We start from the raw sequence: 71031 nt of genomic DNA on the forward strand, positions 1-71031 counted from the left end.
TAATAAAAAAGTTTCAGAACGTAATGATCTAGAACTTTTGATGTCCTAGACCTTTAAAAGTTCAAAGATTTTAAAGTATCTAAATCTTTAAAGTTTTAATCATTTATGTGCTAAAACGCTTAAAAGTTCTGAGATCTGTGGAGGTCTGGAACAAAAAAAATATAGTAGAAAAGTTTTAACGAATAACAGACCCTTAAAAGCTTTTAAGTGAACTTCTTTTCTTTCTTTTTTTTTTTTTTTTTTTTTTTTTTTTTTTTTTTATAAAGAAACTTCGACATACTAATCAAGAAGAGGAGTACATGACTGCAGCTTGGATTCAACGGGATCTTTATGGCGCCAATACTCGGAAGCATTGTGTTGCCTAGACCAATTAGCTCGTTTTCCCGGTTCCTTGTTAAGGATCTATTAGCATAACAGAAAGTATAAGATTAAAAAACACTCGTAAAAGTTTCATCTTCTTCAAAAGATGTAATGAAGTCCAATGAGCTCGAGATTTGTCATTTGATTCTCCTTTCAGATGTAATATATGATATTAACTGAATCACTAAAAAAGGCCACTTCTTCTCGTTCGAGGCAATGTCCCATTGAATAGCTTCCATGAGAGCCATTGCTGCCCCTTTATCTATAGTTATGCATCTTGATATTGTTGCTTTGTATGGGACACAATTTCCTGTGTTAACATAAACAACAAATGTCAATCCAGCAGGTTCAGTAATTAATTTAAAAGAAGCATCAAAATATATCTTAGTGATTGAAGGTGGCATTGAATCGATGTTTTCTTGGATAACTTACTAGGATCAAGCATCAAAATACCATCATTTACTTTCGAATCATCTGTCTGAGTTACCGGATTTGAACAACAACAATGTACTCTTAGACTGTCTTCGCGTCAATGGGCATCACCGACAAACGCCTATGCCACTAACATTACACAATAAGTATAGGAACCGCGCTTAGTTCCACAGCGCTTGATAACCGTTTCCAAAGCCATCACCATTATTTATATCTATACATAAAATCACACAAGTTCGGTTCTAATAGAAAAAAATATCAAACCAACTAACACAAGATGAAGTTCAATTGGAACTGTTAGAACAATATAGTTGGTGGTTATAGTAGTTTCTTAAACAAGGATTATCAGATTCATCATGAACTTGTACATTAGTAACCAGATCCCACAATGTTTAACAAACAAACAGAACTTCCTCGAGCTCCCGATCTTCATTTCTCCATCGTTTGGTTTCAGCAACAACAAAATTTGAAGTCCTTGTCTCTGCAAAACTGTCTGGAAGAAATTCGATAATCTTTGCTTTTAAACATTTGAACTTCGTAGACGTTCGATAGTGTCATGAAAGGAAACGTTATATGTTCCTTGGTAAGTTATCGGTAAGAAAAGAACTTTAGCAGAGAGGATTTCGTTTGTCCGGGTCACAAACATCGTTCAATTTCTTCTCATCTCTTTCTTCTGCATTTCTGACCTCAACTTCAATTACAGATTTCGTAGATTATGTTCGATAAGGCTTCTTCAAGTTCCACGAGAAGTCATCCACGCTTCAATATATTTACAATCACAAATTATTGTTTGATCTCTATCAGTATTGACCCTTCTGTCATCTCTTGATTCTCTTTCATGAACAGCACCAACTGAACTTCAAAACCACTAGCTTCGGCACTACAGTTGTTCCGTTAGACGTCGAATAAGAATGTCGTGGGAAGGAGTTGTTGATCGGGGCCTTTCAAAATCCTGAAAAACGTAATCCTTATTTACGACTCCGATCTACTATCTGGTTTTGGTTAAATGTCTTGTCAGATATTGCTGAAGGATGAGCTAAAGAACTTTTGGAGAGACCTTTTAAACATTTAGTATCTGCTACTTTAAGCTAGATGGTGTTCGAATATCCAGAGTCTTCCCCAGGTTCAATATCATTGTTGTACAACAGAAGTGTAGACTTTTCAGGCTTTTGCCCTTCCAAGTTCTGAAGTGACGACTGATGTTGCGTTCCTTTGCCCAAACTACCCTTTTTCTGAGCTTTCGCAACTGTGATTTCGGCCTGAAAATCAATCAGTATTTGCTCGTAAGATTAATCGAAACTTCATATGCTACCCAAAAATTTAAAAGCATGAATATGAATATAAAAGCACGAAAATTAGCTCAATATAAGAATATATTCCTCAAAATGATAATCATTTTAATTGGACAAGGGGAAGACAAATGATTATGAAGTTGCACCGTTTTGGGCTGTCCGGTGCAGTGTTCCTTCATTGACTGGTATAGTTCATCCAAAGATTATACGGTCCAAACTGTAGTTTGCTTAAGTTAATCAACTCTAAAGCTATATTGAGAGACAGCACAAACGCCTATCCTTATCGAGTGCTCAAGCAATTGTTTTCATTTCTTGGCTCCTATCCTGGTTTTGTGACAACAGTTCTGCTTCGATGATTTTCACCATCATCAACCATCATTTTATGTTTCCACAACAAAAAAACAGCACGGAACTTTCTGTTAGACCCCGAAACATTCATTCATATTATGAATTTATTCTCTTCATAGCACATAATGGATTCAGCTAGTTCAGAGTCAAGACTTTTTATACATTCAAAATTGATGGGTTCTTCATTCGTGTTCAAATATATTGTACAGGCACAAAACCTCCTATATCTTGTTGAAGATATACTAAAATTACGGGTAAGGAAGTCTCAGAGTCTAACATTTCATCGGCCCTAAGTGACCGAATATTACTAACTCACTATATCTGCACAGAAGAGTTCCACATGCAAGACCCATTCACCACCTGTTGATATAAAATTACTTCATTTTAGCATCATACTCGATTGACCCAATCCTCGAATGTTTCCTAAACAATTTGCAGCTAACGACCTGAGGAGATTAACTTCGATAGTATAAACAACCAAAGATTATACTCTGAAGGTTAAAGCAAATATAAATGAGGACATAAATTAAGAATAATTTTTTTTTTGTTGAACTAAATTAAGAATAACTTACTAGGAACAAAAAATATACCTTTCTTTTCTTAGTTACAGGAGGAATTACTGTAATGTTTTGCGCTCTAGATTTACGACCTCTTAGCTTGAATTTCAGTATCTGTCCTTTAACTAGCACAATCTTGTTTTCTGTTTCGTTATCATCTGTTGGACTCTTTGTCTTCTTTTCCATAGACTTAGCTCCACTATCATTTTGCAGTGAGATTTTGCTTTTAGTTGCATCTCTTACGGCACCGCCATAAATAACATGTTGATCAATGGCCCAATTCGATCCGTTAATCTTGTCGAGCTCCTCCAGAGTACAAGGCCTTGCTTTGGACAAAATATCTACCATGGGTTCACTGTGATAAAAATAATCAAGCCCCTTCCTAAACAAGAATAACACCCACCCTTTCCGTGACTTATAAGTAACAACAAAACATCTGATTCTTACCGGCTTTCTTACTAGTGTCTACAAAAGCACGAACGACTTGTATGTGAATCAAAGAGGACTAGTATTGAACATGAAATCATGGAAAGATTGCTCAACATGTGCGGGAAATAGAGGAAAAAAAAAGACACACATAATCAATTGGAATCACTAAATCTCTAATGTATCAAGATAAGAGCTCCAACGAAGTGTAATAAAAATTTCAAGATAGTAACATAGAATATAAACAGGGCTTAAAGATGATTAATGAAGTTGTAATCCACATCTCTATATGATATAAAGCACTAAAATTGTGAAAGTCGAAAATCGAAAGTTTCAAGTAAACTAATACTTATACAATACCAAGGAAATCCTCCAAGACCAACCTATATACAAAACCCTAATCCTAGTAAAGTTGAAAAAGCACTAATAACATATACACATACATTGGTAATAGAATTGGCATTTCTAATCACACTTACTAAATCAAAACTAGGTATCAAGAAGGATTAAGTAAAAGAATATCAACAAAACTATGATCAATTCTATATGTGATGAACCAAGAGCATAATTACAGGAAAAATTGTAAGTAAGATCCACATACCTAATAGAGAATGAGTTGCTAATGGCAATTGGTGTATCATCAGCTGAACCCATTTGTTGTAGTTTCTTGAAGATTCTACAATATGAGCTTTTTGAGAAATTTTAAGAACCCATGATTCAAAACTAGAAAATGGAAGTAACCCAGAAAAGATATGATCTTTTGAGTTGTTGCAAACAAAGATTAGCTGAAAAAGTTCATAAAATCATGAACTTTTATCAGTCAACATTCATTCAATAAAGTGTATGATGAACTCAAAGGATGGAGAATCTGAAGATCAATTTAGGTCATAAACTGAAAACCCAGATGGAAATAGTAGAAGGAAGACAAAAGGGAATAAGTAATGGTTGATCTTTTGAAAGATGTATGAGGGTTTTACAGAGTAAAATGAGAGAGTGTGTGTGTGTTTGTTGGAGAGAGAGAGAGAGAGAGAGAGATGGGTTGCGTAGGATAAGAAGAAGTGCATAAATGGCGTAAAGTATAAAATGTAGGCTAAGAAAGAGAGAAAAGAGGCTTTTACTCTTCTGGTAATTAAAGCGAATTGGCACTAATCTTTTCTGGTAATAAGAGTTGAAGATGGGTATGGTATAGTTTTAGCAATTGAAAATGGTTTAAGATCTGAAATATAAATATAGATTGCCGTCAAAGTAATTTGATTAAAATGTCAATTGCACTAATTTCCTATACAAGCAGAACAACAATGACACGTCCATGTACCACGACCTATACAAGCAGAACAACAATGATACACCCATGTAACACGACTTATACAAGCAGAACAACAATGATACGTCCATGTACCACGACCTATACAAGCAGAACAACCATGATACGTCCATGTACCACTGCCACCAAAGCCCAACCACAACCATAATGTTGCGCCCCTATACGGCACCAAACTATTATGGGTCTCTCACCCACATACCCGACACAAGCACCAAACCGGCGATATCAAGGAGCCGACCCATGCAACCCATGCAAACAAGATCTCCTCCATGATCTTAACCAACTTAGATTTGGTAAATATCTTTTGTATCTTGGTAAATATCTTTTGTATCCTTAGTTGTACTTATCTTTGTTAACCTATATATAGTTTCAATTGTAACCCTAATAACTTACAGAGAAATATCATTGAGTTTACTCATTTACTTTGGTTTCACTTTCTCTCCCTCTATCTCTCTCTGTCGACCGAACTACTCTCTCTCTCTCTCCATTCCTCTCGGTTCTATCATAATCAAAGTGGGTTAATCCACTTCACATGGTATAAGAGCCATTTCTCTCATTTTTTTTTCAATGACAACTCCAGAAGATATCACCTCTGAATCAATTATGCAAGCTCCTAACCGAGTTCTATCTCCTTATGATGTTCATCCTTCCGACTCACCAACTACGGTGATGATAACGCCTCTACTTAGTGGAGATAACTATCCGTCTTGGTCTCGAGGTATGACCAAAGCTTTACGAGCTAAAGACAAGCTCGGCTTTGTCAATGGAACCATTCCAAAACCAACCAATCCAAACGACCTCCACTCGTGGGAACGTTGTAACGATTTGGTGGTTAGTTGGATCACAAATTCCATTGCTCCCGATCTCCGTCAATCTGTCCTTTATGATGATGTTGCCTCAGACATATGGAAAAATTTATACGATAGGTTTTATCAAACGAACGCTCCAAAAGTGTTTCAACTTAAAAGAGCGATTTCGTCACTTAAACAAGAAACTTCCGATGTCTCTTCCTATTTTACTCGTCTTAAGTCTCTTCAAGACGAGTTATTGTCTTTAATGGCTATTGATCCGTGTATTTGTGGTCATGGCAAATCGATCCTCGATCGAACTAACCAGGATCGTGCCATGGAATTCCTCCAAGGTCTTCACGACCGGTTCTCGGCTATTCGAAGTCAGGTATTGCTTATGGATCCTTTTCCATCACTTTTGAAGATCCACTCTCTTGTTAAACAAGAAGAGATTCAACAAAACATCGTGAACTCTTCCGTCATTAATGTTGAATCGGCTTCTTTAGCCGTCGGTCATAACAACTCTCGGTTTGGAAACCGTGTGGACTCCTTTGATAAACCTCGTCCGAAACGACCTCGTCCATTCTGTGATTTTTGCAAACTTCATGGTCACCTTCAACAGACTTGTTACAAGTTACATGGTTACCCACCAAAGACCAAAACCGGTCCATTGGCAGCCACGGTTTCCTCCATTGCTCCTGACGCAGGGGTGCCTGCAGCAACAACCATGTCACTTGATCAATACAAATACCTATTGACACTCCTGGACCAGCAAAGAAATACTCAAATGTCACTGTCTACAGGCACCTCCACTATGCAAGACCCGGCGGTCAACATGACAGGTACGTCTTCTCCTTTGTTCGCTACTTGGGTTGTTGACTCGGGGGCGGCTAAAAACATTTGTTCCGATCTTTCTTATTTTTCATCCTACTCATTGGCTCCCGACAATTATTTTGTTCGACTACCCGATGGTACTCGAGTAAGAGTTCACAATATAGGTTCAATTAAATTCACTCCTACATTGTTTCTCCGTAATGTTCTTCATATACCCTCTTTTAAATTTAACCTCATCTCCGTTTCCGAAACTACTAAATCACTTAATTGTGAAGTAATTTTTCGATCTTCTCATTGTGTCTTTCAGGACCTACGGAGGACAAGGACGATTGGACTTGGTGAATGTCACGAAGGACTATACTTACTTCGCACGGAACCTAGGATCTTTTCAATTTCTAGTTCTATTAGTAGTAATAATATTAGTTCTTTTGATTTATGGCATTGGAGGTTAGGTCACCCTTCGGTTTCTCGTTATAAGTATTTTATTTCCCGTATTCCTTGTATGCGTTCTACTATTATGAATAATAATAAAGTTCCGTGTGTAATTTGTCCACAATCCAAACAAACACGATTACCCTTCCCACTTAGCACATCTAAATCCACTCACCCATTTCAACTTATCCACGCGGACGTGTGGGGACCATTTTCGACTCCTTCCACGTCCGGGTGTCGCTATTTCCTCACCTTAATCGATGATTTTTCTAGGTGTACATGGATATATTTAATGCATAATAAATCGGACACTACAAATTGGATCACACATTTTTTTAATTACGTAACGACCCAATTCAATAAAAGAATCCATTCTATTTCTTCGGGGAATGGTAATACTCTATTTCCTCAAATTCAAATATTTCGTTCCGATAATGGAACGGAATTTATGAACAAGGAACTACAAAATTGGTTTTCCACTCAAGGAATATTACACCAACGTAGTTGCACTTACACTCCGCAACAAAATGGTGTCGTTGAGCGTAAGCACCGACACATTTTAGAAGTTGCAAGATCCCTCCGACTTCAAGCAAGTCTTCCATTATCCTTTTGGGGTGAATGCGTCTTAACGGCCATCTATTTAATTAATAAATTACCAACACCGGTTCTTAATGGTCTTTCTCCACATGAGAAATTACTTGGATCACCACCTACCTTCTCTAACTTTCGGGTATTTGGTTGTCTGTGTTTTGTACGAACACCAAAACCCGCTACCAAAATGGATCCTCGTGCCAATCCGGCAATTTTTTTAGGTTACCCACATGGACAAAAAGGGTTCAAATTGTTTGACTTACGATCCCGCCGTATGGTCATCTCTCGTGATGTGGTCTTTCACGAATCCACGTTTCCAATGTCATCTAATCCTTGTAACACACAAGAACTACAACGTCCCTTCATTTCTATAGAAGATGATGGCACATTCAACTTCCCAACAGTCCATCCTTCGGCCTTACCAGTCACTGGGGTGCCCACAGAGAGTTCCTCTTTGACACGACCACTCACTGGAGTGCCGATAAGAACTGACCAGACCTCAGGGCCGTCATCACCTGTGGTGCCCTCAGCCATTTTAGCTGACTCAGACGATCGTTCTGCAGACACCGCAAGCCCGGTCCTCCCATCACTTCCCACTGATTCTATAGGCACCTCGGCCAGTTCTTCGAATCGTGCTTCCCAACCGATCGAGAATCCCTCTGTGATTCCTATTTCCGACGAATCTTTGGTCACCACTGACCCAATTCCAGTCACCGAGGAAGTGGACACAACTCGTCCCTCTAGAATCCGGCGTCCACCTCCTCATTTGGACGATTATGTATGTGCCACTCCGACTTTCCCATTCTCCAATTCAAACTCTGATATTCCTTATCCTTTATCACATTCTCTTTCCGATAAATTCTTATCTTCGGATCACAAAATCTTCCTTGCCTCAGTCCTTTCGGAAAATGAACCCTCATCATTTTCTCAGGCCATGAAATTCCCACATTGGAAAGAGGCTATGACCAGAGAAATTGAGGCCTTGGAATCAAACAATACATGGTCACTTGTCCCTCTCCCTATGAACAAACGTCCCATAGGTTGTAAATGGGTTTACAAGATAAAATTTAAACCCGATGGCTCGATCGAACGTTACAAAGCCAGGCTAGTCGCCAAAGGCTATACGCAAATAGAAGGGCTAGATTATCATGACACATTCGCTCCGGTTGCTAAATTAGTAACAGTTCGTGTTCTCCTCTCCATTGCAGCCATCAAAAATTGGTCTCTTCATCAACTAGATGTTAATAACGCCTTTCTTCAAGGCGACTTAAATGAGGAAGTATACATGAAATTACCTCCGGGTTATTCCAACAAGGGGGAGACACGTGTTTGTCGCCTGAATAAATCAATATACGGCCTCAAACAAGCGTCTAGGCAATGGTTCTCTAAATTTTCTTCAGTTCTTTTACAAAAAGGATTTAAACAGTCCCTATCAGACTATTCCCTTTTCTCTTACTTCAAAGCAGACATAATTATTCATGTACTGGTCTATGTGGACGACATTATTATCACAGGTAATAATGAAATGGCCATTTCCAAGCTTAAATCCTTTCTTGGGGATACATTTTCCCTTAAAAATCTTGGTTTTCTTAAGTATTTCTTAGGAATAGAAGTTTCCCGCTCTTCTTCAGGCATTTTTCTTTGTCAGAGAAAATATGCCCTTGACATTCTTCAGGATTCGGGTCTGACTGCAGCCCGGCCTTCTTCATTTCCCATGGAACAAAAACTCCGTCTCAAATCAACGGATGGAATCAATATTCCAGATCCGACTCCATTTAGAAGACTAATGGGTCGCTTAATTTATCTTACAGTTACACGACCTGATATTTCATTTGCGGTCAATAACTTAAGCCAATTTATGCAGCAACCAACCACTGCTCACTTAGAAGCTGCTAACCGAGTCCTACGTTACATTAAAGGAACTTTGGATCACGGTATTTTTCTCTCCGCAACCAGCTCACTCCATGTTTCTGGCTATTGTGATTCAGATTGGGCTGGTTGCCCTTCCTCTCGTCGTTCAACGACAGGTTACTTCACGATGCTTGGATCAAGTCCATTATCGTGGAAATCAAAGAAACAACATACTATAGCACGCTCCTCCGCAGAAGCAGAATACCGTGCTTTGGCAACTCTTACTTGTGAGCTACAATGGCTCAAATACCTTCTTAAAGACTTCGGAGTCGATCATCCTTCTCCTATGACGGTCCACTGTGACAATCGAGCAGCCCTTCACATAGCCGACAATCCAGTATTCCACGAACGAACGAAGCACATTGAAATAGATTGTCATCTGGTACGGGAAAAGCTCAAAACCAACCTTATTGTAACAAAGTTTACACCGACAACGGATCAACTTGCAGATATATTCACCAAACCTTTAGGAGCTGATGCGTTTTCGAAGATTATTGGCAAGTTGGGCGTCCTTTCTATTTCCGCTCCAACTTGAGGGGGAGTATTATGGGTCTCTCACCCACATACCCGACACAAGCACCAAACCGGCGATATCAAGGAGCCGACCCATGCAACCCATGCAAACAAGATCTCCTCCATGATCTTAACCAACTTAGATTTGGTAAATATCTTTTGTATCTTGGTAAATATCTTTTGTATCCTTAGTTGTACTTATCTTTGTTAACCTATATATAGTTTCAATTGTAACCCTAATAACTTACAGAGAAATATCATTGAGTTTACTCATTTACTTTGGTTTCACTTTCTCTCCCTCTATCTCTCTCTGTCGACCGAACTACTCTCTCTCTCTCTCCATTCCTCTCGGTTCTATCATAATCAAAGTGGGTTAATCCACTTCACACAAACCACCATAAAAAAAAAAATAGTAGGCATCACCACCTCAAGACCACAACAACCCATTGATCATGCCACCACAACCACTACAAAGTTTTGTGCGTTTTACAACTTAAAACTTAAATTTATAATTGCATTTGAAATTCATTTTTCAATTATTTATGTTTTTTGTTAAGAATGGGTGCAATACTTTTTTGAAAAGCAAAGCATAGAAAGAAGAAAGTCACAACAAGTAAAAGGGGAGGATTGAACAACCATCACTCTCTTAGAAGTTAAATACTTACTGAAAGATAGCATTCTAGTTGGACAAAAGATATGAAACTAAAAAAAGTCTTTTAGCACTTTATATCTACGAGATTAGAAATGTCATAGATGACGGCTTTTGATGTGTTTCTAAATTCCCTAATCTTTTGCTTCGTTTGTTTATAGGAAACCGACTAACTGCGAAAAAAGTGATTTCCCATATGACTTGTTTTGGTGGAAAACCACATGTGCTAGCTCTTATGCGATAAGAAATCATCTGCGAAAAAAGTGATCTCCAAGCTGTGAGCAAGCACTCGCATCTGAACAAGACATGCTACATTACCTTGATATTTACGCATCGCCGGCATCGGGCATCTCTTAACCATAAAAGTACCCCATCATTTGCAAATATCTTGAGTCTGTATCTTCCCCAAACAAGCTCTTCAACACAAAAGTGTACTTCTTTTTAGGATATTTTACTCCTACAGATTCATGGACCACAAAAGTTTTGGTGATTCTTTAGAAACCCCAAAAAAACAGACTTGACTGGGAATTCTCTCATAGTCGTGTATCTTAGATAGCGTAAATATAGTTTTTCTTGATGCAAAGTCGACCCACGCTTCTCCATGTTCACTCTGTCCTTTTTTTTGAAGAGGGTAAAATAGATTTCATTAATTGCAAAGGTTGCAACTACAAAGAGAAAACAAGAAAAAAAGAAAAAGATTACATGCTAATAAGAGCATCCCAGCTAAAAACTAATTCTAAAAAGGTGGTGGAGGACTTCCATTCTTGGTTTGTAGACCAGTAAAAAAGGAGAGCTTTGATCGAAATTATAAGATTTTCTACCGATTTACATTTTTCTTCGAAGATCCTTGTGTTTCTCTCTTCCCATAAGCTCCAAATTATAGCATAAGGAACTCCATATCTCAAGAAATTTTTCCTATCAAGCGACTTTGGGAGAGTATTTGAGTCGACTAAGTCCTTGAAACGATTTGACGAATTTGAGAGCTTGATAAAAGATGGGGTAAGGGAGTTCCAAATCTGATTTGAGAAAGAACACGAAAAGAACAAATGATCAAGAGTCTCTTCTTCATGGTTACAAAGAGCACACCTATTTGGGAAGATGAAACCTCTTCGCTTAAGAGTATCAAGAGTAGGAAGAGCTTGGAGATACAAAGCCCATAGAATAAAAGAGATCTTCGGAGGAATGATGTTATTCCATATATTCTTACTCGGAAAGTCTCTCTGGATGTTGGCTTTGTTCTTGGATGAGAAGAAATTTAAATGATGGTGATAAAAGGAGGAGACGGAAAACTCACAATTTTTGCTTGGAGTCCACGATCTGGTGGGAGAAGTTGAAGTATCCATAAGAGAGGTACTAGAGAGTTTAAGCAGCAGGTCTGTTGCCTTCATTGCTTCTGCTGCGGAACAGGTTCTTGAAAGATTTAAATCCCAATTATGAGAAGAGAAGTTACCGTTTATCACTTCTTCGACAGAGGCATCTTTAGTCTTACAGAATATCCAAATACTTTCTCTGTCCTTTCATTGGTGGTCTTTTTCTTGTACAAACCAAATATAAATCCCGGAAAGAAGACATGAGAGAGAGGTCCAGCCCTGCCGTCATGCCACTGCTCGAGACTTCCCTTCTCCATCTTTGGCCACAATAGCCTTTCTCCATTGGTTGTTTCTTGCCATTCGAAACTCTATGACCATAACCCCCATCAGGCGGACGTTCATTGTCTTTATTTCACTTCCCAGTAAAGCCAGGCCGCGTTGCTATTTGCTCATTGCTGCAAGCTCATTATTCTAATATAAAAATGGAAGAATGTTTTTGCTGCCAAATAGGCTAAAATGCACTTTGTTTTCACGCATCCAAGAATGCATGTTTGTTTCTTCCAAATGACCCATTAATCAACAAACACAATAGCAGGGGCGTGGCTTTTTTTTCGTCGTGCAAATATATTTATTACTTGTATAGTAAGAAAAAAAATTTAGACAAAAAGAAAATCTATTTATTGATCGTTTGTTTGTTTAATGCTTCACTGATCATCACTATCATGTATTTTTTTTTTTATAGGGAATAGTTGAATCATAGGTTATGATGAGGGATTTGCAACAAAAAAGAAAAGGTTATGATGAGGGAGATCACCTTAATGCCCCAATTGGCCCATTCACCTTTTTTTTTTGTTGAACTATTGGCCCATTCACCACCCCCTTAACAAATGGGTTGGATATATAACTGATGATATCTAAAAGTGGTTTCTCACATATCTAAAAAATTAAATTTGTGATTTTTGATTGATTCCAACCTAGTGCTGTAACGGAGATTCAGAGTGGATGGGGGAAGGCTACCTGCAAAGACACTTTTATGGTCAAATTAGTTTAGTGTGCATGTATGAATCAATTGAATTCGGATGAAATCCCATTTTGTAAGGCAAACTTTTTTTTGATGAAATAGCATAGCATTAAACAAACCAAGCGTACAGAACAGAGAAGCGTAAAAAGCAAAGACACTACAAAATATAATACATATACTATTGAAGTAAAGGCATTACAAATGCCGGCACTGAATTCCATTCTCTCCGTACTCCATGTCTTCTTCCCCATTTTGCTAACGCATCAGCTGGAGCATTGCTTTTTCTACTAATGTGAGTAAACTTGATTCCTGCAAAGTTGCTTTTCATGGATTGGATTTGTTGTATTGTCTTCATGGATTGCCAGTGTAGAGCAGTGATATGGCCATTAAGGTAATTGATTATTGCTTGATTGTCGCTTTCTATGTGAGCGTGAGATATATTTAATTGAGTCGCCCATTGCATACTAGTTAGTATCGCTAGTCCTTCACTTTCTTCCGCATGTTGGCTTCGCACTGTATGTGCTGCTGCTATAATGAATCTAGACTCATCATCTCTAATAATGCATCCTATACCTGCTGGTTCTTCGACTTTCGTGAACGAGGCGTCAACATTTAGCTTTAAATATGGTGTCGATGGAGGGCTCCATTTTTGTTTCTTCTTTGTTATCCTGCCTTTGCTATTGGTTATTTTTTCGAACTTAAGAGGCGTTATATTTGCGTTGTTAATTTGATCAATAATTTGTGGAGGATTCTTTTTGTTTGTGTTAAAACAATTATCACATCTCGCCTTCCAAATATGCCAAAGAATTTTGGCATATAGGCTAATAGTTTCTTCCTTGAGTGTTTTCCATTGTATGATCCATTGAGTAGTTGAGCTAATCTGATCTGTTCTCACATTATAGTTGAACCAAATTGCCTTAGCAACCGTGCAGTGCAAAAGCACGTGGTCAAGAGTTTCAATATCCTCACAATTAATACATGAGAATTGATCACCTATGAATTTGCCAATTTTCTCTTTGACAGGTAGGCTATTTGTACAGCATTTCCAAAGGAAAATCTTTACTCGTGGTATCGTATTTAAGTTCCATATGAATTTCCATTCGAGGTTGTCCTGCATCACATTCATATTATATGATCGTAGGTGAAAATACATAGATTTTATTGTAAAATTACCTGACTTGGTGAGTGTCCATATCGGTTTATCTTCCTGGTTATTCTGCAGGTTTATGCTCAGGATTGCGCTGCATATATCATCATTAAAGCATTGATGTATCATCTGCATATTCCAATTGTTGTTAGTAATTAGTTGAGCCACCCATTGGATATTGACCCCCGAATGGTTAATTATGGGAGGAGGGTGATTCGGGATCCAGAAGTCCTTCCAAATGTTGATTTGAGTTCCTGTATTAATATTCCAGAAAATCAGGCTGTTAGTCATATCATAATATTTACCTATAGATTTCCACGGCCAGGAATGAGTGGTTTTGGGGAGGGAGGGCCTATGAGTATTCGGAAAATATTTGCTTTTGAGCACTTTGACCCAGATTGCCTTAGGATTATTAATAATACGCCATATGATTTTATGAAGAAAGGCTAAATTATCCAAGTGGGGTAGGCGTAATCCCAGCCCACCCTGATTTTTTGGTTTGCAAATAGCCGACCAGTTAATGGTATGGAAAGTTTTGGATTTTCCCCACCAGAAAGTCCTTTGGAGGGACTCAATGCTGTTACATATGCCCTTGGGAATGGCAAAGCACTGCATTTGGTATCGGGGAACGGCCGCTGCTATAGTTGAGATAACTACCGAGCGACCAGCTTGGGAGAGAAGATTGGATTGCCACTTAGCCAGCTTGTTTTTGATTTGGCTGAGAAGTGGTTGGAATGTAGCTTTTTTATTCTTACCAATGAAAAGATTTGTGCCCAGATATTTGTCACAAGTCGATGATTGGTGAACTTTAAGTTCACGAATAATCATACGCTTAAATTTTGGATGAGAGTTCTTGGAAAAAAAGATGGTGGATTTGGAATAGTTAATCATTTGACCCGAAGCATCACTAAATTCACGGAGTATAATCTTCAGGTTATGGATATTATCTAGAGAATTACGGCCGAAGATGATGCAGTCATCGGCGAAGAGGAGGTGATTTATGATGAGATCCGAATTAGCTACCGGGAAGCCAATGAATTGATGAGGACTGTTATTTTTGTCGAGGAGTCTACTGAGACCTTCCATAGCGATCGCAAAAAGAAAAGGCGATAGTGGATCGCCCTGCCTAATCCCCCTGCTAACATTGAAGGTGTTGCCGGGACGCCCATTAATCAGAACCGCCATGGAACTAGTGTTAAGACAGGAGTTGATAAGTCTAACCCATCCTTGACTAAAGCCCATTAGCACCATGATCTGCTCCAGATACTTCCATTCGATCCTATCAAAAGCTTTAGACATATCCAACTTGAGGCCAAAATAGCTCTTCGCTCCTTTGGTCTTTTTGAAGGAATGGATAAGTTCCTGGCTAATCATGATATTGTCAGTGATTTGCCTACCCGGGACATAGGCCGCTTGACACGGAGAGATAATATCAGGCAGAGTATTCTTCAACCTATTGGCAAGAATTTTAGTGATGATTTTGTAAGTAGTGTTCAGAAGACTGATAGGTCTATAATCAGCTGGAATTTGAGGGGTTTTGGTTTTTGGTATTAGGCAGATGTGAGTATGATTAGCCAACTCAGGGAGGGTAGCTTCTCTAAAGAAAGTGGCAACCATCTCATTTAGGTCCTCCTTGACTGTATCCCAGTTAGCTTGATAGAAAAGTGGAGGATAACCGTCTGGCCCAGGAGCAGCTCCGGATTTTAAAGAGAAAGTAGCTTTACGGATTTCCTCCAAGTTTGGGATCGTAGTGAGGGTATCATTTTGGACATTGGTTATCTGAGGGTTGAAACACTCAATAAGATTATTGGACATGTTGGAGCCCACCGAGGTCGAAATATTTTGGAGATGTGTTACAAAAACCTTGGCTATCTGGGAGTCATCATACGTCCAAGAGTTATCCTCCAGTTTAATTGAGTGAATTTGATTTTTCCGATTTCTCGTAGTGGCTTTAGCATGGAAATACTGAGTATTGCGGTCGCCAAGATTGATGTTGGCCACCCTAGATTTCTCTTTCCAAATGCTTTCTTGTTGAAGAAGAAGAGTCTCAATCTGATTGAAAGTCTCACAAAATTGATCCGCAGTCTGGATGGATTGGAGTTTCTGGGTGAGCTTTTTAATGTTGTTATCAATGTGACCAAAAATCTCTTTGTTCCACTTCGAGAGTTTAATGGCCAGCGAATTAAGTTTGGTTTGAATCTGACTAGGGATTGGACACCAGTTGTCTTTGATGAAATGGGCACAGTTAGGATGAGACAACCAGGTCCGAATGAATTTGAAAGGTTTCCGCCCCAGATTAGATTTAGGTTTAGTGGAGAGAAAAATGGGGTTATGATCTGAACCTAAGGTAGGCAAATGAGAGAGTTTGGAGTTAGGATAACAATTAAGCCAAGAAAAGTTAACTAAAGCTCTGTCCAGTCTCTCTTGAATAAAGTTGCCATTAAACTGTTTATTGGTCCAGGTAAAAGGGTTGCCCACATAGCCTACATCCTGCAGGCCCAAATTATTAATATTCTGCTTGTTTAGGTTAATATGGTTTTGCTGCACTTCTTTTCCCCCTAGTTTTTCTGAGTTGTCAAAGATACAGTTTAAGTCTCCTATTACTAACCAGGGTTTATGGGCATCCGGGGCTAATTGGGCCAAAATCTCCCATGGTTTGTTTTTGTCTTTACTATACGGGCTACCATAAAAGCCCGTGATGTAAAACATGTTATTATTGTCACTCAAGGTGCTTTGCACATGTATTATGTTATTGTCAGAGTAAATCACTTGAGTGTCAACATGAGTCGACCAATATAAGGCAAGGCCACCGGCTTTGTTTATCGGGTCAATAACATGCTTTTTGTACATGCTAGATAGGTTCAGAAGTTTATCTAGATTAGTGTTAATGCATTTGGTTTCCGACAAAAAGATAAAATCAGGGTTGTACTCTTTGATAAGACCACTAAGATGCTTACGATTGGCAAAGTTACCACACCCTCTGACATTCCAAGCCAGGACAGAGGGATCCATAATAAAGCAAGATCTGAGTGGTCCAGACAGACCGCCTACAACCCTAACAGACTCTAATCCTACTCCAATAACCCGCAAACAAAGTGACAGGACCACCAGAAATAGCCTCCTAATGTTAAGGGCACCAGAATATATAAAGGAAACAAAAGACAAGGCCCACCTAGCCTAGATAAAGCTAAAAGGAGACTAGAGACACCCTCCTCCAGAAAGTGCCGGGTGCCTCCAAGGGGATTAAACGCGCTAAGGCCCACTCCTCGGAAAAGAGGAAAATATCTAGAGGCGCTCTCCGCAAAAATGCTCAACCGGGACCTCACTGACCAAACAGAGAAGCCCTGATCAAGCCAACACTAAGGAAAGGAGAGCCACCGAGCCAACGACAATGGAGTCACTAGAAGCACCTCCCTAAAAGAGAGCAAGTACCCACCACACTACCCCTCCCGAAAGTCAAAAACCAAAGGGACAATCACAAGAAGAAGAAAGAAAAGGGAACAGAAGATCCACTAACACCAAATAAAACTAACTAAGTTAACCATATATAACATAAAGCAACAAAACACAAACAGCCCCAAAGAAAGACTGCAAAACAACCACAAGGAGCCCCTAAAAGCTAACAGCTCGCACACCACTGAGCACACACCACTGAGTCAATCTGATATCTCCCCTGCCAAAACAAAAGAAAAGGCACAAGATGCCCACCACACAGTCTAAGCCTCCCAAAACAAGGTCCCAACAGGACAGCAGCAAAAGAGATACAAAACAGACTCAGTACACCCAAAGCACAACCAACTAAACTGACAGGACTATCAAACAAGATAAAACTACTAGAAAATAAAAAAACAGACCCTAAAAACTACCACCACAACTACAAGGACTGAAAAGACTAACTAGGAAGAAGATCCTGAGAGGGTAGCTTCATCTCTTTCTCCTGCATTGGTAAGTTTATTTAAGCTGCGACTAAGAACCATCGATTCTTCAAGTAGTCTTCTAGCTTCCATATTGTCGAGCAATGTCCCCTCCTCTATAGAATCATCTCTGGATAAAATAGAATTACCATCAGATAAAAGCCCAGAGTTGTTTCTGATTCTCTTGCTAGGGACCTGAAAGAGTTGATGAGGTGGAATTACACCACTAGCAGGAGAGGGAGGAGGGGCAATGAGTTGAAGAGGTTCAGGCATGATTTGGTTAATATCTCCCATCTCTTCATCCATCTGTTCTTGGTCAGAATCTATATCCTCATCAGATAAATTCACCACAATAGGACAGCTATTGAGAGGATGCTCCAGAATTCTGCATAATTGACAAATTGCACCAGGGAACTTTTGATAGCTAATTTTAATCTCATGTTCACCATCAGAGAAGATAGGGTTAATGACAGCTAGAAGAGGAGCTCTGATATCGTACATGAAATGCACTCTAACTGTGTTGTTATTGACTCTCCCAAAGTTGCGAGGCTTTATGCTGATAATCTTACCCATACAGCTGAAAATGAAGTCGAAGTCTTCTTTATTTTGCAAAGCTTGAGGCACTTTGTATAAAGTGCATCTCATCGGCTCAAAAAACAGATCATCAGTTGCATCAGTAAGAGGGAACAACACTTCCTTTAGAACTAAAATCATTCCTCTTAATATCCATGGCCTACCAAAGTTCAGCGCATCTAGAACAAATTGACTCTTCGGCTTGATAATAAACGTATTCACTGGCCCTTCAGTAGGAAGGTAGTCACAATCCCGGAAGAACTTAGATTGGGGGTATAACATTTTCTTGATGAAAGATAGCCCAACATCATAAGGACAAACCCATCTGGCTATAAAACCTGCATCTATCGGATGGAGCTCTTGGTAAGGCAAACTTGTTATGCTTATATAGATTTATCCGTTTGGACGGTGGTTGTAAACCACTCATTGATATCTTGCGGTGGTAAGGCACCGACTTGATGATAACCACGTGGCATGGCCGTTAGAGAATAATCATCGACCATAATTGTATCTTCATCGTATCTTCTGACAATAACAGTTCGTATATATATGAAAAATGGATCTTTGAGGCTATATAGCATTCTGCACAACTGTCATTCTCTCAGACAGAGCAAAGCTCAAGGTGTCGAGCTTACTTCTGCAGACCTCCTTGCTATGTCTTCCGGTCAGAGAAGGGCTTAGGGGCAGAGTTTACTCGGTCCACCTCTCTGAATGCTCTTACGTCAGAGCGGGGTTTTTAGGTGTCTTAAAGACTCGTATTGACCTCCCATTTCTGTAGTTAGAGCTGGACTTAAGTGACACAGTTCGAGTCCACCCCCTAATGATGCTATGGGTCGATCAATCGGTGACTTCATAATTAGTCAAATTAGTCAAAATTGACCAATATTTAGCACAACTATAACCATACTCTTTACTCATTTGCCTAAATGCCTTATTACAACCTTTCAAGATAGTAAAAGAACTTCTATTATGCATACCAAACAATTAAAATCGCTTACTTATAGTTGTTTAATGATAGCAATAATCTTAACTCATAAGAAGCTAAATGTTACCGCATAAATAGTTGAACTTTATTTCTCAATATTGTAGTAAATTTCTTTAGAATTCTGAGTGCAATAATGTATCATTTTTTGTGCATAGTAAGAGTATTAAAGTACCTTTAGAAGTTCCCATTGTCTTTATTTTGGAAATCACAGGTATACGCACATTCATGTATAAAACATACAAAGAATCAATTTGAAGCTTTCTGTTGAAGCTTCAACCATTTGAGAGAAAACACAAAAAAAAAGTTGATAATGGACAGTAATGGTGCCCAGGCAGTGGTGGACGTGATGGTGGTAAAAACAAAATAGAAAAAGAAATCGAAAAATAAGAATATGTGAAACTAATCGTTAATTGATAGTTGATCGGTCGTCGTCCACGACTGATTTCAGGTCAGTAGAGAGAGGAAAATGAAAGGATAGAGTTACTTGAAAAGTTAAGGGTATTGATGGTTAAATTTTAGGGTCCACGGGTTTTAGGTCCAAAATAAAGTTCCAAAAGAGTTTAGGGCCCAATCTTTCCAGAAAATGGGTTTTTAGTCCTTTACCATTTTGGACACCTACCCCCTTTTATACAAAAGAAATTCCATCCATATCCCACTTAAATTCCCGATAATTTTTTTTAATGGCAGCCGGACCCGAATTTAAACGGCAGAAATTTAGCGTAATTTGGGGTTTTAATATACAAAATGTATCGTTCACTTTCTCTCTCTTACTTTCAGATTTGGAAAGAGTATATTTTCTCTCTCATCAAGTGTTCTTTCTTCTTCAACCGTCTGAATCAAAGCTTCAGGTGAAAAGGAAATAGCTACATTAAATCGTCACTTCTTTTTGAACCGTTTCAATCTCGAACCATCATCACTTTCAGGTGAAAAGTATTTATATTTGACTTTGCATGCTTATTTTTCGTTGTAATGAAGTTTGTTTCAGCATTTTGGAAGATTTTTAAGTTTTTTGTTGTTTATTTTCGATTTTGAGAGTTTAGGGTTTATGTTGGTTCATCGATTCTGTGTTATTTTTCATAAAATACGAGTTATGTATGATGAATAATACTTTTAGGGTTTTGTAGGTAGAATTTCTAATTTGATTTTACATATAATGTTCGAAACAGTAATAGTTTATAGCAAATGATTTTTTGTTTAACATTTAGACCATTTTATTTACTGAAATACATATAATTTTTTAGCAAGAACCTAATTTTTTTTTATGTGCAGGCGATTAAGAATGGCACCGAAGACAAAGAGTGCTGCAAAATCGACAAAGGATTAAACTCCAACAAGAAAAAGTCCAATGAAGCGGGAAAACAATACTGAAGAGGATGTGGGTAAGAAAAAATTGAAAACAAAATCACCATCAGTTAATGAAGTAATAGTTTTGTACATTCTGGATAATTTGTAATGAACATATGCATTAGTAAGATGATAGCTAATAAAAAATTGATGAAACAGTATGCATTCTTTGAATAGGAGTACTTGTATTTTGTTATAAATTATGCATAATTTGTTCAAAGAACATACCTCTCAGTCACCTTTCTCCTAGAAATATAAAGATGTTTCGACATTATTCATAGTTTGCATAATAAAAATTGTAAATCAATATAAATTATGCATAATTATTGTTTTATTATGTTAAATGTACATTTCTAACATATATAATTTACATAACAGGTAGGAGGAAGTTCTAACTCAAAGACAGCAAAGGGAAAACAGGGTTGGGGAAGAACTGTAGATATAGTGGGTGACCCTAAATTGATTCCAGATTCCAAAACAATTACTCAATTTAGATATACATTGAGTAAACTCATTGAACCAATCACTAGCTTTCTTAACTACATGACGGAAGAAATGAAAGAAGAAATCAACAAAACTCCATTTGCAAGACTATTTGATGCCCTGGCTAATGGGTTAATTGTCAACAATACGTATCATTTTGTAGGATGATTTTAGTATTATCTTCTTCCCTACGTTGGATGATTCTGTAGGAATTTCCATCAGTAACAGCTAAACTACAAACACAAAATGTAAATAATTGCCAACAATACGTATCATTTGTGAAAAACAACAACGTAAAATGTGTTAAAATATATATAATGTTTAATAAAATTCATCGTGTGTTCGATAAAAATAGAACTTTAGTTTGAATAAGACGACCACTGTTATGTGAATAATATGTGTTATGTGTAATAAAATACACATAATGTTTGGTAAAATTATTATAATTTAAAATCTGTTACAATCGAATGGTGCGGAAACCTTCATCTGGTTCAAAAAATTATACGGAAATATTCATCTAGTTACAGCAGAGGTTCTAACAATCAAAATCTAAAACCTAGAACTAATGAAAAGTAACAAAAACATAGAGACAACGATATCATAATCGAAGATAATGAATTGTAAACACGGATTTAACAATGATGAAAAAACAGGTCATGAATCTTAGAGAGAGAAAATTTATAATGATGAAGATGTTTAAAGATGATGCAGATAAATGAAAGTTCAAACGAAGTAGATGAAGTCGATTGCAATTAAAATCATGGATATGTTTAAAGATGATGATGAAGAACATTAAACAGAAAGATGAATCGTGATACTTTAACCATTATAAGCAGCTGTTATTCTTCTCATGAATACGAACCTAATTATTTGAGGATGGAATTCGAAAGAAACGATGGTGGATTGCGTCGGTGAAATAGATTGGAAGAAGCTTGAAGTCTTCAAAAATAGAGAATGAATAATGATTTCTTAATCATAAAAGAGTTTCGATTTTAGAGAGGGGAAATAAAGGATTTGGGTTTCGATTTTAGAGAGAATAAAGAGTTTCTGTAATGTGGGAGGAGATAGGAGAGAGGAAAAAGAAGATAAAAAAAAGAAATAGAATATTTGGCGATTTATATTCAAAAGAAGGTATTGTCTTATATACAAGGTCATTATGGGTATTATAATTTAATACAAAACCTGAGATATATGTTTTCTATGGAGATGGACCCAATCGGACTAGATTTCTATTTATATTAATAATTTGGTTTAATATTTCATATTAGGATTATAGTGAACTAAAAGTGTGTTTTGGGTAGCTTTTGGGACCCTAAACTCAAAAATTATAAATTGTACTAACAAAAACATAGTCTGGAGTCTGGACAGATTAAAACGCTTTCCATCCACAAATATAAGACCCAAAATTTCAAATGGGCACAAATTAGGTGTCAAATTGGAATGGACCCCAAAAGATATACATAAACGGGTAAGGTATCTTCACCCACATTTCAAGTAACTCAACAGTAACACACTCTTATTAACTCCTGGTTTAAACACGTGTCAAATACCCAGACTACCTCGACGCCACCTCTCACTCTCCCTCTTCATGCAACCAACAAAACCCTACAGAAAGATTATTCGAAACAAAAACCATGGAACCTCATCCAACCAAACACCCCAGGCGCACAATAGCCACCACCACCACCACCTTCTCTCCGCAACCACCACCGTCCAAGGAGGAGGAAACGGCGGAGGAGGATAACTTTCTGATCCCAAAACCAGCTGAATGGTTGATTAAACTCATATCCTACCAAGCAGAATTCATCTATTTAAGTCTCTCTTCACCTTTCTTTTCTTTTCTCTCTCTAGCTTCTGACTCTCTCCACCGTGCTGACGTGGCCAGAGAGAAAACTGAAGATGTCGTTGATGCTGCTAGCCGTGTCCCTTCCCGTGTCGCTGAAAGTGGTGAAATTTTGTTTAAGAGAATCGGGTTCGGGTTATTAGGTGCGGTTTATGTGGGTTTTGTTTTGGTTGCTTTAATGGGTATTTCTGTTGCAATTGGAGTCGGGTTGGTTCGGGTATGGGTTGAAGAACCTGTAATGTTGAGAGAATATGTTCATTTTGATTATACTGAACCTCATCCGACGGCTGTCTTCTCATTTGGTGGTGGGAAGAAGAGAGTTGTTCCTGTGGGCCATACTTATTATGTTTCTTTGGTTATGCTGATGCCTGAATCGGATTATAACCGTCAGATTGGTGTTTTTCAGGTACATCCAAAGGCCCTTAATTTTTTTTTTTTTAGTAGACTATTCTCACGCGCCCCTTGATGGTAGGGTGGTTAGTCTAACACGTGTTTTTTTGAGTGATGTGGAGCACGTGCGGTTTTTAAGTCTAACACGTGCCCCCTAGCTTTGACACCATGTTAAGTTTGTGGTCATCAAACTCAAAAACAATAGGCGATGAGGGGAGAGGACCTAGACATTATATTCTTGCTGACTAATTCTCCCATGTGAGACTATTCTCACACATTCAATATACGATGAAAGACACTAAATTCAAGACATGTAAATATCCTAGAATTCGTGGGGCTTTCGGTTCTTGACATTGAAGTCTTGAAAAATATCAATAGACATTTTGTCCTAGAGAGTTAATCCACTACCCCACCCATTACTGTGACTATTAACCGGAGTACGAATCCACTCAGTGTGAGTGTGACTTTGTTTGTCGTTTCAGGATGACGTGTTTTGGTGAAGGCACAATCATACCATTTTGACAATCCCAATTCAGGGTTCTTTCCTGTCTATTAACCCACTTGGACTCGTCAAATGCACACGTCTGGTAAAAATGATATTTGTTATTTCAACTGCACACGACCTAACGTATCTCCAGTCAGATTTCATAACTGAATTTGTAAAACAAACATCACCACAGTCTAGCATGCATGACTTAATGTTGCAAGCCGACAATGAAACGGAGCCATGTTAAATTTTTCCTTAATGTATTAAGTAGACAAGTGTAGCTAGGCCCTTCTTTTTCTTTTTTCCTTGTGTACTTTTAATCTTGTTGCTTATTTGTTATGTAACTTCCCTTGAACTCTTTAGATCATCCTTTTTCGATTCAATTTTAGAATTCATATAGATTTTTCGTCAATGGATCAGGTTACATCAGAGATCATCTCAACGAACGGAAAAATCGTAGCAACATCAAGCCAACCTTGTATGTTACGGTTTAGAAGCTTACCGGTACGACTAGCGCGTACATTTCTTGCAAGTATTCCACTCTTACTAGGAATATCAAGTGAGACCCAAAAACTGATTGTTCCATTACTAAACCACAAGGAGGGAAATCCCCCCACGGTAGCAGTCAGAGTAAAACTCCAACCTAGGGCTGGAACTTCATCCCTACCAGAGTTATATGTAGCTGAAATCCTCATGAACTCACACCTTCCTTGGAGAAAAGATACGGTACATAATTGGAAATGGACATTTTACGTTTGGACTTCTTTATACGTGTATATTATGCTCTTGATCATCATTTTATGTTGTTGTAAGCAAGTTTTTTTTCCGACATCAAGAAGAACGAGTCGGAGAGACGTTGCTAGTAATCTGGCTCGTCGAAGAAATGGGCTGTCAGAAATTGCGAGAAAAAGGGTTGTCGAGGAGAGAGAGGGAGAAGTGACTGATCTGGCGAAGAAATGGGAGAAGATTAGAAGGAAGAGAAAGGCATTATTTTCAGATGAAATGTTTACTGAAACAGTTGGTTCATCTGCATCCAGTGTTACTAATTTTACGAGGGAAGATGACGTGGTGATAGGTAGTCATGAAGTTGTTGATGATTCAGGTGGGTTTGCAGATGAGGAATCTGTTTGTTTTGGTGGTTGATATTGTAACTCATCCTCTTTTTTGTTAGTGAAAATGTTGGTGGTTCAAAATTGATCTGTTTGTGTGTCTTCTTGGAACCTATCCTTCGTGTTTTACTAGTTTGAGGAAGGCTATATATGTGTACAAACCACCACCACCACCATTAGCATGAACAAGTTGCGATTTACCCAAATTCAAAGAGGCCCCATGGCATATCAACTGGCCAAAGTTAACATGTTAGAATCAACTTAAACACAAGTTATGTTTGTGCTATAGAGATCTGAATCTGAGTCATATATATGTGCAATACCTCTAGTTCTTCAGTAAAATAGGTCTTAAAACAAAGTTTGTTCTCATATCCAGAATTCAAACTATACAAATAGGAGCGCATTGAAATATGCCAAGGCCTAAAATTGCCCTAACCACCACAACAGAATACATAATATGTATATGATTTACCAGTTGTAAGGCCTTGCATTTTGGGGCCAAACCTAAGTTATTCAAGTGAGAATATTATATGTAGAAGTTGAGTTCACTGCGAATGCTCTGAGAACAGGAAAAACCTGATAAATTATTTACCTAGAGGTGTTTCTAGGTCAACTTGTGAATGGTCTTCATGTCTACAACTTCATCAAGTTTCCCTTGTTCGACATGGTCCCACCATTTGAATAAGAAGTTATCCACGACTAGCCTGAACCAAGGAGATAGTTTGATACCATCTTCACCAGCATCTGCCTTCCTTAATATCTCTCTTAGTTGATCTCGATTTACATATTTAACATCGGCGACTTCATCTGGGTTTGGCTGCATTTTCACGTCTCGGACGATGAAAAGTAGATAATCCACTGCAAGGGGAAAACAGCATCAGAAGTCTATTTAGGCAATGTTATAAATTGAAAACCGAACTGAAGAAAGAAATTTCATTTCTTGATTGGTCTACTACAAGTAGATATTTAGCAAGTTAGCTTTTGAACCCTAGAGAACATAATATTGACATGTTGTTGGCTTGTTGCAACCTAAGGCAACACATCCCAACTATGAAAACCGAGCAAAGTACTTGTCACTTACGAAATAGTTCGGTTTGGTTTTATTTCGTCCCCCCCCCCCCCCCCCCCCCCCCCCATTTCACTAGTCATTTGATGCGGGTCACGACTTGGTTTGAGAAGAAAAATGTAGCACTGAGCTTCAACTCAACACCACCCGACCCCCTCTAAAGGGCTACATATAAAGCTGTTCTCTTAACAGGTTTTGACTCCAGGTATTTTGGAGGCCAGTACATATCAAACTTGTCCACTTTATATGGTGACCTAAATCCTATGCTTGTCTAATCTACCAGTGATGCAAATAACATAAATATAGAAAAATGAGTTCAGATAGTCATCATTACATTCATGTTCTCCCCACTTGCCATCAGAAGGAGCTTTGTAGAGGATCCTGCCAAGGGGGGTGAACTCGTCAACTGGCAAATCTTCTGGAGGTATACCCAGTTCATCCAATAGCTTCCTCTGAGCAGCATTCCTTACACCTTCAGAAAAACAAAATACCAAAACAATAACTATTGAATGAAGAAGGAACCAGAAACTCAAAATAGCTCTTATGTATGAACGAGAAGTAAATACCTAAGAAGTTCTCCTCTATAAGCTCGGAGTCACGGTAGAGAGGATGGCTGCAACAGGTATTCGTCCAAACCAAGGGGAAAGTTACCTTTGTAGCAGATCGTTGCTGTTCAATAAATAGAGGGAAGACAGAAAATGAAAGACAGAAATAATAGAAAAGGAAAGACAGAAAATGTCAACATAAGGTAGATTGCATACCCATATGAACGAATAAGTCAATAACAATATTAAAGTTCATTAGATATTTTTTAGGAGGAGAAGTTTAGACATGCCTGGAGAAGCAACTCATATTTTGGGTTAAATAGAAAGACACTAAAAGCTCGGTGCAGCAGGTTCTCAGATTCTATCTTTTCCATTAAATGACCTACACAATATGAAAGTAATTAGATATTGATGTGAAAACCAAAGTATGCCAACAAGAAACAGATAAAAATTTCACATATAGAGCTTAGATTCTTAAAAGTTTGATGACAAGGAAGATATGGTTAAAGCAACAGTTTTACAAGAAAATCAGAAACTCTATCCACTGATATTGTATCGTATGACAGATTCTACTTCCCATTTTTGGTTCTTAAGCAATCCAGTACTCCGAAGCTAGGTCTACCTAAATCGCCAGCCATACATACCCCGTACTGTGTATCACAACACAATATATGGAGCAGTCCACATTCCAGACAACATTGAAAAGTATAACATCCACGTTTTAGATGTGAAAATAAACTTAAACGACAACTGCTTGTATATGAGACTCATGGACAAAGAACCCGGGTCTCCGGGAGTAGGAAATGCCCAAAGTGAAATCTTCCTTCTATTCACACAGCTAATAATGGGCGAACTGGTCAGAAAAACACCTCAGAGTTTTGGACAAATTAATTATGGACAAATTTTATTACTTCGAATTGTGAGAAATACATCAAATTAATGACAGAAAACTCAAGGAGTGGATAAGGACAGCAACTCCTCAACGCAGTAAGAGAGTTTTCGCAGAGAAAGGCTTTGTAGTTCAATTAATTTTACTCTAACAAGCACGAACAGCTAAAATTTAGATAGGATATGGGAAAACCAGTGATACAGAATGGCACAAAAATAAGTTTACATTTTTCCGTTTGAAAATGAAGCTCCGTGTTTACTTCAACGCAACCCGACAAATGACAAAAGGAGCAAAGATATGATTTCTGGACTCATCATAAGTTTTAGAGTTTATTGACTCTCTTCTTTCAAGTTTGATTTGTATTTTTAGTTTTCATGTTGTCAATTGTCAAGGTTATAAAGGATGGCATTTAGTTACAAAATCACAATTATCCAGAAGTTGGCTGCATGAATACATTATGCATATGAACAGCACGATTCAAAAAATCTCAGGTCAATGTGGATTTTGAATTTTGGAACTTTACTTACAGTTGTACTTAGAATCATGCCCAACCACATTGTCGTTCTCATCCACGAGAATGCACCTGGATAATAGGGTAGAATGTTATACAATATACAGGACTTGAGTCATATAAGGCAAGAAACTAATGCTAAGAACATATTTGTCCTTAGCGAATGATACAGTAACTACACATTTATTTAGGCTGAAATCAATAAAGAAAATCAATTGTCCTCCAATTTAATCAGGTCACAAATAAAATATTCAAGACCATCATCTATTAAGAAGCTGAAATAGTTATTCTCTTGTAAAGAAAACCTTTAATGGACAGTTTGTTTGAGCTTTCCAAGAAATAGAATATCCTAACATGAATTTATGCACGAGATAGAGGTTGAACCTTAAGCTGCTTACCGTTTCTATGTAAAACATGATAAATGCCTAGTCGACACCGACTCACATCCATCTACAAATTATAACGGGTTCGTATCACTCGGTATCGTCAGGCATCTTGATTGAGGATCAGATGTAGCAGAGGCTACATTTGGGTAATCAGCCTTACAGAGTGGGCGAGGTGGAGGAAAGCATTTGTCACCCCGACAATAACAAGAAACCAGCCACAAGAGTAAAGATACTGGAAATGCAACCTTTAGAGAATGACAATTGTGGATTGTGATGGCATTTTAGAGTCACAATTTGCATCTTGAACGATGATGGCAATCGTTGATGGAAAATGGGACTCTACCCGACCACAATCCCGGCTGAATCCCGGTCTAGGAATGTGGTTGGATAGGATTTAGAGAGGAAACGGATTGTGGCCCGGCAGACTATTTGTTCGTTGATTGTGTACGGATTCTTGGGAAACCTTGCCCACTGAACAAGCTTTAAGGACGAGTCGTGCCCGTGGATTCATAATCCACAAAATTAGGTTAATGGGAAGAAAAAAAAACCTAAGTTTCCCCCATTAACCTCTATTGCTAATTACTTAAGATCTTCACAAATCATTAACAATTGAACATTAAAGCGAATGAAGAGACCTATAACCCCAAAAACTTAATCAAAATATGATTTTCAACTAATCTAATCAAGAATATGAATGATACGAAGTGAGAAAGAAAACTTACTCGTCTTCGAACATGAGACGTTTCTGAACAGCATCCATGGTGGAATCAGTAATTTCTCCCATCGTATTCGCAACTGATGATGATGATGAAATTAAACGAGATGATGAGAAACGTCCGGTTTTACCGTATTTAGGAGAGATTTTCGTAGAGGTAGTAGAGAGAGAAAATGATGAAGTCAAGAGAAAATGACGATTGAGAGGAGGTTTGACAATAGTAGTAGTAGTAGTAGTAGTAGCAGAAGAAAGAGCTGCTATGATTATTGATCTGGTTGTTGTTGAGATCGCCGACATTTAACGCTACCCTAAAATGATTCCCTTCTCCCACTATCTCTTACTATTTATCAAAAAAGGGATTCGATCAACAAATAGACTTCCCTCTTCTTCTTCTTCTTCTTCTTCAGAATTTGTAACGGGTTTGTCTTTGAGGTGGTGTGTGTGTGTGTGAGCGTGAGTGTGTGACCGTGAGGGTAGAGAGAGAAAGTAAGAGAAGCAGCTGTATAGCCTTGTGGAGCTAGAGTGATTGGACGTGTGTCAAGTGGGACCCATCTTAGAAAATGGTGTTATAGGCCGAAATTAAACACTTGATCATTTGTGTAATTGTGTGGCCGAGGCTTCAATATCACACGAGTTTCTAGTTTAAGAGCATCTCCAATGCAACACTCAAACTCTAAATTTAGAGTGTCATATAGGACTTTTTAGAATGTTTCTTTAAATTTCATCTCTAATGCAAAACTCAACATGAATCTCTAAAGTGATGTGTCAAAATTTATTTTAGAGATCCTTAAGAGGACACTCTAAATTTAGAGTGTCCTTTTGAGATTCTCTAAGTGCCACATAAGCAAATCCATAAGTTTTAAACCAAAATATAAGTTTTTAGAGTTTTTTCTCGAGTGTTACATTGGTAAAGGTTTTGCAATAGAGTGTCTCATTAAAATGGCCAAATAGGAAAGAGGTCATTTAGAAATCTATTTTTCACACTTGACACATGAGATTTTTTGAATTTTTGTTGAGTCTTGCATTGGAGATGCTCTAATGCAATTGGGAAGACACAAGAGTTTGACACTTGGCTAGCCAACAAAATTTGAGTTAGATAAAAGAATTAATGGTGTACACTAGAGTTTATGATTCTAAAAGAGAATTATTAAGACACAAGTCGTCCCATACAAGATCCAGTGTTTATTAATCTATGTATCCATCTCCTTCAACAAAAAAAGAAATTCAGGTATCCATCAATCAAAACTGTCGACAAAAAAAAAGTATGGATCGATTATACAAAGATTACTTAGCAATTTCATAAGAGGAGTTTCAACAAAAAAAATTCATACGAGGAACAATATTGTTTGAACCTACCAAATAGTATGAACTATTGTGTCTTATCAATTATTTTTGTAAGGTGAGATTGTACTTGAGTTTTCAAAATATCAAATTTATCTTGATATAACCGATGTTTAAATTTGGGTGTGTGATTTGGGGAAATTAAAAAAAAATTCGGAGTATAAAATTTTGAGTAGAAACAAATTTTTTTTGTTTCTTCCAAACACTTATTTTTTCAACTTCTTCCCTCTTCTTCTTCTCCCACTTTCACCATAAACTCCGGCGACGTTCATTGTAAATCCGACGACTTTCGCTGTAAACTCCAGCGTCCTTCATCCGACAACACTTTTTTTTCTCTCTGTCTCTCTTCTCCATCTCTTCTCTCTCTCTCATCTCTATATATCTCCAGCGAAGGGGAGGAACCCCTTCGCCGGAACCCTTGTTTCCAGACGAAACCGATCTGGTTTCGTCTGGAAACCAGACCAGATGAGAACGAGAAGAGAGAGAGAGAGAGAGATTGAGGAGAGAGAGTGAAGGGAGAGAGAGTGAAGGGAGAGAGAGTGAAGAGATAGACAGAAGAAAGAGAGAGAGAGAAAGAGAGAGAGCGAAAAGAGATAAGAATCTGGCCGGCGACATTTTGTCGGCGATGCTAAGGGTGTGTTTGGTTATTGTTTTTTTTGGTTTTCACCTTTTCCCCTCGCAACTAGTCTTGTTTCCCCAAAACACCAACCTTTAATTTGTGACTTACATGATCTTTTTATTTTTGTAATATTGTACTCCTTTCACTTCATGTTGTCTTTACTTTTGTAAGTTTCATGTTGTTATATACTTTAGTAAATCCTTGTTGTACTCAAAGGAGTCAAAACTATCAAAACTATGTAATGCATTGGATTGTGTTCCTTCATATGAATGAAAATTCTGGTTTGTTTAAAAAACGGATGATTATTTCAACAAGAAAAAAAATTGATGCTTTTGTTCAATTTCATGTGCATTAAAGTATCAACACCTCTCAACAAAAAAAAAAAAAGTATCAACACATGATGCTAAATTGTTAGTAGAAGAGCGAGATGACTCCTTATTGAGACCAAGTCAGCCCCAACGTGGTCAGTCTCTAATGAAACTTCCATCAATTTACATAATGTGCTGTAGGGTTGACAATTTAAGTCATTGCATTGCTGGCACAATACTAAAACATGGTATGCAAAATCACCATAGTGTAAAAATATCTTTTCTTTTTTGTTGAATTGAACAACTTGATTTTGCACCTGAAAATTTATTATATTGTTATATTCAAGTGCAAAAAAAGTTAAGACATGGCAAAATTATGAGATTTTAGAACATTTGGGTTGCGACCAAACTTCAGGCAACTTTATTGACACGCATAATTACCAACTGTCTTCGGATTTTGCTTTTCTATAGACAAAGAGTTAGTTTGTTAGTTTAAATGCCAAGATTATCCTTCAAATTTCTATAACCAGGCATAGACTATTTACATCCCAAAGTCTATCTTATGTAGTCACAAGTTACAAGAACTAAAAGAACATTGTTCGTTAGAGGAAGAGTTGTTTTTTTTTCTGAAACAATAAGAGTTGTTCTTTAGGTGGCCAAAACAATTTGTTGAACAATACATGGCCACAACGAGAATGGCGATTTCTGAGGCTGTTGGTTTCGGTGTATCGATTCAACGAGTTGACTCAGCGAGTCTATAACCGAATCACTGGTGAAACTGGTTACTACTTTGATTTTATTTGTAAATTAATCAAAAACACTTTCTTTCCAAATTAATGGAGAAAAACTAAGGAATAAAAAAACTCAATATCTTTCGTATTTCTAACCGATAATGTCTGTTATCCAGAACAGATGATTCGTAGTCGAATCTCACTATCGATTTAAGATCGGAAAGAGGAATTGTATCCTTCTGTGTTTATTGATTTATTACTTTAAGAAATCAACATACTTCTGATTCGGAAAATCAGAATGTCTTTGATTAAGAAATCAAATAGACTAAAAAGAAAAAGAAAAATCGGAGGATAAGAAGAAGAATAATTTTTTTAATCGAGGCGAGGTATTCCTCTTTCCTTAAGACAATTGACGCCCTGTATAGTACCAAACAGTTACCGGCGTTTGTCTCCCAGGATACAACGATTAACCTTTCGATTCAATGGTACTTCGAATCAGAAAGCAGTCGAACTTGAAAGTATACTAACCTCTGACTTAATGCAAATGGACCAAACTTCTTGCTTATGAAACTCCTTGAAAACTCTGCTAAATCTTTCTCTTAAACACTCTAATATGATCTTCTAACAATGCTTGACACTCTGGAAAAAACGGATTGAAATTTGGAGTTGATTTGGGTCCTATAAATAGGTCGAATAGATGCATTCATAAGGGACACTTCTGTTGGGTTTTAGGGACGCATCTGTTGGAAAGTAAAGTGACAGGTCACTTCTTTAGCAACAGACGTGTCGGCTGGGATTTGGGCCGTCAGATCTCGCTCAAAAGCGCGGAGGAAACGCCCTCCGTTAGATCTGATTGACTTATACCGAAAGTTGCCTGAAATCTAAGAAGATCAGCCGTTGGATGGAGTTTCGGGTTTATCCCACTTCGTGCCCGACACGGACCTAACGCCATCCATTGGATCTGACCTTTAGCGCGGAGAGAACGCCAACCGTCAGATCTGGACGTGTTCCCTTTGCGAGAATGGCCCCCAGACAAACTTTTCCGTATTGCCTTTTGGTCCCTAACTTAACCATTTTCCGTCCAAACTTCAGACTTGAATATCTCATTCATCCGGAATCGGATTTGAGTGATTCTTGAGTCTAAACTTAAGAGCTCAACGAGACGAACGCAATGGTGTGCTTCGTTTCTGAGTTTGACGACTTGACCCGATCCAAAATCTGCTCCGATTCCAACAATCCCCCACATGAATGAATATTCGAGATTTCCTATCATGCAGACTTACTAGACTGACACACTGACACTGACAGAGGTTAGAGGCGGAATTTCGCTGCATCGGGATAGATAGCTTGCGGCTTTGAATCTTCCGTAGTGAGTAGCCATCGGGTTTACAAAGACCTTAGTGAACTATGTCTTGAACTGGGTCCTATGAGTTGTAAATCAGCGAGTAACTATCACACAGCTAGTTCCTTACTTTCAAAAGTTCTCGGTTGTGTTCATTTCGGCCCTGAACAACCTGGTTTTCATGTGTGCTCTAGAGAAGTCGGCCATTACGACCTTCTCATAGAACCGACATCAGTTCGCACACATATAGGTTATCCGTAATAAGGTATTCTGCTATACCTCACGTTAGACCCAAGTTCTAAGTTTTCGGATTCATTAAAAGCTTAACGCTTAACCTCTCATTGCAGACAACACTGATGTCATCCTAGGAAAGGGTAAGAGATAATTCTCTTTCAGTGTTCCGTTCGAGTCAGTATATAACTTCAGTTTTCCCGTTGAACCTACATCTTGGGATCTCCAGTCACATAGGTTGGGTTTCCGTTATGACTTTACTCATTTACTTTAGGCAAAAGTCCCATTCCCCTTTATGAAGCAATTACTAACTCTCTAGGTAACCCTTTTATAAATGGATCCGCTAGGTTATCCTTAGATTTGACATAATCTACTGTTATGACTCCTTCTGAGAGTAATTGCTTTACGGTGTTATGTCGTCGACGAATGTGTCGTGACTTACCGTTATACATTTTACTATGTGCCCTTGCAATAGCTGCCTGATTATCGCAGTGTATTTTTATTGCAGGCACCGGCTTAGTCCATATAAGAATGTCCTCAAGGAAGTGTCGCAGCCACTCTGCCTCTTCTCCTGCTTTATCCAGAGCAATGAATTCTGAATCCATTGTCGATCGAGCTATGCATGTTTGCTTTGAGGATTTCCATGATATGGCAGCCCCACCCAGTGTGAATACGTATCCACTGGTTGACTTGGTATCATCAGTATCTGAGATCCAGTTGGCATCCGCATATCCCTCTAATACTTCTGGATATTTGGTATATAATAGTCCATACTCTTTTGTCTGTCTCAAATACCTGAGTACCCTTACTATAGCCGTCCAATGTTCTTTACTTGGATTGCTAGTAAACCTACTCAATTTGCTAACTGAATAAGCTATGTCTGGACGTGTACAATTCATCAAGTACATCAGACTTCCGATAATCTGTGAGTACCTTAACCGGTTTACTCCTTGACCGCGATTTTTCATCAAATGCACAGTCGGATCTATCGGTGTCCGAGCTAAACTCATATCATTCTTGCTGAATTTTTTTAGAATTTTCTCAACGTAGTGAGTTTGAGATAATTTTATCCCAGAAGAGCTTCTAGATATTTTTATTCCGAGAATGACTTCGGCCCTACCTAAGTCTTTCATGTCGAAATTCTTCGACAACATTTGCTTAGTTGTTCTTATGTCATCTATATTATCTCCCATAATAAGCATGTCATCTACGTACAGACATAGGATTACACATCTTTTAGCAGTGACCTTAGTGTTGACGCACTTGTCACACTCATTTATTTTGAACCCATTTGATAACATTGCTTGATCAAATTTCAAGTGTCACTGCTTAGGAGCCTGCTTTAAACCATAAAGCGACTTCACTAACTTACAAACTTTCTTCTCTTGGCCGGGTACCACAAACCCTTCTGGTTGAGTCATATAGATCTCTTCTTCCAGTTGTCCATTTAAGAAAGCTGTCTTTACATCCATATGATGTATTTCAAGATTGTGGATAGATGCTATCGCAATTAGCAATCTTATTGACGTGATTCAAGTAACAGGAGAGTAAGTGTCGAAATAATCTAGACCTTCTCTCTGTCTAAATCCTTGAGCCACAAGTCTGGCTTTATACTTGTCGATTGATCCATCCATCTTCAATTTCCTTTTGAAGATCCATTTGCAACCTAAAGGTTTGCAACCTAAAGGTTTGCAACCTAAAGGGAGATCTACTAACTCCCATGTGTGGTTATTCATAATGGACTCAATCTCACTGTTCACTGCCTCTTTCCAAAAAGGAGCTTCTGGAGTTGACATAGCTTCTTTATATGTTAGAGGCTCACTTTCTAACATGTAGGTTAGAAAATCAGGACCAAAGGTTTTTTCTACCCTTATCCTTTTACTCTTTCGAGGCTCATCCGACTTGTCCTCTACTAGATTTTTATCTCTTTCAGAGATTTCTGTATTTTCTTTGTTTCTGACTCTTTTCAGAGATTTTTCTTCTGATATAGATTTACATGGAAATATATTTTCAAAGAATTCGGCGTCCCGTGATTCTAAGATTGTATTTATATGTATATCTTCTATATCAGACTTGTGAACCAAGAATCTGTATGCACTACTGTTTTCTGCATATCCAACGAAAATGCAGTCTATTGTCCTTATGGGTCCTATTTTGACCCGTTTAGGTAAAGGCACCAGGACTTTGGCTAGACACCCCCACACTTTAATGAATTTAAAGGATGGTTTTCTGCCGTTCCACAACTCATAAGGTATCTTACTTGTTTTCTTGTGAGGTAACTTATTTAATAAGTAGTTGGCCGACAATATTGCCTCCCCCCCACAAGTTCTGAGGTAATCCAGAACTGAGTAATAATGCATTCATCATCTCTTTCAGAGTTCGATTCTTTCGCTCTGCTACACCATTTTGTTGAGGTGTATAAGGAGCAGTAGTCTGATGAATGATGCCACTTTCGGCACAAATTTCAGCGAAAGGGGATTCATACTCTCCGCCTCTATCACTTCTCAAAATCTTAATTTTTCGATTAAGTTGATTTTCAACTTCATTCTTATAGATTTTGAATTTCTCTACTGCTTCATCTTTACTTCTTAGCAAGTAAACGTGACATTACCTTGTACTATCGTCTATGAAGGTGATAAAATACTTTTTGCCTCCTCTAGTCTGAACCATTTTTAAATCACATATGTCACTGTGAATTAACTCTAATGGTTCTGTATTTCTTTCCACAGAATGAAAAGGAGTCTTTGTCAATTTAGACTCTACACACGTTTGGCATTTTTCCGAAGAATTAATATCAAACTTTGGGATTAAGTCCATGTGCATTAACTTTCTCAAAGAGTTATAATGAACATGACCTAGTCTCTCATGCCAAATATTACAAGAATCAACAACATAAGCTAATGTTTTTTCTTTATTAATAATATTTGGAGTTACAGTTGCAACATTCAATTTAAAGAGCCCCCCACATAAGTACCCTTTTCCCACATACATTCCGTTTTTGGATAAAACAAAATTATCGGAAACAAATACAAGTTTGAATTTGTTCTTGCTAAGGAGCGATCCAGACACAAGATTCTTTCGAATGTCTGGTGCATGCAGGACGTCATTTAGGGTTACTTCTTTTCCTGAAGTGAACTTTAGGATTACTTTCCCTTTACCCTGAACTTGACTTGTTGCGGCGTTTCCCATAAACAGTGTCTCGCCTTCATCAAGTTTGGTATAAGTGGAGAACATGGCTCTATCTGCACAAACGTGCCTCGTGGCCCCAGTGTCGATCCACCATTCTTTCGGATTTCCAACTAGGTTAACTTCAGAAATAACCGCACACAGGTTCATATTCTGAAACTTTTCAGCCACGTCTTCGATTCCAGTAACCATTGCACACAGGTTCTGGACATCTTCATCTTCAACAAGAGAAGCCTGATGCTTAGCTTTCTTTGTCTTGTTGATCTTGTCATTTTTAGAACGACAATCTTTGGCAAGATGTCCCTTCTTGCCACAGTTGAAGCAGTTGCCGTCGAAACTCTTCTTCGTCGGCTTTCCTGAGCCCACTTCACGGCCCGAGCGTTTCCGCTTTAGTTTTGGTCCCCCTTCGATGACGTTTACTTTTGGTGTATTTGAAGACTTCTCTGTCTTCTTCTCTGCAGTACGACTATCCTCTTCTATTCGAAGTTTAAGGATGAGTTCTTCAAGGCTCATATCTTTATTTTTATGACGAAGGTAATTCTTGAAGTCTTTCCAACCCAGAGGAAATTTTTCAATCATTGCTCGGACTTGAAAGGCTTCATTTGTTACCAATGATTCGGCCTTTAATTTCTGAAGAATTATTTGGAATTCTTGAACTTGGGTTATGACTGGTTTAGAGTCAACCATTTTAAAGTCCAGAAACCTTCCAACGATAAATTTCTTCACTCCTGCAATTTCGGCTTTATATTTATTGTGTAGTGTGTTCCACAATTCTTTTGCACTATCAATAACACAATACACATTATAAAGCCCATCATCCAACGAATTCAGAATGTAATTCTTACATAAAAAATTACTATGCTTCCAGGCCTCTACGGCCGAAGTATGTTGGGTATCTCCGTCTTCTCGAAGGACTGGTTGGTCTTCAGTCAGATATTTTACTAACCCTAAAGTGGTTAGATAAAACATCATCTTCTGTGCCCATCGCTTAAAATCGATGCCCTTAAACTTCTCCGGTTTTTCGGCATGGGCAGGACCAACACTTTTCGTTATGGCTTCACCAGTTGTTGCCATCTCTATTTCTGTCTCTGACACAGAAAATTAGTTCAGTATACCGAAGTAATTAAATTGTCTTAAGATTGTTGGTTTCGGTGTACCGATTCAACGAGTTGACTCAGCGAGTCTATAACCGAATCACTGGTGAAACTGATTACTACTTTGATTTTATTTGTAAATTAATCAAAAACACTTTCTTTCCAAATTAATGGAGAAAAACTAAGGAATAAAAAAACTCATCAATATCTTTCGTATTTCTAACCGATAATGTCTGTTATCCAGAACAGATGATTCGTAGTCGAATCTCACTATCGATTTAAGATCGGAAAGAGGAATTGTATCCTTCTGTGTTTACTGATTTATTACTTTAAAAAATCAACACACTTCTGATTTGGAAAATCAGAATGTCTTTGATTAAGAAATCAGATAGACTAAAAAGAAAAAGAAAAATCGGAGGATAAGAAGAAGAATAATTTTTTTAATCGAGGCGAGGTATTCCTCTTTCCTTAAGACAATTGACGCCATGTATAGTACCAAACAGTTACCGGCGTTTGTCTCCCAGGATACAACGATTAACCTTTCGATTCAATGGTACTTCGAATCAGAAAGCAGACGAACTTGAAAGTATACTAACCTCTGACTTAATGCAGATGGACCAAACTTCTTGCTTATGAAACTCCTTGAAAATTCTGCTAAATCTTTCTCTTAAACACTCTAATATGATCTTCTAACAATGTTTGACACTCTGGAAAAAACGGATTGAAATTTGGAGTTGATTTGGGTCCTATAAATAGGTTTCGAATAGATGCATTCATAAGGGACACTTCTGTTGGGTTTTAGGGACGCATCTGTTGGAAAGTAAAGTGACAGGTCACTTCTTTAGCAACAGACGTGTCGGCTGGGATTTGGGCCGTCAGATCTCGCTCAAAAGCGCGGAGGAAACGCCCTCCGTTAGATCTGATTGACTTATACCGAAAGTTGTCCGAAATCTAAGAAGATCAACCGTTGGATGGAGTTTCGGGTTTATCCCACTTCGTGCCCGACACGGACCTAACGCCATCCATTGGATCTGACCTTTAGCGCGGAGAGAACACCAACCGTCAGATCTGGACGTGTTCCCTTTGCGAGAATGGGCCCCAGACAAACTTTTCCGTATTGTCTTTTGGTGCCTAACTTAACCATTTTCCGTCCAAACTTCAGACTTGAATATCTCATTCATCCGGAATCGGATTTGAGTTATTCTTGAGTCTAAACTTAAGAGCTCGACGAGAAGAACGCAATGGTGTGCCTCGTTTCTGAGTTTGATGACTTGAACCGATCCAAAATCGGCTACGATTCCAACAGTGGCTCATCAAAGAAAATAACACTTTATTGTTGTTTTATCCCTAACAAGGAAATCAATTAGGACAAATTGAATTGGATAATTATTGAAAAAAAAATTGGTTTAATGTCAGCATTACAACAACCTTGTTTATTAGCCAAATAAAAATGTTTTGGATGTCAATTTTATCTTCCTTGAAAATACCTTCACTCATTTCTAGTTTCCAAAAATGACTCTAAATACACATGATTGAATAAGATTTCATAGTTTTTTAATTAGCTACTCCTCATTTACATTGCAAGAATAACATTTTCGATCTAAGTTGAGTAGAGGAACCTAGAAATCTAGAATCCCTTTATTGATAGGAAAATGAATTGAGGATTTCCTGCGACATACTCCCAAGTGTACTTCCCCTCACAAGATAAGACTATTTTGGTCTTTCAGTGTGACAAAATATGTGAAAAGAACAAAATGATCTTTTCACTCTGAGGGGGGTGTACACCCGGGAGTATGCTCAGAAAGTCTCCATATCATCATTGTTGTCGATATTATTGGAATCGGAGCCGATTTTGGCTCGACCAGACTCGTCAAACTTAGAAACGGAACGCACCATTGTGTTCGTCTCGTCGAGCTCTTCAATTTAGAGCCAAGAATCACTCAAATCCGATTCCGGATGAATGAGAAATTCAAGGTTAAAGTTTGAACGAAGATCGGTTGAAATAGGGACTAAATCGTCAAAGAGGACAAGTCAGATTGGGGACCGTTCGAGCGAAGCGCGCACGTCCTAATCTGGACCGATGGCGTTCAATGCGCGGGATTTTACAAGATCCAACCGTCGCGCAAATGAGAGGGCGGGATAGCTTCGGGCCGAGCGCAGAAGCGTTGGATCCTCGCGGATCCAACGGTCCGCGCTAATCCCGTGTCGGGCATGGCTCGGGGTCCCACCAGATCATCATCTAACGGCTGAGTTTCTTCTCTGTCGGGCAAACTCTCGGGCACGCGCATTCCCATCTAACGGATGGCGTTTGCTCCGCGATTTCTAGCCTAATCTGATGGCCCAGGATGCACCGACTCTAAATATTCAGTTGAGTCCCTGGTTCCGAACAGTTATGTCTTTTGAACCCAAAAGGCAAATGCACCTATTCAATTCCTATATAAACCAACCAAACCTACTTCATATCTCATCAATTCAATTCATTCTCTTCTTCTCTTTCCTTCTAACAATTAGAGGTTCTGGTTTGCCTAGAATATCTGATTGGGAAGTATTTCTAGAGGTTCTGGTTTGCCTAGAATATCTAGAAAAAGGAAGAAAGAAGTTTCGAGTGAAATTTGAATTTCCGAAGCATCTAGAAGATCATCCGCATTAGTCCAAGAGCTCATAATACTTACAAAGGTTCGCCCGCTTTCAGAATAAAGAAGTACCATCTTAAAACTCTGAAAGGAAAGTCGTTGTATCCCGAAGGCATACACCCTAACGTTTGGTACTGTTACGGGGGTGTAAAATGTCTTAAGGAAAGAGAATTTATTCTCGCCTCGACTACATTAACATCTATCTCGGTTAATCCGAAAGAAGGAATATAGATAAATCATTATTCTTTAATAGTCTATCTCTCTATAAGTTAGAGAAAGGAAACTCTGTCTAAATCAAGCCAAGACAGAGAGAAATCGACTTATCGATTGATAACCAGAGAAACAACAGATATCTTATTAGATCATCTTCTAACAATAAAAATGATTTAGTACATTTAAAAATATATTTTGGTATTTGATCACAAACTATGGCCCTATAACGTTTGAAAATTCTACCATGTTTTATGCAAATCTACTATATGTTAACTCATAACTAGATTAAAACTTTAATGTTTGAGACAGGATCTCATGAAATCATTAGTTCTCCAACAAAATATCGCAATGATTTACAATATTAGCATGATATCTTTTCTCTAATTGTTTTTCCAAAGAAGTCCCACAAATGACTCAACAACACCTATCTCAAATTGGATAAAACCAAAAACAGACCCTCTCTCTCTCAAATTATGAGTTCTATATCAAAAGGACAACCTTCATCAAAAAATATCAAAAGGACAACTTCATTAATTTATTCCCAACTCTTATGAACAAAAAGTGTCACAATAGTGTTGGAATCATCATTGTGTTCATTTTCTAATCCAAATTAGTTATTCTTATATGGAATAGAACCTGTATATGACATGAAATGATCATGATATGCATTACCAAATTTGTTATGAATAAGCCAGGGTTTGGATATAACCACAACCCATTATTTAAGTAGGTATATTATAATCAGTGATAGCTTTCCTTTATTTTGAGTTAGTTCCTAGTGGACATTTTGAACATTTTTTTTATTAGAAATATTTCAATTCTTATATTTAGTAAATTTTTATTTACATTTATTCTGAGTTGCTTGGCATCTAGTAGGGATGTGGTTCATTGCTTCCCGTATTAGCATCTCTCCCATTCTATGATTAATTTCTCTTTTGGACTTCTCATTGATGTTAATTAATTCTATTTGGTTCTATTTTTTGAGCGTTTCACTTATGTTTTGCTAGATTTGTATTCTTTCAGAAAGGACTCGTTGAATGATCTCACATTGGTAATTGACAGATAAAAGGTAAATTTATAAGTGTCGGAAAAACTTTACTTCTTAAACTAGTTTTTGGGGTGAGAGAAACTCAAGACCACCCAATACTTCAGAATTAGATATAACAAGTTTCGACCCAATAACTATTGAAGTTAAGAATCAACGTTTCAAGAAGAAGAGATGGGGTGAATTTATAAGTGTGAGAAAAACTTTACCTCTTGAGCTAGCTTCAGAGTGAAAGAAGCACCACCCAACCCCTCGTCTTCCATGTTTCTCTTGGCTATCTCTTTATTATCTTCATCTACTCTTGCTCTCATTGTGATTCATGTAATCTAAAAAACTACCCACTTTGTTGATCAATACTACCTTACTTGAACTACTCCTTACTTAACCCCCAAAATTAGAATGGAAGAGAAGTCATGGGAAAGATTTAATTAGGGACTCATCACCATTTTATTTGCTACTCTTAACAGAGCTTACGCCCATCCCATATGGTTTTTCAAAAACAACATTAACATGTATCACCTAATTCTTAGTCATAACTTCCTACTAGGTTAACTTTTAGGTCATTTTCTACCTATGGAAAAATCCCTTTTCAAGACCGGCCAACCTATTTTATTTGAGAAACAGTTAAATCGTATGATTAATTTAAAGAAAACACTAAATATCAGTGTAGAGATGGAACGAAAAGAGTTCTAGTGTACTAGGTCCAAGAATTTACTCTATATTTTTGTAATGACCAAATCTAGTAACTTCGGATTTGAGTTCTAATGAAATGGATTTGTTTACTAATACTAAAAGAATTTCCTTAAACCCTTTTAGAAAAAATATTTAATACACCTATATCGTAAGAAAACAGTAACAAAATATAATATTGAACGCTTGTATTATACATTGACAAATTACAATGCCTTCATTGGTTCTTTCTTTTTTTGGTGAAATAGGTCTCAGCCTTTCTTTATTAGCATTCCCTCTCTTTAGAGAAGTTTGCCTTATCAATGGCTAATTGCCTTACAATACAACTTGGAGGTTGTAGTATCTCCTTAGTTGTTTCTAATTCGCAATTAAACACATAATGCGCTAACAGATGCGCTGTTTGGTTCGCATCACGAACACAATGAGAGAAACAACAATTTTGAATATTAGCACTCTCCCTCTTAATATCCATCACAATCGGTCTAATCTTCCATGGACCACTATCTTCTTTCGCAAGACACGCATTTATCACCGTCAAGGCATCTCCCTCTATCGTACTTCCATAATGATGAAGATCTCTAGCAATTTGAACAGCTAATCGTGTCGCTTTAGCTTCCGCCTCCATTGCTGAAGATGCTCCTGTCTTTTGAGTTAATGCCAACACGAATTCACCATTGGCATTTCTGCACACAGCAGCTAACGCCGCCTTCCCATCCTTGTAAGCGGCATCACAATTAATCTTTAAGTTCTCTTGAGAGGGCGGTAACCAAATCGATGGAAGTGGGTAATGTTCTTCTTCAACCTTTATCTCTGATGTGGATCCAGAAATAGAAAAGTCTTCATACATTCTCTTTGCTTCTTGGATAATAGAATAACTACAAGGAGTAACCCCCTCAAAGATACACCTGTTACGGGCTTTCCACATGAACCAAGCGATATAAATTCTTAACGCAATAACCTCTTCTTCTTCATCTCCTCCGATCCACCTACAAAGGATAGTTGTGAAGTCATCATCTCCCTCTAGTCGTAATTTCAATGGGTGAGCTAACCATGTCTCCCTAGCAGTTTTACATTTCCGAAATATGTGATCAACATCTTCCTCTTCATTGTTGCACACCGAGCATAGTTTAGATACTTGTGTGTTGAATCTTAATGCACGTTTTTTTGTTGGTAACGCATTTTGCAAGATTCGCCACAAAAACATTTGCACCCGTGGAGCAAGAGTCACTCTCGTCCATACTCTTCTCCAGTTCAGCCCTTGCGGCAATTCCATTTGATTTGAAGAAGATGGTTCCCTCTGTTTCATCAAATTGTATAGAGACTTTGAGGTAAACTCACCTTTTTCTGTGAACACCCAAATAAGCTTGTCTTCAATGTTGTTACACATAATCGGGATCTGTAGAATAGCTGCTGCCGATAAAGAGTCAAAAGTTGTTTGTATAAGCACTTTATTCCACCTTCCATCAATGTCAAATAAATCACGAACAAGAAATAAATTGTTTACATTTGTTCCATTATCCTTCTTTCCTGGTCTAAACCCTCGAATGTTTGGTACCCACGGATCATCCCAAATTTTGATAGTCTGACCATTCCCGACCGAGTAGCACATTCCTTCTTCAATAAAGCATCTCATCTCCATCATACTTCTCCAAGTAGCTGTACCTGAAGCCTTTGGCACATGTTTCCAGAAGTTTTCACTTTTTAGATATTTGGCTCTCAATAAACGAACCCATAACGCCTCTGGTTCTGAAATAAACCTCCAAACCAACTTTCCTACCATCGATTTATTAACTGTACCCATATCTCGAATACCTAATCCTCCTGCCTTTTGACTTGCTTGCAACTTCCTCCAATTTACATAGTGCATCTTGGATTTTTCCGTGTCGTGCCCCCACCAGAAGTTTCGTTGTTTTTTTTCAATCCTATCGATAATTCCTTTTGGTGCAATATTTGTTGATAAGAAGTATATTGGAATCGACGATAATTCACTCTTGAGGAGAGTTGTCCGTCCTGCATGAGATAAAGTGTTCCTTTTCCATCCCATCAATTTTTTCTCAATCTTTTGTACGATGAATTCATAAGAAGAAATCTTATGCTTCGGCTTCAATAAATAATTTCCCAGGTATACATCATCTATCGTCATCTCCTTAACACCAAGTATTCTCAAAATTTTATCTCTTCTATCGGGTTGAAAATTAGCACTGAAATGTATTGAAGATTTCTGGTAATTAATGAGTTGACCTGAGTACCGTGCATATGAGTCTAGAATACCTTTTAGTTGCAATACATTATTCTCCCCAGCTTTTCCGAAGAAGAAGAGATCATCTGCAAACATAAGATGACTAATACTAGGAGCATATCGGTTGACCTTGAGGCCATTATACAACCCATTATTTTCAGCCTGAATCACCAATTTTGTTAGAGTTTCTGAACATAGAATGAATAAATATGGGCTGAGTGGACAACCTTGGCGTATTCCTCTCTCACTGAAGAAGTACCCTTTCGGCCTCCCATTCAACAATATCGAAAAAGATGCCGTCGAAACACAATTCATAATCAGTAGATGGGTATTTGCAACAATCCCATATCGTCTAAGCACCGAACTCAGAAATTTCCAATCTACTCTATCATATGCTTTTGCCATGTCAACTTTTAAGGCAAAAGACCCATCTTTCGCCGAAGTTTGTGCAATAGAGTGAAACAATTCTTGGGCTACTATAATATTGTCAGAGATCTGACGTCCTGGCACAAAGGCGTTTTGTACCTGAGAAATGAGATTCCCAAGCAATGGTCTCATTCTATTCGTTAGAATTTTGGTGACAATCCGATACAACACATTGCATAAAGATATCGGTCTAAAGTCGACTGGGCTTTCTGGAGCTTTAACTTTCGGGATTAATGTGATAAAAGTATGATTCAATATACCTGGAATCTGGCCTGATACAAAAATATGCCTGACTTGGCTGGTCACTTCATCTCCAATAACTGCCCAACACTTTTTGTAGAATACAGTTGAGAAACCATCCGGACCAGGCGCTTTGCACGATTTCATATCCTTAATTATTTGCCAAATTTCCTCCTTGGAGGGTGGAGCACCAAGCATAGCATTTTCTGTAGTCATTAGAGGACGGGTTGTAAGCTCGATTGCATCTGGAAAGTCATTAATCTGTTCAGCTCTGGATGCCCTGTAAAAATGATTAAGAAATACTTCAGTTATTTTAATCGGGTCTGCAGTCCAGCTATTATCGGCTAATTTGATTGTATGTATATTATTTTTCCTTCTCCTATTGAGTACAGATAAGTGAAAGAACTTTGTATTCCGATCATTGTCTTGGACCCAATACTTTTTTGCTCTTTGTTTCCAGAAAGCTTCTTCCATTCTTCTCAATGATTCCAGTTTGGTAATAGCTCGATTTTCATCATCTAAATTGGCCGAAGAGGGTAGCTGAGTTTGCACATTGAGTAGTTCATTCTCGGCTTCTTTGATCTGAGTAAATAACTGCCCCACATGTGTTTTGCTCCATCTTTTTAATCTTTTTGCTAACTGTGGAAGTTTATTAGTAAAACCTCCTCTAGTTTGTGCCCAACTATCTTGAATCATAGTATCAAAATCTTCATGGAGGGTCCAATGCGCTTCGAATCGGAAGGGAACTCTTCCTTGAATTTTTATTTTTGAGGTGTTCAAAATTATCGGTGCATGATCGCTATTAAAGCGAGGAAGGTGTTTAACTAATGCATCTGGAAACCGAAGTCTCCAATCTGGATTAGCGAGCACCCTATCTAATCGTTCCCTTATATGTTGTTGAATTCCTCTTCCATTAGCCCAAGTATAGGCTGGTCCGGAGTACCCTATATCAATCAGATTACAGTCTATAACCATATTCCTGAACTGTTCTGCAGCTTTCTTGTTTATTCCCGATCCTCCCCATTTTTCTGAATCTGTCATGATGGCATTAAAATCTCCAATCGCACACCACGGTTCCTGTATTTGAGCACTAAAAGTTCGAATAAAGTCCCAAAATACTTCTCTCTCATTTGTACAGGCAGGTCCATATACTGCAAGTAAGCTCCACATTTCTACTTGCCCTGCCTCCATTATTCTACAATGAATGTGGTTTGACGAAGATGATACAATATTGAGCTTCACATCATCATCCCACAGTAACCATAGACCACCGCTCAACCCTTTTGACGGCACAATTAAGTAGTTTTTGTAGGTTAATTTTTTAACCCACTTATTTGATGAGCTCTGAGATAGTTTTGTCTCGGACAGAAAAATAATGGAAGGTTTAACTGCCCGGAGGAATGTATTCAAGGACAGAATAGTCGGGTCATTCCCCACTCCCCGACAATTCCAACTTTGTATGATCATTGATTTAGCGGCCTAATGGGGCTGGCCGCCTTCACCCGATCATCACCAATAATTTCAGAATCTAGCTTTCTTTTTTTACCTTCATCTACCACCTCATCTTCAGTTGTACGACTTCTTTTATTCACTTGTATTTTCTGATTCTCCTTTGATTTTTTTGGTATCTTAATACTTCTAGCTAATTTTCGCCACGATCGACCACTAGGAGCATACTCGATTCGGTCAAATTGTGGTGTGCATTCCTTGAGCCCTACTTCTAGCTAATTTTCGCCTTCATTGGTTCTTTCATTCTTTGTAGAATTTGATTCTTGAATGGGTCAAAATCTGAATTCAAAATAAAAATAATATAATAAATATTAAATACGCTAATGATAACAAAAATGTCACTATTATAACATTTGGGTCAAAATATTAAGACAAATTTCTAAAGTTTTTTTTAGGCATAATTAGTTATACCTTTGAACACAAATCAATGAGTAGTTTAATGCAGTATTAGTCCAAAAATTATACGTCTTACCATGCTTTTATCCACTTAATATACTAACATTTACCTTAAATCATGGAATGCGACATTTAATCACTTCTTAATTTATCTATAACAATCATTTCAAGTAAAAATTTGACAACCACAAAAATTTCCACAGGTTTATGGATTTATTCAAACAAAAAATTGTATATTTATCAAACCACATCTTGATCCAAAAAAATGAAAAATAATGACAAGAAATCAATTACTACTAAATTAAAAACCAAACCAAAATTAAACTAGGGTTATAACATAAAGACAAAAGAATTAGTGGGAAAATTATTGAAACACTCCATAGAAGGAAAACAGTGTGCAGCTCCAGACAACTCAATCCACGTAATTATTTGTATTATTCGTTTTTTATTTTTATTTTTTGTGGATAAGAGTGAGCTAAAAAAGAATAATTATAAATTAGAACGACAAGAAAAATAGAAAAACCGAAAAGGAAGGGAAGAAGAAGAAATCGCCATGAAAATGGAAGGCTAGATCGAGTCAGAATTCGTGAGGTTCGAAAGTGAAAGATCACGTAAACTCTTCCTTCCTTTCTTCTCTCTCTATACTTTCTCTCTCTAAATCTTGTAATGTTTTTATTGATGATCGATCTATCTGAATCTTAAATCTATCTCTTTGAAGATAAAAACTGTGATCTATTTTGGTTTATAGATCTCTTAATTTGATTCAATTATAAAATGTTATTGTGCATGTCAAGTATGGAATCAGTCGATTCATTGTCATAATCTTCTTCATATTAGAGTGTTCAAATTGTGCTTGTTTTAGGAGTTTTTTTTGTTGATTTTAGTTTGAATTTGAAGAATCAAGATCTGAGTTTTGATTTTCATTATCTTGTGTTTTTTTTATCAATTTGTGGATAATTTTGGCTGAGATTTGGGGAAAAGATTGGGAAGAACAATTAGAGATCAAGGAGATTGAACTGATCGATTTATTCAAAATTTATGTGTATGAATTTTGTAGGAATTCAGGTATTGGATTGAATTGGTGGTATTGAGATTTCTGCATGTCTTTTTTGGTAGATGAATGGTTTTAGTGGAGGAAGAAAGAGGAGCAAATTTGGGATGTATAAAAAGGTAATATATTTTTCATTGGTCTATTGTTAATACATATGCTTGTTTTAGGTTTGAAAATAAGGCAATGAAGTTTGCTTTTGTTTATTATTTATTTCTTAGATTTAAGAGAGATTTTCAATTTAAAATGGTTTATCCAACTGCTTGAATTTTAATGTTAATCATAACTCATCTGTCTTTGAATCCGGTTCTATCCAATTTTTCGTATTTTTGAGATAACATTATTATTTGGTTTGTTAGTTATCTTACAAGCGAAGAGATTTAGTGGATTGAGAGACTGATAAGTTGGATCTGGTTCGATCCAGATTTCGTGTTTTACAGGAGGCCTTCTATGGTTGAGGTTCTTAAATTGATTTCAGAGCATTAGAAGGGTTGTTGCTTGGATATTTGTTCATCAAGAAATTGGTTAAGACCTTAGATTAATTAAGCAGTTGACGCAACGGCAGAAACGGGAAATATTGGTTTGTTGACGGAGCGATCTGTTGAAAATAGGGGATCTAACTGTCTAGCGGGTCTGGATTGCTTATTCGAAATCATCAGGGCCCTCAGGATGGGGTCCTGCCTATCAGCAGATGGGACGGGATCCCATCCGTATTCTCCTACTTCTCCTGCGGGGGCGAGGAGGCACAGGAAGAAGCAGGGAAGGAGCTCTTCATTTGATTCCAGACGGTCGGAACAGCTACGTAAAATTCCTGGAAGGCGTTACCTGAATGGGGCGAGTGATGCTGCTTCCCTTTTCACCCAACAAGGGAAGAAAGGGACGAATCAGGATGCCATGATTGTTTGGGAGGTTTGCTCTTACCCTTCCTAACATAGCTAGTTTACACATGTATTTGGATCATCTATGTTGTTTCATTTGGTTCTTCAGTAAGTTGGGGAATAGGCTTTATATATTTCAGCTGACTGGGTTTTTTGCCCAAGAATAAAATATGTTTTACCTGTAATTGCAATTTCTCATCTGGCATCTGCTTTTAAAAGCATATGAGAAAACAACTTCAACATATGAATTATGATACCCAAAAAGAAATCATGTGGAAGTTATCCTTAATATTTTATTCCAAAGGTGCTTTCTATGGTTTTCGTTTCCTCTATATACAGTGATAATAACGATTACTGCTTTGGTGGGCTTGCTTTTTGTTAAATTTGGTTTCTTTTCCTATGTCGTGATTCTTCTCTAATGAGTTTGCTCATTTTACACTCTGCTAACTGAGAAACGTCTGTGGTTACATCTAGTATTAGAAGACAGACATTGGTAATACAAGATAACAGATTTAGGGGAACAAGCGTATCTATCACCACATAGATAATTATGTATTTTTGGTTATAAATGAATTTGGTTAGAAAATATGATGTTCCTGAATCTCTGAAGTACTACTTGTTTATATACAGAATTTCTGTTCACGAACAGATACAGTCTTCTGTGGGGTTTTTGATGGCCATGGTCCATATGGTCATATGGTTGCAAAGAGAGTGAGGGACTCTCTTCCACTGAAGCTCAGTGCCCACTGGGAAGTAGCTATAGGAAATGAAGAAGCGTCCAGACTCTCCAGAGAAAACAGCAATATAGAAGAATCTACTCCTTTCTGTGTTGACGGGGAATCGGGGGCTTCCATGGATCTTGATGATAAAGATAATAACCCAGAGATCTTTCTAACGTTGAAACAATCATTTTTGAAGGCTTTCAAAGTAATGGATAAGGAACTGAGAATGCACCCAAATATTGATTGCTTCTGCAGTGGGACAACAGCAGTCACCCTAATCAAACAGGTAATCAAAAATTTTAAAAACGATCTGGATGTGATTGAGTGATTGATTAAATTAATGTTTCTTTCTCAAATATAAACAAATTGCTTAATTTGTTTAGGGTCAGGATCTTATTATTGGAAATATTGGGGACTCAAGAGCCGTAATGGGGACAAGAGACCAGGATGATGCTCTTACCGCAGTGCAGTTGACTGTGGACCTCAAACCAAATCTCCCAAGTATTACCATCTATTTTCTCTGCGTTTTTGTGTTTGCACGCATATCGAGTGAAAGTTACTCTTGCCATTTCTCTCATTTCTTAACAATTATCTTTTGGTTTACTTTATGTAGAGGAAGCTGCGAGGATCAAACGATGTAGAGGTCGGGTTTTCGCCCTTCAAGATGAGCCAGAGGTGTGTCGGATTTGGCTGCCGAACTTTGACTCCCCAGGTTTGGCAATGGCACGGGCTTTCGGAGACTTTTGTCTGAAGGATTTTGGTTTGATTTCAGTGCCTGACATTTCATATCGACGCCTCACTGAGAAGGATGAGTTCATCATTTTAGCTTCTGATGGGGTAAGAAACTGAAATTCTTTTTCCTGTATTTCCTTATTATATGCATGATTTGACAACTAGAATGAAAAGTTGAAGTTATGTAGTCTGTCTCGGCCGAGATGACCGAGAATCTCGTGTCTCGGCTCGGTCTCGGACCTCTCCCGAGACGAGACTCGGCTGAAACACTGAGTTAGGGTTTGGCTGGGTTTCACGTCTATGTCGGTTGATCCAGACCGAGACGGAGACAGAGAAGAACCTACTTGACTCGGCCGAACAACAACTTTGAATTTTTTGGACTTTCTTTTAGAAACTTTAAATCCTAATTGCCTACTAACTATTTATTACCTTCTTAACTGTTAATTATGTTCCCAATCAATATAAATGATGGTAGTGAATTTGAGGGTGATAGCTATTGAGTGAAGCAACATATCTATAGTACTACTAGTTATTAAACTTATTACGTATTACTTACTGAATACTCATAAAGTATGAACTTCGTTATTTACTTATTTCATTGAAGTGAACTATGATGGGATTTAAGTTTTCAACCGGGAGAATTATGAGGTGATGAAGAGCCGAGTAATGTTAAGTTGTAAGCCAGGATAACTTTTAAGTTCAGTGCAGGTAATAGTGTAACATTAATAGGATTACAGGAGATTGGTGCAAGTAAATAATAACAGGAGATTGGTGCAGGAAAATATTGCACTTGCTGTCTCGGTCTTCGGCCGGACCGAGACCGAGACCAACCACATAGAGTTGAAGTAAGAAATCTAAGAAAGTTTTCTAGAAATTAGAAATTCTACAACGTTATGATGTTTAGAGGTGCAATTTATTGATCTGAAGGCAGACCCTAGTATTATCTGATCAGGTTGAAGTATATTTTCTTCTGCAACATTGTGTTGAATATGTTCTGATCCTTTTTTTTTTCTTTCGTACAGATATGGGATGTGCTATCAAACAAGGAAGTGGTAGACATAGTAGCCGCTGCCCCACGTTCTACTGCATCTCGTGTACTAGTTGAAACAGCAGTTCGAGCTTGGAAATCAAAATACCCAACTTCCAAAGTGGACGACTGTGCTGTAGTCTGCTTATTTCTTGATTCTAATCCAAACAACTCACCTTTCTCCAAATCTGAAGAACCAACATCACCAGATTTACTCAATACTGGTGCATCGGAGCTTGATCGATCAGGAACTGTACGAACTTGTCCTGATGATGAAATAGATGAAGATATTGCAGATAAGCCTGCAGGATATGGAGATTGGTCAGCACTGGAAGGCGTTTCTCGTTTAAATACCTTGCTGACTCTGCCAAGGTTTGTCGCAGGGAAAGATGAGAAACCGCCGAAATCAGGTCAGAGTGCTCGAAAATAAGTCCACTCAAAAATTGTTTATCTTTATATATTTCACTTATTATTATTATTATGTTTACCATTATTATTATTATTATTTTTAGTGTTTTGTTTATGTTTTTATTATTTATTTTTTAGAAAAAAAAGGAAAAAAGAAAAGTATTTTTTGTAGGTTATTTATTTTGGTTTTTTGATTGGAGTGATTGGCCTGGCTGTTATTAGTGTCTGGGGAATCCTACTGTCTTTCTGTCTCTCTGAAAGTGTTGGGTAGAGTTGGAATTTTTGGAAGATCCAACTTCAAGTCCTTTTCTCTTTATGTTATTTCTGCCAGTCTTTTTTTGTTTTGTTTTTTTCGGTTTTTTTAGGTTGAATGTTATTATTTGTTAATCATCACTTTGTTATGTTTATAATAATAAATTTTTTGAAGCCATTTGAGATTTACTTTTACTCTTGGGAATTTGTTTTTTCACATTCTTGTGAAAAGTAGAATGTTAAGTGAAAATGTTTTGAGATCTGTTTGGTATTATGCAAATCTTATCATTGTCCCATTGGATGCAAAAATAGTACTCATAAGACATAAATTAGGATGTTCTGTACAATCACAATGTGAACACGGATGATGTTGTAAACCTCTTCCGGTGATACATGCACGCTCACGTGTGTCAAATGTGTCGTACACATCATGTCCCTCCAACTTGTTCGATCCTGATAGATATTTATGAATGTACAACGCCATTCTAGTTGTTATGTAGTAATAATGGTGTTAGCTCAACCGTGAGTCCGTGACCGCGACGATAGTAAAGCCATAAACATTCCTGTTAGGTGTCAAATAGGCTACTCCAAATAGCCTCAAACGGTGAGAGAGAGAGAGAGCAGAGGAGGGAACAAATTTAGTCAACAAGGCTACACAACCCACCTCTAGGGACTCCCACTTGGACCGCATGTTTAGTCACGTGGAAAGAGAAACAAGGGTTTCTCTCACATGCAGTTCAAGTGGGAGTCCCTGGAGGCGGGCTGAGTACACTTTTTGCAAATTTAAGTAACAGAAAAAGTCGGAGGGTTCTGCTAGAAGTTGGAGTAAATTTCTCCCTGGTGGACTCTCTTTTTTGAGATTAGATTCGAGCCACCGATAGTCATTCTATTGAATATGTACTACTGTTACTCTCCAAAATGCGCCCGTGTGAGCTTCTTTTACCCTCCATGTAACGTCAACCTTATACTTTGCTTCCAGCTTTAACCTATTCATCAACCATTGTTATGTTATACACAGAAGATGTTAAATAAAATGGTACCAGGGTGTAACCCATGCCTTTGGGGCACAGATAGTTCTTTGGAAAGCATTACAAATCAAGCATACTATGTGACTAAGGATAAATTACAATTGAGTTACTGTTTTTTTGTATTTATTTGTTACTTAGGTTTCGATGAGATTAAATTGACGTAAAATTCACCATTTTCTCAATTGATTGATGTTTGAAATATGAACATGAGGTCTTCGCTTTGAAGAGCATACGGTGACATTTCCAAGAGCCGAAAATGAGAAATTAATGGCTTTTACTTCTTTAAACCTTCTCCCATATGCCTTTTGTCTTCAACCATCCATATTTTATCATGTGCAAGTTCAAACAAGATGTACACAAAAATTGCAAGTTATATCCACGGAAGCGACTGGATATACGATAGGAGTATTCCAGTATCTGACAAAACAAAAATTGTAAAAAGAAATATTGTATTAGACAAGATCGGACATAAGGAAGAAAATGCAGCCAATTAGAAGTTTGACACGACTTGCATTGCTAAAGATAACATCGAACATTTAAGTGTGTATAAACATATGGGTGATATATTAATCTCGATGACCTGATGTGGGCGGTAGTTGCTTCTTTTGGTTGCCATTGTGGGAATTTGAGTTGTTTGTCTCAAATAGACAACAAATCATCATAAATGAATCACTTAAACGAGTCCGACAAAGACAATCACTCAGAAATCTAAGGCAAGTATGTTTAGACCTCGAGTCGGCTTGTAAAAAGAAACCAAAGATACTAAAAACCCGAAGTCATGTGGCGAAATTATGTTAATAGATTGAATACAAGATGGGGAAGCATCCGAAACAAAATTGAGAAGGCTATATTGCAAAATACATAACTTTTCATTTGAATGAGTTATAATATACACCCAAATAAATGGGAGTGGTGAAAACCATCAATTGAAACAATTCAATTAATCAAATTCTGCACAATGGCAGTTAGTAACAATAATACTGTTAAAATTCCCATATTCAAGCTCCAAGCCGAAGAAAGATTGTGAGCACTGACTTGATAAACGGCTCCCGTTTGTTCATCCTGCACTTTGATACTAGACGAACCTGAAATCGACCAAGAGGAAGAACAACAAAATCAGTTCAACATAATCTCTGGTCTAATTCGAGAACAAATTGAACAGTTGCATTAAAACCTCGGTCTAAGTCTGCGCCTTACGGACGATTTTAGCGATTGTCAACCTCATACAATGAGTAAGGAAGTACTAACTTATTTTATTAGGATGTAGCTAAAAATGTCACTCACAGTTGTAATCCATCCATCCAATAGCCTGATTTTCTAGATCGTACACGACTAGCTTATCCGACAAAACTAGATCTGCATTGGAAAAGTAAGAATGGTTGGATATCATGAAATTGTAAGCATAATGTATCAGACGAAGATATACCTTAAGAATAGATAGTCAAACAGTATGGGCATCAAGAACAAAGAGACCATAAAACAGACTTCAAATACATAGCAGTTAGCACCTTATGACAAAGACGAAATCTAAAGATAGCAAATGTACTTTGAAATTTGAATGACATAAACTACAATAGAATGGCAACTACTAATTAGAGATACCAAATGATCTAACAAATTTTAAGAAAGTACCTCCCAAAAGAATTGTATCCTTCCCGTCCTTGGATTGCAATCCACCGTTTTGCCAACCAATACACCATATATCTTCCTGCACAAGTGTTGATAAAACAATAAGTAAACCAAAATTTAGTACACGTAAAGTGGAACATCGTATAGAAGAAGATATGCATTACACTACTAAAAAACATTTATCTCTACTGATATCAACATGCTCCAGTGACTTAAACGGATTGATAATCAAAATTCTTTTTTCCAGTAAACTCCGACGGCGTTACCAGTGGAGTCTTCATTTCATTTCTTTAATTTTTCTTCTCTTACGTAGTTTGCCAGGAGAAATTTGTGACTTCGCTTGCATGCTTATGTTACTGGCGAAATGACCATACATGGGAATACCGATCATCACAAAAGAATTTCATCTGTAGTCACTGCTTTTCATTCTCAATATTTACTGTAAGCTGGTTTTTTGAACCTCCAAGCATCAGATAGATTATGATAGTAAGAGGTCGCTAAAGCTATAATTTTCGTATTGAAACACACGCATAAAAGTGAATAAGCGAGGGACACAAGTTTCATGTGAGGGATACGCCTCAAGGGGCACGAGATCTCATACATGGGATTATGGGAATACAACTTGAATCAAAGTTTTGATTTAGTCTAAAATTAAACTTGCAGATAATTGAATTAAAAATATTGAAATTAGTAAAGTTTTTCAAACAAAAAGGAGTAGGTTTAGGGCTTAGTATGGAACAGCTAAAACATTGTTGGGCATCACTCCTTTTCTAAGAAACCACAAGTTAGACTGCTAATCAGAATCTGTTAGAGGAGGCAATGACAAAGGGTTCTTCAGGCAAGAACCTTTCAAGACTAGTATAAGAATATCGAATTAGAGAAATTGTTGAGGTTTTCTCTGTGGTCGATCGCATCTCTTACACCAAACCTAACCAAATTATAATACTGGAATATTATGCTATTTTCTACATTTAGAAAATGATAATTTCTCAATAAACTGTTCTGGTTTATACCGTCAACATATCCAGCCCGAGGTCAAGAATTTTAGATTCTATCTCACAAGTATCACGCTTCATCTAATATTGTTCACATCGAGATGTGTTTAAACGAAAAAGGAATCTGGACAGTATACTACACAGAAAGTTTGCCTTATCCATATCTAAAGCTACTGAATATGTGTACCCAATTTTCCTGGTTCTGCTTTGGTTTGCAAAAACATGATAATAATTATTAGCTATTGTGTGAAAATCTTAACATGAAAAAAATGAGGGTGTAATCACAATTAGCTTCACGCAATGAATATCCACAAGATGCCAATTAATTGAAAAATTAATATACTTCGAAGCTGCTGATTAATATATTATACTGTAAATAAAAGTACTTACACGGTATAGGAATAAATAATCATGCGGATAAACCATCAGCGAAAGTGAATTCTCGAAATGGAAAGTGACAGTTGGAAACCCATCATCTACACTGCAATGCCAAAGCTAGCTATCAGATTAGTAAAACTTTTTTAATTGTTACCGCTTTCATTAAGATAGAATGATTCTAAGAAAGTATAAAAAACTAAATATCTATTTTCTATCGTAATACTGTAAATCAATATCTTAGCACTTGGTAGTTTAATGTTACGAGTAAAACATCTAATTGTCAAACTAGGAAATATATTTATCTAGTCTGCATCAAATTTAGCAAGTGCAGTCCCTAAATTATCGTTAAGCATCATTTTATGGAAAACGCAATTTGGCCCAACAAAAAGAAAGGCCCGAATGGCCCGAACAAGGCAAAATGCTGACATCATGTGCAAATTTGGCCTTGGGCCATGTTAGTCGGGCCAAGTAGCATTGTTTTTGTTTTATTCTCTCCATTTATTTAAGAGGGCGATTTATTAGTTTCGCTCATAATTATTTTTTTTGTAAAATCTCTTCATACATAAACAGAGATCCTAGAATTTTATAAGCATCGGCTCCATTTGTCCCTACATTACAAAATAATCTATCCAGACCCCACCCCTTCGTCGTGTACCCTTTTTTGATGGGTACCCAATCCATTACCCCAAATTTGGCTTACTAAAATCTTCACCCTCAATAAACCCGATTTCTTTGTGACAATTATAAATTCAACTAGTTGAGTAGTTACCTACGAGATCTTTTAGTTAACTAGTTAAAATTTTCAATTTTTATGGAGAATGCTAGAGATTAGGTACATCTGTTGCATCATAGGGAGTATATTTTGTCTAAAAAATAATCTAAAACATACATCAACTAAAAATAGCCTAACAAAGAGGTATACCCTTAGCGTACCAGATATTCACATGGTAGTATATCGCAGACCGGTAACCGTACCATATATTAATATCCCGTAACATTGATTTGTCCTTGTAAACATTTTCTTAGCTCTTCTTTTGGGTATCTCAATACAAGTTTGGAGGAATCATTTTGGTTATTCTAATATAAGCTTTACGCAGTGCTACTCAAATTCTAAGTTTACTTTCGATCTGAACTGGGTCAGGAGTTCTCTATGGCCTTCAGTAAACGACGTTATTATCTCGTTCACTGGGTCTTTTACTTGTATACCAAATTCTTTCACTGGTCAAAAAGATATTATAATCTAATCAGCGCACTTCTTGAAGGTAGTTAGAGATGTTCTTTGACCAACAGCTGTTCCGTCTTTTAGTTATATACTAATTAGGTCCAAAATAATAAATGTAACCTAAGAAGTCTACAAGATTCAATCACTCGGAAGCAACAAGAGAACACAATGTTAATTATATCTATTTAACCATCATCAAATCTTGAAAAGCAAATAAAACTTAGGAAAATCCAAGCTTATAAAAGATCAATGTGATTGAGCAAGAGAAATACCTTCCGATGTACTGGAAGCATTGGAACTGATTTTCAACCGTAGTTAGCTTCAAATCCGATTGGTGAGACAGTATCTACATCAACAAAAGTTGGGAGGGGGAGGATTAGGCTCTTTTTTCTCTCTAGATGAATATGAAAAATTAAAGGTTTTAGACGGTATCTCTCACCGCAGTCATCACAGGCTCATAAATCCCCTCCGGAAGATAAGCCAAGGTGGTACCACTGTCAATGATTGTCCCTTTCCTATCTCCAGACTCAAAAACATCTGTGGGAAGTTTTAGAGTAGTCTTACCGACCTCAATTGCCTTCATATTGACATTGTAATGTGGCCTAAGATAATGATTAATCTATAAATATGTGGAATAACATACACAAAGACCTAACTTACTACAAAAAGAAACGTTGAAAGCATAAAATATTGTAATCATACTGCATAGTAGCATAAGAGAAAGCAGCAATAAAAGAACAAACATTTCAACGAACTGCGAACTTTATGAAATCTTGGTTTAAACTTTCTATGTTGTCCTGATATGTTAGAAACTCCAATTTCATCGGTGACACTTATGTTGTCAAAAGCGCCGGAGAGCTGCACTTAGGCGCACTAGTAGATATGTTAAAGACGTGGTCGACTCGCTTCAGAAGCAAATCCCCATGTTTCCTAGTATCGACTAGGCGTGCTTAGTCAACGATTTTACCTCAACTAAGGGGAACTCCTAGTCAAGATGGGTCAGTGAGTAGGGAAAATTTAAACAATAAAGATCCAACCCAACACCAAACATGAGATTAAATCCAAACCCATTAAGGTAAGATACAGAGTATGACACAATATCATACACTATACAAGGATTGCGAGGAGTAGTAGTGAACTTTCTAACCAAGATACTTTTTCTCAGTTATTAATCATCGAACTGATTTTAAGTTTCTTTAGAACCTTGTAAGCGAGTTCCTGAGGTCAAACAAATCTCTAAGTGTATACTGAATTTGAGCATATATCAGCATAAGGGTTATATAACGATGAAAAACTTTCATCATGTGGTAGGTGACGAGGATGGTATTCTACACGTTTTAGAAGCGTGATATGCTATAAAATTGAGGACAAGTTCTATTGCGGAGTGAATGATGCAAATCAACCAAATTACTATCAGTGCTTCCCGAACTTGAACATCATATTTTCCCCCATTCAACGAGAGAAAGGACGTCGAATCAGCATCACTAATTATGTACTGTACCCACGGCCCAGTAAGTGGGAAAACAACCACATCCACACACAAACTCCGCAGAAAAAAATGGATATATGAATCTAAGATATATAATTTTCTTTTTAGAAAAATAAGATAAGAACTAATTCGGAACTTCTCCTGCAAGCAAAATAGCAGAACATACTGATTTGGTACCAAAGGAGTTGTTTTCACTTTCGGCTGCACCACATGTCCAATAGCAAAGATTCCACCTCCATTTATGCCATCTAAGCAGTGGGCAAACATCTTCTTCACTTTTCCAGCCAAGGCTAGCTGTGAAATCATAGACGTATTTGCTTGTCCAAACCCAAGTAATCCATCAAGTGCTCCAGAAGATGTACCTAGATCACCAGACTGTTTTGAACCACACCTACCGACAAAAATAACCACTGTCTAAGATTAATTCATCAACATTTATACCACAGAAGAATTTCAGAAGCTAGATAAGATATCGAAATTAAAAATTGAGTCAGGAAAGAAAAGTAACTGATTCACATGAAAAATAACATTCAATTCGTCAGTAATGTGTAAGGTGATCCGTGTGAGGGAATAAGGAAAGTAACTACAAGCACTACAAAACTTGTGGCTGTGGAGCCGAAGAACTGCAAAACCAACTGGACTCCAAAGTAAAGGCAACTACATAGCTGTGGATCTTATTGCGCTTACCACATTTTTTAATCGGAATTGGGGTTACTGTATTACAATTAAAATTACTTCCATACCCGTTAATGACTTATTGTTCAAACAACTTGTATGGAGCAAAATATATGTTTAAAGCAAAACGCTTGAAAGGCATACAAACTTAAAACATATGAATCAAAAGTTCAACTATATATCTCACTGACAACTAGGAAAGACCCTCCGCCCATACTCACTCATCTAAGTATCCACGTGACTCCAAACCTACATCATCGAGTTTCCACAGGGATCCCGGGGAAGACTTGTGTCTATAATGGGTGGTCAGGTTAGGGTCCTACAAGTAGATTTTACTCGTTTTGCATTAGTTTTACGTCTTTATTTTCTCCCCATTGGTCCCTTCACATTATTTTAGCACTAGTATTGTATTGTATTGGGCTTCTTACACCAATGTTTTTACTAATAGAAGAAGAAAGAAAAGTAGCTCTTACTCACCCAAATATAACACTTGCATTTGACGGTGTTGTCACGAGATTTCCAGATGCTTTATCGTACTGAACATGATCGTTCACAAAGTACCCATCAGTCGAGCTTCCATCTCCATAAACAACTCTATATTCACAAGGCATGTCTGACGTACACCCAGGAATTCCTCCTTCATATGTAGCAGAGCAAAACTCTTGTTTACATGTAACCAATTTTGAAGTTATAGATGTCCTCGGATTATATAACTTGAGGTCTACCTGTACAGAAAACGAAGAAAGTCGGTTCCAATTCCATTTCGTTTTACGATAAATAAATGGGTCGTAACCAATGAATGAAACCCCCCCATTACTTATTGAGTATAAGAAGGAGAAGAAGGGGAAAAACAACATACACCAAGGTTGCTCTTCCTAGGACATTTAGAACATTCAATACAATTCACCCAGAAAATGTCACTTCCTGTATCAACTTGAACGTAATAATCAACAGAAGGAGTCCCAATCCCAATTTTAGCATAGTAAAGCCTATAAATTCATATAAGTAATCATTCAAAGTCAAAAAAGGTACCAAATTTAATAATAAAAGAATAGTAAATCAAATCAAATTTTAATCAAAATCAAGAAACTAAAGAGAGAGAGAAATAAGAGAGAACCCAGCATCAGTAGGATCGCCATTGCCACCTAAAGGAATATCAATGTCAGAAAGAAAACGAGTGTGTCGGTGGGTATCATGGGCTTTCAAATCAGTGAGAGAACGATCATCTCTTCTCTTAAATTTATGATGAACACGGAAAACACCTGTTGCATAAACATCATTTGATACAAACAAAAGAAATAGAAATAGATTACAGATCAATCTGAAATCCATTTCTATACAAAGAGAGAGGAAGAAAATAGGAGAAAAAAGAAGAGGAGTTTTAATTTAGAGAGAGAGAATGGGAAAGGAAAGAAAAAGAAGAAACAGGTGAGAGAGGTGGCGTGAAAGGTTGGTAACCTCCACCTCCACCAGTACCACCGCCGCGTCTGTCTCTCTCTATGTATGAATAGGCCACGCAAAGTAAATTCTCTCTATAACCTTATTATGCTTTCATAGATTTTCTCTTGTACCAAATCGTACAACTAAAATATGAATCAAACAAATGGTGTTAGATCTTGTCAGAGTAAATGGTGAATGTGGCGACACGCTTATTATATTAGAGAAAAAGAGTAGTACGCATTCATTTGTAACTTCTCGTACCATTACTATGTTAAAAAAAATTTATTGTGTATGCATTCCACGAGCGCATTTAGCATGTTCGTGGCGGGTCCGTGCACATTGTGATAGTGTAACAGGCTATTTAAAAAGAGGAGATTTCGAATCGATTGTGAATTACTGCATTTGTTGCACCAAATCGAAATTCAATTACAAAAATCATTTTCAACTTATATCAACCCTGCTTCTAGATTTGAAAAACATTTTGGCTCATTAATTTTTATTTGGATATTGACAAATCATAGATCAACAATTAGGTCTGGGCAAAAATTGGGCCATTGTGCTTCACCACTAAAAAAAAATGGGTCACTATGGAAGACGGCACGTGTATCACATAAACTCTTTACCAACTATTTTTATTTGCATTTGAGGCTTTTAAATAAGGTCTTCCAACAAAAAAAAAGAGGGTAAATATTTAGAGTAATATATCTTTTTAATAAAACAGTATGGAATATGCTGACAGGGATGACATCTTCTTTTGTTTTTTTAAGATTTTATCTAGAAGTTCTTTGTCATCTCTAATGAGGTTGATTGTAAACTACTACCTTTGTTTTTTTTTTTGTTGAAAGAAACTACTACCTTTGTTGTTAACAGATTCTTTGATCATTTTTTTTAGATTTACAAGGAGGAAGTAGTAATTCCAATACCAAATTTACTAGTATTTGTCTGAACACCCATTACAGAATGATGAAAACACTCTATTAGCAAACCGTCGGGCAAAGAAGAAATATGAGATGTTATCAAGAATATGAAATCTTATAAGGCGCCGGGGCCTAGGGGATTCCCAAGCTTATTCTACAAGAAGTGTTGGCAGATAGTGGGGGAGGAAGTATCCAATCAGATACAAAGTATTTTCGAAACCGGAGAGATACCATCTACTTTGAACCATACACACGTCGTTTTAAACCAAAAGTTCAAGCTCCCAAGAATCCGAGTGATTTTAGACCAATTGCGCTATGTAATTTATTTTATAGAGTAATTACTAAGATCATAACAAATCGGGTTAGGCCATTATTGACTAGAATGGTCTCATTAGTACAGAATGCTTTTGTTCTTGGTTGTCAAATTTGTGATAATCTGATTATTGTCCAAGAAATATTTCACTCTTTGAAGTATACGAAAGCGAAACATGGAGCTTTTGCACTCAAAGTAGACATGGCGAAAGCATAAGACAGACTAAACTGGAATTTCTTGGACGATGTTCTAATCAGATTCGGGATTAAATGTAAGATACATAGATTGATTATGAATTGCGTATGCTCCATCTCTTACTCTATACTTATAAACGGGAGACCAAAAGGAAATTTTCGAAGTGAAAGACGACTGAGACAAGGTTATCCTTTAAGTCCGTATCTATTCATCTTATGCTCAGAAACACTAACCCGGTTAGTAACTTACTATGAAACGACTGGGTTGTATGAAGGATTGAAGATAAACAGATATGCACCATTAGTCAATCATCTTATGTTTGCGGATGACTTATTCTTCTTTGGCCAAGCTTCAGACTACAATATCAATCAACTAAAAGAAATTCTAAACCAATATGCGAGAATCTCGGGTCAACAAATAAATTATCATAAGTCATCCATACATTTCACTAAAGATTATGCATCTCATAGGAGAAGAGAGGTGATGACTCTGTTGGGAGTGAAAGAGATTGAGTAAAACAACTAAGTATCTAGGTAATTTCCTACTTAAACCCAAACATAGGAGTACTTCATATGATTTCATCTTACAAAAATTGTCCTCTAAATTATCAGGTAGAACTGTTTTGCTAAAGAATTAACTACCCACAATTCGAGTATATTTTCTATCTACAAGTTTAGTCCCAAAGAAAGTACTTGATGAAATTAAAAACATCATAGAAATTTATGGTGAGGACATGATGTGGGACAGAAAAAATGCATTATATGAGTTGGAAGAGATTACAATCCGATCAAAACAATGGAGGTCTTGGTATTCAGAACATGGCCATAGTAAATAAATCGTTAGTTGGCAAATTAGTGTGGAGGTTTCAGAATGAAAATGAGTTGGGTTCGTCTATTGACAACGAAATATCTCAAACATGAAGATTTCTAGTCTCATAGATGTAAATCCATTGTAAAAAGTATGATGGATATAAGGGAGGAGTTGGAAACATATAGGTGCATCAGTATAGGCAATGGAGCAAGAACTCTAATATGGGAAGGTCCTTGGGTTCCTTCGCTAAATAGGTTTAGACCAGGGAAAAATGAATATAATGAGGAAATCCCGAATTTATATATGGTGAAAGAGTTAATCGACCAACACACGAAGAGGTGAATCAAACACTAATTGAGCAAGTATTTGATAGAGTTTCGGCTCATGAAATTATGAAGATTGAATTAGGAAATTCAGCTAATGAAGACAAGCTTATATGGATATTCACTGGAAAATGACCGTTCACTGCAAAATCCTTATATAAATCCATTGTGTCAAAACAACCGTCAAGTTCGTGCAACACCATTGGTAGTACTTCAGAATTTAAATGGCAAAAACTATGGAAGAAGTTCGAGGTCATTCCACGAGTACAAATGTTTATATGGCGAGTGTTAAATGATGCAATACCCACCAGACTCAAAGCCCTTCGATTCAATATATGGAAACTAAACTATGTCCGATGTGTGAAGAATATGAAGAAAACATCAACCATCTCTACAAAGCGTGTCAGTTTGCAAAGGAAACCTGGTTTCGATCTCCTTTAGGCTATTGGTTTGAGGATAATAACACCATTCAAGAGAAAATATAAGAATGAATTGAAAACAGAGTAGAAGATGAAGGTGTCAGAATGAGTGTTTACTTAATTTGGGCAATCTGGAAGGCAAGAAACAAAAAGATTTTTGATGATGAAAATCCTGATGTGTTGAAAACCATTAAAGAGACAATTGACTTGTTTATCGTCTATGAAAATAACTTAAAAAGAAAATGGGGGCATCACTTGTACTAATGTGGAAAGTAATTAAGGAGACCAACAAAGGGTGTGATAAGGGAAGATGAAGTAAGAATAAATGTGGATGCATCATACAAAAAATGGAGAGGGGGCATCAGCGTGGTTATGAGAAGCTATAACAACTCATTCATGGTTGCTGAAACGGACTTCTATATTGCAGGAAATGCTCTTGAAACAGAAGCAGAAGCGATTTTAATGGGACTGAGGTTAGCTAAAAACCATTCACAAAGAAGAATCGTGCTAGAAGGAGATTCGGGCTCGATTATAATAGCTTTTCAATCAAAGAAGGCTAGTATTCCGTGGCAAATTCGAATTATAATCAATGATATACATAATTAAGCACAACTGTTTGATAAGGTGAAATTTTATACCATCCCTAAAGAGCACAATGAGATTTCTCATTATCTAGTAAAAGAGTCATGCTTAAGCTTTGTAAGAAGTGGGATGAATTAAATTCCCCACAATGCATTGTAAGAGTGTTAGAATTGGAGTTACTCCCAAATGTAACTGAAAATTTGAATGAATAAATAAGAATAAAGCCATTTATATAAAAAGAGAAAAAGATTGTCGATAGCGACTCACACTAAAAGTCCAAAAGAAATGGGTTACATTCGAGGACGATAACGTGTATCACATAAACTCTTGACCAACTATTTTTGCTTGCACTTTTGAGGTTTTTTGCACTTTTGAGGCTTTCAAATAAGGTCTTACAACAAAAAGAAAGGCAGATCTTTAGATTAATAGGTTAGAAAGGATATAGCAAAGGATACCCTTTCTAGCAAAGGATACCGCGACTACATATGATTAATGATGCTATGCCCGACACATCAGCCGGCCAGGATTCTACCGGAGATGCGCTAGGCATAGCATCACGGCTGGACTACATATTTGCAATTTCAGTTGACCATATATATATGTGTATATATGTATGCTAAAATATATTAGCAATATACACATTTATTCCTTTAGCAACCAACTGAAGTCTTAATATTTTTGCTAGGGAGACAACTATAACTATGTTTCACCAAAACAATATTAATTCTCCAAAAAATCATAATGTTCAAACATAAAATTTCTCCAACTTTACAAATAAAACAAAATAAAATTTCTCCAAAGGTTATTACAAGGAATTGCCACAAACATTAGTTGTCACATAAAGAACAATTTGGAATCAATTACTAAACCAAACTAAACAATATGACAGTAAGCAAGAAAAACTTAACAATCCTTCCCTGATCCAGAAGCTTAGGGGATGAAGGACTCACGAAGAAAAACCGTGGACGTCCTGGAGGAGAAGGTACTACAGTCGGTGGTCTTTGGGGAGTATCAGGCGTAAGAAAGGGATCAGGAAGAGTCGGACTCGGAGGGTTGCCAGCGGAAGGAGATGATTTGGAAGAGGGTGAAATATCGTGAGCAGCTACTTGGTATACCAATCCAGATTTTTCATCTTGTACTCCAACGGAGGAAGAGCCTAAAACCACAACAATATAAAGTCAACGACAATATCTTTCTAAACATTATCGAACTGATACAAATATCTCAAGTCAAGTAAGCCAGTAGAAATGGGCAACGTTTGTACTTCAACACGTTTTATACATGGAATTCATCAAATTATATTCTCCGGGCAAATATACCCTTAGTTAGCTGAGGAGAATTCGTAAATATCCAAGGTTCCTTATACTCCGGCAATCGGAAGCTCGACATACACTATCGGGTAGTTTAGGCCAGATGCTGTATCATTTAAAAATAATGACGGAGGTGGGGAACTACTTACAGTCATGATCTGTCCATCCCATGACCTGATCTTCGAGATCATACAAGACTAACTTACTTTTTAGTACCAAATCTGCATGAAAAAGTGCCGAATAAAATTAAATAAGTAACTTCAAGAAAATACATGCTCTTGAAAATCTTAGAACATCAGCTACACCAGTAGGTGTCGTACAACATTCGTGAATTGTCCCATGTGGGTTGAGAGGGAAGTCTCAGGACGGACAATGTAATATCTAGACTCTCTACTCTGTCATTTATTGGTTTGACTTGGATTGCCACCGTATTAATATTTTGTGGGAACTAGGTCTATACGTGGTAGGCCCAACAGTTAGACATGCTCCACGTCACCTAACAAAAGGAAATGTCTAGGTTCACAAAATACCACAGGTGAGGATGCACGTGAGAACAACCGTACGTGGACAAAGGGAACTCTCATGACCAAAAATAAAAAATCTCGGGTTTCTTCACACTTTGCCAATTGGTTGTAAGTTGGATGTTCACAAACTTAATACAATCAACAATATACCTCCTAAAAGAATTATGTCCTTTAATCCTGGAGATAGTGTTGAACTATTCCGCCAACCAATGCACCAGGCATCTTGCTGCAAAAATGTCACAAAACAGTAAGTGTAAGTGCAGAACTCCAAAATTCGAAAATCAGACATACAGTGATTGCATATTAGCTATAAAAAGCAAGGTTTATGATGTAAAATAGTATGTTAGGTTTTCGCCTCCCTCTCTCTGTTTAGTTTTTTGTTTTAACGAATCACAACAAACCAAAGCATAAATGGTTGAGATAATCAATTGCTCACGAACACAAGAGATTACATTATTCCGCCGTAAAGACCTACTCCACAGCGAAAATGCCAAGATGATTTGGGTTGGGTCCAATACAAGGAACGGTTTTTCGGCTAGCATTTCGGGTTTAAGATCAACTCATATTCAATGCGAGTGTACATATTTTAGTAACCAGGAACTCAAAATTGGAGCTTGGGTGGGGATCAACTTGGGATCACATGAGCCCAAGACGATCTCTGGATTACTCAGAAGTTACTAGCTAGTTCAACGGTTTTGGTACACTGAGCTAGTTTATAGAAAAAAAAAAGCCGAGCATAATGAACGTGTAGGTAAATCAAGCTAAGCTGAGTACCAGTATCAGTAGGGGTTAAATTGGTACAAAACAATTTTTCATCAAAAAATTTCAGATATCTCGGATCATGCCCTAATTTTTTCTAATTGTTACACAAGATTTGAGTAATATACATCGAAGTACATTAATGGACCACTTGAGAAGCCGTAGTGAAAGCACCTAATTGAAACTAATTAGTTTACTTACCCCGACTTCGATCAGATAGTCATGAGGACGAACTGACAACTCAAGTGAATTTTGGAATTGAAAAGTAACAGTGGGGAATGCATCATCGAGGCTGCAACAAGAAAGCATATACCAGTAAAGAGTAAGAATACACATACTCTCCAGCACTTCATTTCAAACGGAAAATGTTAGAGGAGTTTAATCAAGAATTGTAATATAGGAATTACTGATCCACACAGGAATTTTTTTAAAGTTGCATAAAAAAAATAAAGGTACTTTATAACAAAGACAAGTTTATGTATACAACAGTCTAGCTGCTTTCGCATCTTCTACCACCATACCCGACACCATATACCAGTTTCAAATACCGGTAATAATGTTCATGTTCTATCGCCATGAAGCATTAAGCAGTAATACTACTTCAATCGACAAGATATTAACTCATGCACTTTGAATTGGAAAAAATTATTAGCTGCAAAAGTTGTTAATTCGATTGAAGAACCATTACCTTCTCTCGTATATAAAGCAGGAAAATGATCTTACTGCAGTTATATTCAAGCCAGGCGAGCTACTTATGATCTGAGCACCAAACGAACACCAATAAAAGGTAAGAATTTTTAGATAAGGAATTCATACTCGTAGAGTCCAAGTGCAAATTATACCATACCATATTCATCAGTGGCCCGTAAATTTTTTCTGGAAGATAAACCAAGGTTGAACCACTATCAATTACTGTTCCTTTGTTGTCTCCAGCCTCAAATACTTGTTTGGGGAGCGGTAAAACAGTATTACCAACTTTAACTGCCTCCATGTTCACATTGTAATGTGGCCTAACAATACGAGAAACCAATAAATGTAAGACTCTACTTCTTTTGAAACAATTAATATGTGAGACTCGAACAAGCTTTAACTTGATAGAAGAAACAAATAAGCACCTCTAATATGATCTGACTAATATATACTACAAGAGAAACATATAAGCCGATGAGAATAAGAAAGCTCGAACTTTAAGAGGTAAAAATAAGATCACGTACTGATTAGGAACAAGCGGAGTTGTATTCACTTTTGGTTCTACAACGTTTCCAATAGCAAAGATTCCACCTCCAGTTGCACTATTTAAGCAATGTGCAAATTTCTTCTTTGCAATGCCAGATGAAGCTAGCTGTGATATTATGGACCCGCTCGAGTTACCAAAACCAAGTATTCCATCAACTGCATTAGTAAATTGGGAGGCAGTTGCAAATTGGGGAACACCACACCTATCTCAGAGACAATTTCACAATAAGTATAAAGCTAAATGAACGAACATCGAATTTATAGGCAGATTTGGGAGGGAATCCCAAATCAACGGCTGGGATTGATTCGTCAACTTCCTCTTGATTTGTGTTCCAGATCACGAGGAAATCTTAGCTGTTGATTTGGGATTCCCTCCGAAATCTGCCTACAAATTCCATGGCTCTATCACTACTCCCAATGGAAATGCTAATCTTTCTAGGGTTTCGAACTAAATGGAAATATACACAGTCGAAAACCAAATTTTAAACATAAAAGAAGTGAAAAAACACATTTTTCCATATCAACTCAACAACCCAAACTAGGGTTTAGAGTATTAAACATGATTTTAACCTAAAAAAGTAGACAAAAGAATTAATAAGACTCACTGACCCAAAATTAACATTGGCAGTTGAAGAAGTTGTTTCAAGATCTCCAGAAACTTGATTAAGTTTGAAAACATCATTCACAAAATACCCAGTAGTTGCAGTTCCATCTGCATATTTAAAACCAAAACCACAAGTTCCTCCAGTTCGACAAATACTTCCATCAGAAGTTGGGGGACTACAAAATCTATCATTACAAGATACATTTTTTGCTTTAATCGAACTGTTTGGATCATATAATGTGAGATTTACCTGAAAAACAAAACAAATTCAAAATCAAATTTCTTTGTTTTTGAACAATTACTATTTGATTAGAGAGATATTGAAAGTTAAAAAGAATTACCCCAACGTCGGAAGAAGATGGACATAGTTTACAGGTGATGCAATTAAGCCATGTGACATCACTTCCAGTGTCGATTTGAACGAAGAAATCTTTTGATGGAGATCCTACCCCAATTTTTGTGTAGTAAAGCCTATCAAATTATCATTCAAGATTCAAACTTTATTATTGTGAATTGTGATAACTAACAATATGAGTTGGGGCCTTTTGGTTTTAGGTGGCCGTTGGACATGGGCACGAGGGTCTAAAACAGTAAGTGGTATCGGAACTGAGGACGGTTCACACAAATAGAAGAGTGGAGTGTTAGTGGCACATTGCTAAGAGAGTGTTCGAAACCTCGACTATAAACGTGACCGCATATTTAATATATATCGAGACTTTTTAGATGAATTCGTAAAAAAAAAAAAATCAGAATTTATTCGTGTTTTTCGAGTTTTGATGTCTAAGAAGAAAATATATCGTTATATGTGGAAGATTGGGTGGTGACAAGCCAACTTCAAATTGTTGTAATGACAAACAAAAATCATTAACAAACGAATTACCGTTTTTAAATAATGCATTGTAGAAATAATCCTACAACGGTGAGAGATGAAGTGTAATGCTCATCTTAAGAGATTAAACACCTTTTTCTAGTGAGACATTTAAAAATCGCTGAATCTTACAAATGTCAAAGAGGACAATATTACTAGTAGCCTTCAATGGTCCGCATTATCTTATAATACATTAACAACATGGTGTGCTCTACTATGATGCAGTCTGGGAAGGATGTGTTGTAGAAATATAATTTCACATCGGTGGAGGACGGAGTACAGTGCTCCTCTTAAGAGGTTTAACACCCTTTTCTTAGTGAGACCTTTTAAAACCATGACGCCCAGAAGCAGGTTGGCATCATCCTACAACAATTCCTAATCTACTTTTAGTTATATCGTTTATAACACAAATCAATCAATGACTGTTGGATTTTCGCCCCCCCACCTATCGAATTTGTGACCTCCGAATTTTCCATAGTATATGTAACCACTAGAGCAAGATCCCATTTGCATCTAGCTAGAGTCTTATAAACAAATTATACAAGACTTTTTGCTTATGAAAAAATAAAAGAGGATTACTATTAATACAAACCCAGTTCCAGTGGCAAGACCATCTCCACCTAAAGGAAGATCAATTCCTGCAAGATTCCTTCCATGTCTTTCTCTATCATGATCAATGAAGTCCTCTAGAGAAGTTCTTTGACCTGCAAATTTATGTGTCACTTGGAAAACTCTTCCTCCTCCTCCACTTGCAGACACTAAACAATTAGCAACAAGAATAATATTCACCACTGCCCATACCCAAATCAATTTGGAAACCATCACAAAAA

At 37.3% G+C, this 71031-nt stretch overlaps 6 protein-coding genes and 1 long non-coding RNA gene across 16 annotated transcripts in view; 3 read left to right on the forward strand and 4 right to left on the reverse strand.

Annotated features, from left to right (window-relative positions):
- Nucleotides 1–978: 978 nt before the first annotated feature.
- On the reverse strand, nucleotides 979–3337 carry LOC147568938 (uncharacterized). The gene is made up of 2 exons (XM_086655357.1): nucleotides 3023–3337; nucleotides 979–2051 (listed from the first exon to the last, which is right to left on the reverse strand). The coding sequence occupies exons 1-2, from the start codon at nucleotides 3335–3337 to the stop codon at nucleotides 1881–1883; spliced, it is 486 nt and encodes a 161-aa protein (XP_086511483.1). The 3' UTR covers nucleotides 979–1880.
- A 1582-nt stretch (nucleotides 3338–4919) lies between these two features.
- Nucleotides 4920–6917, forward strand: LOC147568939 (uncharacterized). The gene is made up of 2 exons (XR_015231151.1): nucleotides 4920–5032; nucleotides 6669–6917. It is a non-coding gene; the product is annotated as an uncharacterized LOC147568939 (long non-coding RNA).
- Nucleotides 6918–22834: 15917 nt separating this feature from the next.
- On the forward strand, nucleotides 22835–25153 carry LOC147568940 (Putative adipose-regulatory protein (Seipin)). Its single transcript, XM_086655375.1, has 2 exons — nucleotides 22835–23483; nucleotides 24375–25153. Exons 1-2 carry the CDS (start codon nucleotides 22869–22871, stop codon nucleotides 25095–25097), a joined length of 1338 nt encoding a protein of 445 aa, XP_086511501.1. The 5' UTR covers nucleotides 22835–22868; the 3' UTR covers nucleotides 25098–25153.
- Nucleotides 25154–25376: 223 nt separating this feature from the next.
- On the reverse strand, nucleotides 25377–29861 carry LOC147568941 (isopentenyl-diphosphate Delta-isomerase I-like). Its single transcript, XM_086655377.1, has 6 exons — nucleotides 29183–29861; nucleotides 28091–28146; nucleotides 26965–27056; nucleotides 26696–26798; nucleotides 26464–26601; nucleotides 25377–25921 (listed from the first exon to the last, which is right to left on the reverse strand). The coding sequence occupies exons 1-6, from the start codon at nucleotides 29470–29472 to the stop codon at nucleotides 25668–25670; spliced, it is 933 nt and encodes a 310-aa protein (XP_086511503.1). The 5' UTR covers nucleotides 29473–29861; the 3' UTR covers nucleotides 25377–25667.
- Nucleotides 29862–47901: 18040 nt separating this feature from the next.
- LOC147568942 (putative protein phosphatase 2C 33) lies at nucleotides 47902–52663 on the forward strand. Of its 10 annotated transcripts, none has more exons than XM_086655382.1 (7): nucleotides 47902–48029; nucleotides 48535–48588; nucleotides 48891–49375; nucleotides 49975–50352; nucleotides 50450–50567; nucleotides 50680–50903; nucleotides 51821–52663. In XM_086655382.1, exons 3-7 carry the CDS (start codon nucleotides 49136–49138, stop codon nucleotides 52253–52255), a joined length of 1395 nt encoding a protein of 464 aa, XP_086511508.1. In that variant the 5' UTR covers nucleotides 47902–48029; nucleotides 48535–48588; nucleotides 48891–49135; the 3' UTR covers nucleotides 52256–52663. The 10 variants fall into 10 exon arrangements, with proteins under 10 accessions (XP_086511508.1, XP_086511512.1, XP_086511505.1 ...); XM_086655386.1 differs by having other exon boundaries at nucleotides 48907–49375; XM_086655379.1 differs by having other exon boundaries at nucleotides 47912–48029; nucleotides 48476–48588; nucleotides 48907–49375.
- Nucleotides 52664–54363: 1700 nt separating this feature from the next.
- LOC147568943 (aspartic proteinase 36-like) lies at nucleotides 54364–61580 on the reverse strand. The gene is made up of 10 exons (XM_086655388.1): nucleotides 61019–61580; nucleotides 60761–60890; nucleotides 60379–60626; nucleotides 59393–59617; nucleotides 58177–58339; nucleotides 58010–58083; nucleotides 56528–56618; nucleotides 55146–55221; nucleotides 54798–54869; nucleotides 54364–54598 (listed from the first exon to the last, which is right to left on the reverse strand). The coding sequence occupies exons 1-10, from the start codon at nucleotides 61231–61233 to the stop codon at nucleotides 54450–54452; spliced, it is 1443 nt and encodes a 480-aa protein (XP_086511514.1). The 5' UTR covers nucleotides 61234–61580; the 3' UTR covers nucleotides 54364–54449.
- Nucleotides 61581–65604: 4024 nt separating this feature from the next.
- LOC147568944 (aspartic proteinase 36-like) overlaps nucleotides 65605–71031 on the reverse strand; it is a 5636-nt gene continuing 209 nt past the window's right edge. The window contains exons 1-10 of the mRNA XM_086655389.1: nucleotides 70794–71031; nucleotides 69675–69804; nucleotides 69339–69583; nucleotides 68708–68932; nucleotides 68341–68503; nucleotides 68182–68252; nucleotides 67695–67785; nucleotides 66885–66960; nucleotides 66360–66431; nucleotides 65605–66056 (exon numbers count right to left, since the gene is read on the reverse strand). The exon at nucleotides 70794–71031 is cut by the window's right edge and continues 209 nt beyond it. Coding sequence (XP_086511515.1) covers nucleotides 65764–66056; nucleotides 66360–66431; nucleotides 66885–66960; nucleotides 67695–67785; nucleotides 68182–68252; nucleotides 68341–68503; nucleotides 68708–68932; nucleotides 69339–69583; nucleotides 69675–69804; nucleotides 70794–71031 — 1604 coding nt within the window. The 3' untranslated portion in view covers nucleotides 65605–65763. The remainder of the gene's footprint in view (nucleotides 66057–66359; nucleotides 66432–66884; nucleotides 66961–67694; nucleotides 67786–68181; nucleotides 68253–68340; nucleotides 68504–68707; nucleotides 68933–69338; nucleotides 69584–69674; nucleotides 69805–70793) is intronic.

The sequence above is a fragment of the Eschscholzia californica genome, unplaced genomic scaffold, assembly GCF_041429995.1.
Source record: "Eschscholzia californica isolate CP2 unplaced genomic scaffold, dmEscCali1.0.p SCAF_1, whole genome shotgun sequence".
NCBI classification, from domain to species: domain Eukaryota; kingdom Viridiplantae; phylum Streptophyta; class Magnoliopsida; order Ranunculales; family Papaveraceae; genus Eschscholzia; species Eschscholzia californica.

What these genes read in the sequence shown, in the direction of transcription:
- LOC147568938 (XM_086655357.1), bottom strand. Translation starts at nt 3,337, where the DNA reads ATGGTAGATATTTTGTCCAAAGCAAGGCCTTGTACTCTGGAGGAGCTC. An exon ending in CTGTAACTAAGAAAAGAAAG is followed by an intron (nt 2,052 to 3,022) that starts GTATATTTTTTG and finishes ATTGATTTTCAG; the next exon opens with GCCGAAATCACAGTTGCGAA.
- LOC147568941 (XM_086655377.1), bottom strand. Translation starts at nt 29,472, where the DNA reads ATGTCGGCGATCTCAACAACAACCAGATCAATAATCATAGCAGCTCTT. An exon ending in GCATGATTCTAAGTACAACT is followed by an intron (nt 27,057 to 28,090) that starts GTAAGTAAAGTT and finishes CATATTGTGTAG; the next exon opens with GTCATTTAATGGAAAAGATA. An exon ending in TATAGAGGAGAACTTCTTAG is followed by an intron (nt 26,602 to 26,695) that starts GTATTTACTTCT and finishes GTTTTTCTGAAG; the next exon opens with GTGTAAGGAATGCTGCTCAG.
- LOC147568942 (XM_086655382.1), top strand. Translation starts at nt 49,136, where the DNA reads ATGGGGTCCTGCCTATCAGCAGATGGGACGGGATCCCATCCGTATTCT. An exon ending in CCTCAAACCAAATCTCCCAA is followed by an intron (nt 50,568 to 50,679) that starts GTATTACCATCT and finishes TACTTTATGTAG; the next exon opens with AGGAAGCTGCGAGGATCAAA. An exon ending in TCATTTTAGCTTCTGATGGG is followed by an intron (nt 50,904 to 51,820) that starts GTAAGAAACTGA and finishes TCTTTCGTACAG; the next exon opens with ATATGGGATGTGCTATCAAA.
- LOC147568940 (XM_086655375.1), top strand. Translation starts at nt 22,869, where the DNA reads ATGGAACCTCATCCAACCAAACACCCCAGGCGCACAATAGCCACCACC. An exon ending in GTCAGATTGGTGTTTTTCAG is followed by an intron (nt 23,484 to 24,374) that starts GTACATCCAAAG and finishes TCAATGGATCAG; the next exon opens with GTTACATCAGAGATCATCTC.
- LOC147568943 (XM_086655388.1), bottom strand. Translation starts at nt 61,233, where the DNA reads ATGGATTTCAGATTGATCTGTAATCTATTTCTATTTCTTTTGTTTGTA. An exon ending in ATGAGCCTGTGATGACTGCG is followed by an intron (nt 58,084 to 58,176) that starts GTGAGAGATACC and finishes TTGTTGATGTAG; the next exon opens with ATACTGTCTCACCAATCGGA. An exon ending in TGCTTCCAGTACATCGGAAG is followed by an intron (nt 56,619 to 58,009) that starts GTATTTCTCTTG and finishes TTGGCATTGCAG; the next exon opens with TGTAGATGATGGGTTTCCAA.